This window comes from Pagrus pagrus (genome assembly GCF_965226575.1).
Source record: "Pagrus pagrus genome assembly, chromosome: 11".
In the NCBI taxonomy this organism is placed as follows: Eukaryota; Metazoa; Chordata; class Actinopteri; order Spariformes; family Sparidae; genus Pagrus; species Pagrus pagrus.
Genome location: NC_140195.1, coordinates 12,380,541 through 12,452,629, shown reverse-complemented (window position 1 = coordinate 12,452,629; position 72,089 = coordinate 12,380,541). Strand labels below are relative to the sequence as shown.

At 42.5% G+C, this 72,089-nt stretch overlaps 3 protein-coding genes across 5 annotated transcripts in view; 2 read left to right on the top strand and 1 right to left on the bottom strand.

Moving 5' to 3' along the window:
• Positions 1–18,110: 18,110 nt before the first annotated feature.
• On the bottom strand, positions 18,111–23,394 carry spata2 (spermatogenesis associated 2). 3 transcript variants are annotated; one of them, XM_084367102.1, is made up of 3 exons: positions 23,371–23,394; positions 20,498–21,332; positions 18,111–19,467 (listed from the first exon to the last, which is right to left on the bottom strand). In XM_084367102.1, the coding sequence occupies exons 2-3, from the start codon at positions 20,840–20,842 to the stop codon at positions 18,112–18,114; spliced, it is 1,701 nt and encodes a 566-aa protein (XP_084223228.1). In that variant the 5' UTR covers positions 20,843–21,332; positions 23,371–23,394; the 3' UTR covers position 18,111. The 3 variants fall into 3 exon arrangements, with proteins under 3 accessions (XP_084223228.1, XP_084223226.1, XP_084223227.1); XM_084367100.1 differs by lacking the exon at positions 23,371–23,394 and adding an exon at positions 22,412–22,554; XM_084367101.1 differs by lacking the exon at positions 23,371–23,394 and adding an exon at positions 21,951–22,396.
• Positions 23,382–29,749, top strand: rnf114 (ring finger protein 114). The gene is made up of 6 exons (XM_084367103.1): positions 23,382–23,566; positions 24,829–24,979; positions 25,259–25,365; positions 27,358–27,472; positions 27,604–27,711; positions 27,808–29,749. Exons 1-6 carry the CDS (start codon positions 23,430–23,432, stop codon positions 27,871–27,873), a joined length of 684 nt encoding a protein of 227 aa, XP_084223229.1. The 5' UTR covers positions 23,382–23,429; the 3' UTR covers positions 27,874–29,749.
• Positions 29,750–70,274: 40,525 nt separating this feature from the next.
• Positions 70,275–72,089, top strand: part of mafba (MAF bZIP transcription factor Ba) — a 2,699-nt gene continuing 884 nt past the window's right edge. The window contains exon 1 of the mRNA XM_084366898.1: positions 70,275–72,089. This exon is cut by the window's right edge and continues 884 nt beyond it. Coding sequence (XP_084223024.1) covers positions 70,861–72,075 — 1,215 coding nt within the window. The 5' untranslated portion in view covers positions 70,275–70,860 and the 3' untranslated portion in view covers positions 72,076–72,089.

Below are 72,089 nucleotides of genomic sequence, written 5' to 3'. Positions count from 1 at the left end.
GCTTCGTCCAGTTGTTTTAATGTCCCCATGGCCCGAGCGGTTAGGTTTCCCACAGCAAAAAAACACTGAAACAACAAAAAAAAGACATCTCATGGAAAGTGAAGCCAAATGGTATATGTAAATGAGCTGCTGAATAGGCACCAGAGAAACAAAGACGAGAAATGTTTAGACTGCAGAATTGTTGCAATGTAAATGGTCTTTTTAAAGCATATTTGTTCATTTATTTTGGAGAAACTGTTTGTATAACTTGTGTTTTATGTTAAAAAATGAAGACTGGTAAATTATTTCTTGTCAGGAGAGATGTAAGGAGTCTGGAGTCTGCTTTCAATCATGGGAGACGTAACAGTGTGATGGCATCAGTGTTCTGTCAGTATAACATGTTAATCCTCCATCATGGTGGAGTCATGGTGGATTTTTGGCAGATTTTTGTCTTTGTTTAGACCTTTTTAAACTGCTGATAACTGATATGCATGGTATCTTTTTTTTTTCAGCACAAACTCAGCTAAATTTTTGACTTCTTATTTTGTCAATTTAACACCGCATAATGCTTCCAGGAATGCAAAATACAAGAAGAGATTACCAAAAACACCACAATTATTCAGAATATTTTCATAAAACATTTCTGGGTCGGGGAAAAAAAAAGTCTTACTATTTACATAGACAATTGCAGGAATCTTGATTTAATTTGAATTTATTGATTTGCACCTTAACATATTAATTTTTTATTTTTTTTTTCATTTGGAAATTTAAATGCATGTTCTAAGAATAATGAGGAATGGCCTGAGGCTTTATTTCTTTAGTAAAAAAACAAAACAAAACACAAGGGTACAGAACTCAAGTGCATACTTGTTTAACAAAGAGGTTAAAAAAAATGCTAAAACCTTTACACAAGTTGAGGACACAATCTGATATGACAAGACCTGACACACCAGACGTAGACCCAAATGCTCAAGGAGTGTACATCAGTCAGTGTGGCGATCAAACACAGAAATGGGCTGTGGCAGTCTGGCAGAGGCAAATCAGGTCCAAAAAACATGTTCAAGAACAGAAGGGAAACAATCACTGGAAAGAATGCTGTAACGCTTGCAACAAAGGGCGAAGACGAACTGACAGAGAAGACAGGAGGCATGCAGAGTTAATACACAAGGGAGGAGGGGATAATTACACATAGATGAAACACAACTGCGCGGGGCAGACAGTCACCACGGCGGGAAACACACAAGGGCAGGAAGGGGATCTGAAACGGGAAACAGAACTGAACATACACATAAACATGACTTTAGTGTGATGAGACATGACAAGATGAGGATTGATAGGTAAAGATCAGTTACACAATCTTTAGTGCAAGGCTAAAAAAACCTGTTTGCCCCGGGCTAGGAAAGCTTTCACACTGGCAGTCTTGGCCCCTTCCAAAGTGGGCTAACCTTGACTTTAGCCTCGGGCTTGCTGGACTTGCTTTTAAACAGCATTAGCACTGAGTCTGCTGGGTTATCCTCTGAAAATCAACTAAACACAGGGCTAAAAGGTGTCTGTGTGAAGTGAGGCTAAAGTCAACAGCCTAATCACACTTCAGGTTTAGGTGTCGGTGCAAAAGGGGCTAAGTTATCCCAGGGTAGGATAGCTCTGGGCTAAGAAGATGCAGTGTGAAAACAGTTTGTAATTTCTTTTTGTTTAGGTTTTTTTCTCTAAGAAATGCGACTTGTAAAGACGATGACAAGTGGCTGTGATCTACTTTGATTTTTGTCTTTCAGTAAATAGCCTTTGATTTGGCTGTGGTTGTTTTCTTCTTGGATATACAAGTTGGAAACAACCCACTCTTCTCTCTGAAGGATTTTAAAAATGTCCCTTTGGCAGTATCCCTCCATCCATTTATATTCCAGTCTGGGGAGTAGTGGGGCAAGCAGAGAGGGCAACTTGATGAAAAATTAGGCCGACCAAATCCCAGGAGGATTATTTTCTCATTTTGCTCACATTCATGGGTGAGTGTGCATTTGAAAATGAGTCTGATTGTGAGTCTGACAGTGTAATATGGTAAGTAAGTATGAATCCAAGTGGTAAATAGCTCTGTGACACTGCTGTATATTTAATGATGGTGCATGGAGGGTTCATTTTCACTGCACACACAGAGGGAGAGGCAGAGCAGGTGTTGTGTTAGTCACAATTACACAGTGCATGCAGTTTCATTTCTGGTGTCAGGAATTAGGACATGCAAGATTCAGTTTGTTCTCTGGCTTTCTGTCACTGACTCACATATGAATGGTTATGTTTTATTATTGAACTGAGGGGGATTATTAAAGGATCCAGACAACAGCACAGACACAAAATGGAGAGACACTTTTTTTTTCCTGGCAATCAATGAAAGCATGGAGCAGTCTCAATATAATTACTGGCAGAGAGGCTGGGAAACAACACTGCCTGCCCACACATATGTCTCCTTTGCCAATGAGATAAACCAGTTGCACAGTAGGTTTGATAAAGACAGTCATGGAGACATATTTGACAATTTAGACAATGTATGCAGTCCAGCTGGGGATCTTATCTGGGCAGATAGCAGGCAGTCTTTCTGAGATAAGGCCACACAAAAGCTCAAGGCCTGGACAGTCTCAGAGGAAGAGCCACTGGTGTATTCATCACCTAACAAAGTGTTTTAAGAAGAAGAAGATGAAGAAGATGTACTGAGGGTGCTGCATTAACACAACGGCACACTATTACCAAACACATCCAGCATTCTGAGGCTCATGCCAGAATTGTATTTATTGATTTTTAGTTCTGCTCCTCTGCAGGTATGTTATTAAATCGATTTTTTTTTTAAATTGATACCAACGGACACATTTCACTGTGGATCAAAGAGCCGCTGTACATCACTCCCTGTCTGATGAAATCTTTTTGAATAATGGGGAGCCCCAAGGTTGTGTTTTATCTCCTGTACTTTCTGCTTTCTATAGCAGTGAACTGCAGATCTATAGAAGCAACTTCAGCCGTCTGGAGTGTGCAGATGTAACGAATCGTCATACCTAAACAACTGAAACGGTCGATTGCCAGTGAGCACCAAAACCACATAAATCACTGTTCCCAAGGCGTACTAGACCTTTGTCCAACACTTGCAGTCTGGTTAGACTAAAGTTACGTACTGTACGTGACTTAACTTAACCACGTTAGTAAGTTTGAAAACTCAGCATTAACTTTTGGTTTCACACTGGACAGGAACCACTTTCTCCTGTGCCAAAGTCCCCTGCTTGTTTTATTGAACCATCCACCCGCTCCAACCCCCTATGAGATCTTTGACACACTTCACGCTACTTCACCTGACATTCTCCTTTGCTGTTGTAATAATAACTACGGCCACTAGAGGCCACCACCCAATGAGAAACGTTAATATGGGTTGTAATAAGCTGTTTGCATGGTTGTTTTTCTGATGAGGACAGGCTGGCAGATGGTGTGTTAATCTGTCGAGGGTAATATTGAACTAGAGAGGTCCTACATTTATCACATCAACAATGCTGTTGCCGTGCTCGTGTATAAGCAACTGTACCGTGCCAGAGCACAACTTTTCCAACTGTGCCAGGGCCAAGACAGTGTACCGTGCTTGAGGTACGGGTTAGGGTTAGGGTCAGGGTTGCTCCCTAGGTGTATTTGTGTGTGTGTATGTGTGAGTGTGCGTATGAACTGCCTCCATCATGTCCCTTTGTTTGATTTTCATTTATATTGAACCATTGAAACTTTTCCTTTGAAGCCAAAGATGAATTGCCGTGCGAGTGGACAATAACAATGTCTACTCCACTCTCTCTTTAAAAAGAAAGTGGGCCCTGCTTTTATCGCAGCAAGAAAATGTCCTTGTGTCTGCAGCCCTAATAGACAAAAAGAGACAACACAACAAAACACACTTACACAAAAACACTTGAAAACACATTAAAGCATCATTGGTCATCACTGTAGATCAATAGTTCTCCTGATGGGTAACTTTCTTGAAAAAGGACAAGGCCGCCCTTCTGTGTGTAAAGAGAGATTGAAGTAACTTAACCCTACGACTCTATTGCTCTCTACTAAATTCTCCCACTTTATTTGCTCATTAGTAGGCTGAAGCTGAACTTTCCATCATGAATGTATTTACTATCACAGTACACCTGGATGCTGCACAATCTGTAGATTAAGTGACAATAAAATGTTAAATGGGTATTCCTGCTGTAGCAGTGACAATCCATAATGACTCAGCCCCTCTGCCAAATGTCACAAGGGTTTTCCAGATAACAGTTCTGGCTTCTTTCCATTGGCTCCTCATCTGGTATAGAATTGATTTTAAGATTTTACTGATCACTTTTTAAGCTCATCAGGGTCTTGCCCCAAGATAACAGGAATGCTGACCCAGTATGAGCCAGTTCGCAGCTTCGGATCCTCAGGTGGGTCGTTCCAAAATCAATCCTTATGCCATCAGGACCGCTCTGCTTTGGAACAACTCAAGAAGAGATAAGGCTAACAAATAAAACAAGACTGTTTTAAAGCACTTCTTAAAATGCACAGACTTGCTTTTATGTGGACTTGTCTTTTTTCTCTCTTTTATTCTTAGTATTTTTTTTCACTGTGTTTATTCTTTTTATCTGCATCTGCTTCCTCTTATGTGACTTCGCCTTTTCTTATTGCTTTAATTCCTTATTTGCATTTTATCATATTGACATTTTGTGTTTGCGCTTTTTTCTTGTTTTTGCTTATTAGTCTTGGGTCCTGTCTGTCTGGCTTGTATGTTTACTGTTTGTTCTGTTATCATTGTCTTGCTAAGTTTCCTGCTTTTGCTTTGTCTGTTAAAGCACTTTGTAAGCTCTGTTTTTAAAGGTCCTATATAGATAAAGTTAATATTATTATTAAAGCAACAACATGTGACTTCCTGGAGTAAGATAGTCGATTGTTTTCTTTTTTTTGGCTCCAACCTGTTTGTAGTACCAATAGTTAATGACACCACAAATGTTGAAAACAATTAAATTGGTTGAATCACTATGCATATTTTATCTTTGGTTAATCAATATAATTAAACTGGTAGTTTAGATGCAGTAAAAAACATTCCCATGGCTGCTGGTGGGAAGGTCATTCCACTATTGCAGAGCAAAGAGAGAAGGTACAATCAATGCTGCTTGAAGTGATGACTCAGTCGCCCTTGGCAAGCCAGGGACAGGTGGGAAAAAAATGCAGCCATTTTACGATAGCAGGGTTTTGAATTCAGTCCAAGTTGCCACAGGAAGCCAACGGGCAAGTCCCATGGGCAAAAAGGATAATGGGGACATGGGAATAAAATTGAATAGATTGAGCACAAGGTGTACTGCCATATTGAATCATGTAGCATGCCGTCACAGTGTCCGAAGGAAGGGCTCGGGACCCCAGCCAATAGAGATGCTGTATTCTACTACAGATGATAAAACTGTGAACAGGAAGAGTTCCTGCTGAATATAAAATGTATCTGAGAAATGTTATTAGGAGAAAACTTGGAGGATTGAGTCGAGAATATGATGTGGCTTTTACATGATTTTTTATGGCAAATGGCACATAAAAAATGTACTATACCAACAGACTGTCAAATACCAACTTGTCATGCTTCTCAGTTTCTCATAACGTTGCACAATGCACTCTTTGGTGTCTGTGTGTGACGCACAAGCCTCCCTCTCACACAGCCTTTGCAACACGTTGCAGTTTGGTCAGGTTAAGGCACAAAAACGACTTGGTTAGGTTAAGGGAAAAGATCACCAATGTTTGGTTTCACAAGGGACAGAAAACCCCAGTCTACAAGGTGAATGTCCGGTCTGTTTCTAGCTGTTTGTGTGGCGTCAAACGCGGGCTATTTTTCACAGGTATATTAAGCCAAACCATGATGTTTTCCTAACCCTAATCAAGTGTTTGTGCCTAAACCTCAGCAGAGCACGAGCACAGCATTGTGACAAGAGAGAAACAAACTATTTACCCTCAACAGACGGAAAGCTGAAACACAAAGAAGCCTCCAGTTTTACCTTATCTGCAATTGATTGGGTTAGAAAATCAAGGGCACAACAGTAAAAACTACTTTCAGAGCTTTTTCTGTAAGAATCACATTTCACGATCTTACAATCTTACATAAAAATACAATTTAATGTAATAAAATGCTTGAATCTTTTGGTATTGTGTTTCAGGATATAGATATAGAAAGGTCACGAACACCAAGGTCTGTAATGAGGTGCTGATCTCTGGAAGTAGACTAGATAATAGAGAAAAAGGGTAGCGGGTTAGTTGGTTGTTGATCTTGAAGAAGGCTGTAGGACAAAATGTCATCACATTGAAAAGAGAAGTGCATGGTGTGCAGCACTTGTCTCTACTTTCTATTCTTGTTCTGGAGCCACAAAGACTGTGTAGTAGGAGACTAACTAGTTTCTTCTCAGAGCACTCTGCATTCAAACTGTATGATTCAAAGGCCTTGGTCTTGATCTCATAATATACAGTGCACAGTTGCATTTCCTTCCTTTGTCTTTTTCCTTTTCTTCTCCCATGCTCTACGTCATGGTTACATCACATCACATTCTATAGATGTACGGCTTCTCTCTGTCAAGGTCAATGAGAAATCTTTGTCTCTGTTTCTTTTATTATTATTTTTTTTAACCCTTTTTGTCCAAGAAACTCTGTCTTAGACACAGTTCATACTCCTAAGTTAGAGGTTTTCTTTTTCCTCCACCCACACATCTGTTTTATGAATTGCTTCGATCTTTAACCGTTTATTCGCTTGTTTTTGGTTTGGTTTTAAGTGCAGTTTTAATGTTCTCCTAACATCTTAATTTTAACGTATTGCTATGCCCTGGTAAAGCGCTTTGAATTGACTTGTGTCTGAATGGCCTTGCCTTGCACTATACATAACAGTGTGCATAAGTGGCTTCAATAAAAATACTTGTTATGTATTCAAATCTTTTGATCCGTGCTGCAGGTTGCTGAGATAAATAGAGGAATAAAAGACATTTTTTATTATTTGTTTCCTGTCTTTACAAGCCACACACAAACACGCATCTGTCTCAACACAACTTATTGTGTTGTGGTGCTGTTTAAAAAATTGTTTCTGCCCTACGTGAAAGCAATTATTGTTAGTGTTCGACAATGGCCAAGGAATGTTTCATAAGTATGAATGGAAAGGAGAGGTTGAAGTGGTGGAAGATTGTGATAAGCTGAATGTCAAGGCTGACACACACACAGACCCCCCCTCCAGTTTTCTGAGTGAAAACTGGGAGCATTTACGGCAACACTTCAGTTACAAAAGACAAGCTCTGAATGACAATGTTTGCATGGTTTAAATAAGTCGATCACCGCGGTAAAAGGATTTACTCAATTAAGCAATTGACGTCAAGAAAGAGTTTTCTCAGAACTCCCTTTCACATCTCTGTGTGTCAGGCGACCTTTGTGTCAATTTGAATAACAAATGATGTTAAGATCATAATTTTCACTGCAGATACAAGTGAGGCAGAACATACTTTAGAAGTGGTTGATGATCTTGATCAAAAACTTTCAGGAGAGCAAAGAAGCTCATCATTCTTAAAGCCACATGCTTTTTATCTTACGAAATAGCACAAAAAAATTATATAAAATTGATTTGATTTCATTTTGATTTCTCAGTCTCCTGTGTGAAGTTGAACTGTGGAAGCTTCTTTTTGATTACTCTTACTACAGAAGTAGTAAAAATTCTGTGTCAGTTTTCATGCTGACCTCAGTTCTCCACAGAAACTTCATCAAAATCAGACCTAAATACACAGGTCTTTACTTTTATAACCTGCAGAACAGACTCTGATGGAGTATAGATAGAGTGCTGTGCGGTTAGCGCCAGTCTGTCTAGAGATTTTAAAGTGACTATGAAAAGTAAGCCCATTTCACCTCACCTCAAATCACTGCCTCCGATACGCAGCACATTTGACTTCTCTAGCTTCTCTCAAAGCCCTGAATGGCCTCCGAAATTAATGATAGATCCTGACCTCTCAGATCATGCAGCACTGGTCTCCTTGTTATTCTCAGAGTTCAGTTGAATTCTGGTGAACCTGCCTTTAGTGTTTATGCTCCCAGTTTCTGAGGACCCGAGATATGCTCAGACTCTCCTCATTTGAAAGCAAACCTGAACTTTCATTTTTTCTGTGGCCTTCTAATAACGTGCCTCAGTAACTGACTAGACGGAGTGTTTGTAGTTGTAAATGGATCTCTCTGCAGTAACTCTGACAAGCATGTTTTTCTCTCTTTTCCAGAGCGTTTCCCTCACGTATAAAATGTGCCAGGTGTTAAATGTGTGAGCAGGTATCCAAGTGATAGGATGATTATGTTTGCTGTGATTAAGACCTTATTCATAATGACTGTAAAGGCAAACGTAAAGCAAGGAGCGGCTGCCTGCAGGGCTGCCAACATTATGAGTGGGTGGCATGAAGACATGAAGTGCCAGGAGATATCAGAACATCTCACTGTTAAAATGAACTCCAGCAGGAGGTTTAGTGTAAAATATTTAATATCAACATTATCAAAGTGCTTTCAGCCTACTGTCATGCTGTGCATGTCATTAATCATGTTTTCTCTTAAGGCTGCTTTAACTCCGGTGAACAAACTGGCAGGAAAACAAAATTAAGTGGAAATTGGACGAGGAGCAACATTTATCACTATCAGTCTTATCACATGCCCATCTAGCGCTGGGGAGTAACAGATTACATGTAATGAGGGTTATGTAATCACATCACCAAAAATAACTAATCAGCCCAGATTCATTTTTAAAGATGTGTAATTAGATAATAGTTTAATTGTCAAGGATTATTTGATGAGTCTTTAAAATATCCATCCGTTATCTGTAACAGCTTATCCTATGCGGGGTCGCAGAGGGCTGGAGCCGATCCCAGCTGACATCAGGCGAGCGGCAGGACAGGTCGCCAGGTCATCACGGGGATGATGTATCAACACATTCTCAATCCCATACTTGTCAGTAGGCAATAATATGTAATACATAATGTCTGTTTATGCTTTCAAAATAAATCCTGCTGACAAACAGTTCTCATACTGTGACAGATTTGGACTTTTGGACTAATATAAACGTTGTCGTGGTTTGGTTAGGTTTAGGAAAAGATTATGTTTTGGGTTACTTATGTAGCGTAAGTTATATCACTTACATACAGTAACTCACATAACATAAAAACAAATCAATCTTGGTCGCAAATGGGACATGAACTCTGGTCTCTGGAGGGAAAAGCAAACTGTTTGACCCATCCAACTCCACTCAGCCTTTTCTCGTTCACTGTACTAGACCCGGGAAACAAACGACTACATTTCAAAGTAATCTGACCCAACTCAAACATCATAACACAATACACAGCTTACCTACCAACTACTTGAACTAAACTTGTTTTCAGTTGTTGAGGTTTGTGATTGTTGAGCAAAATATTTGAAAATAGAAATATAAAAAAGCTCACTCACAAATAAGGATCGAAGGCTTTATAATAGAAAGCACATCAGCAGGATGGGTGTTTCAAAGTTAAAGAGAGGGGAGAGAGGGGGGGTGATGACACCTTTAATTATAAATCAAAAAACCACACATTAGCTCCAAGCAATTATGCAGTGTCTGGTACAATATTTATGACACCGGACAAAGACCTCTAGTTGTGTTTGCTTTGACGAGATAAGAGCTAGAGTAAGCACACATAAGAGGTGGCTAAGTGCTGGCCTCTGTATGTGTGTGTGTACAGTCATGTGTTTGTTGACTCGCAGTTACTGAACTAATAGAGGGCATGGAGATAAAACGCTTCTTATTCATTAGAGTGACATATAACGCAATTAATCACTGAGAGAGAAATGTTGAGTATGCATTTAATGAATCTATACGTTAATCAGCCACCAAGATAACAAACGCAGAGCAGGGAGAGCAAGGGGGAGGTGGAAAGGAGGGGAAGGAAGCCCTTCAAGTGACACGTACTGTAAGGAGAGAAACCATCATGACTCTCCTCTGACATGTAATTAACCAGTGACAAAAGCCTTACGCAGGTCTAAATCTCATCTCCGACACACATAGGTCTTTGGCTTCCTACTATAATAATTGGTTTTCCGGGTTATGTTCACCTCATTCACTAAAGGTTTGTGTCTTGTCATGGATGCATGTATGTATGTTCAGTATGTGCAGGTGTATGCGTCAAGGCATGAATTACACTGGGTTGTAGGTGCACAGTGTTAGGTATTGTGTCATTGCACATGGGTGGAACACAAGAAAGTACGTGACACACAGTGCAGTGTATGTGTTACTACCCTGGTTAGGAGTGACATGCTTTCAGAATCTAAATGTGGTCTTGGGCTGGGCTCACCTCCCTCTGCAAACGATCAGCCGCTGTGGGTTGTGAACTGCAGACCGTTCTGCTCCTGGGAATCTCAAGATGCACATTTATCGACATCGGTCCATTTTCTTCAGCAGTTACAGCTGAATGTCACCGGAAATGGTCCAATAAATGGAGAAAATTGAATAAAATGGAGGCAGATACAGGAAAAACTTGACCAAACGCATTAGAGATTACATGTAAAATAATTTACTCCACATCCTGCATCCTAACAGTAATCTAAATGCCTGTGCTGTACTCGTCTCTCTTCAATCAGACCATTAACTGAGATGGCTTTAACGCTGCTGCTCGTCGTGGATCTATTCAAAGGTTAAGCAGCATGTCATCAGTCATCGTGTTTCTCTCCTGCTGAACAGTAACGTTCTTTATTCAGTGTGTCTTAGGCTCCCTCAAGGCTGGTAAAAGCTGTTAGTCAGCACAGTTCTGACATGGCCCGGAGGCGAGGACGATGCAGTGTGCATGGACTGGCACTGCAGAGGTCCCACTGATGTCCACCTCTATTCCCCTTTTGTGGATAATATGAGCTGCGGCTATCTCAAATCTAACATTAGTTTCTTGGGAGGAAGCGCTGGCCCAGAAACTGATCCAATTATCATACCCAATATGGAAGTTTGACTAGTGATCGGTGCCAGACTCCAGTTCTCATTTGTCAAAGCACCATGAGCCAAAACAAGCATCTGCTAGTTTATCCTGAGCAGGTGTCCATTCCAAACTGATCCTCTTGCAGTTAATGGAGCATACCATGCGGATCTGAGGTAACAGCTAAATTAGGTTTGTCATGCAGGGTTGTTATTGTAAAAAGAAATTCCACCTGGCTTTCTATGGGTGCAAATGAGGAACCCTATTCTAAATTTAGGAACAACTGCCTGCAGTCATATTAAGACATCACAAGTAACACATTTAAAAACAGGCAACAACCAAACAACCCTCTGAGTTTTGTTAATATTCAGGATTTTGTTTACATGCAACATTAAAAAAAAACTTTATTATTCATAACCCTGTCCATGATCATAACAGTATCCATCTCTTAGTCCCTATATGAGATGGTTCACAAACCTGGATAAGGTGTTTACATCAGGGTTCAGGTAATGTAGGAGCCGTACGAAGGGATCTGAGCTCCTATAAAAGCAGTAAAATTATACACCGGTGGGGGTCATTAATACATTACCAACAAATATTATTGTAATCGCAAACGATGCGATTTTTTAGTGGAATGAGTATTATTTATGTTATTGATACAAATAGGTTGAAAGAAACATGTTTTCTTAAAGAACTAAGCTTTTTTTGTCATCAAACATCTTATTTTTAAAGCGCACCTGTTAGGCTATAAAGTATTTATGTATCTCAGCCCTAGTTATTTTAGAGACCCCCACAAAGCTTATTATATAACTTGAATCCTGTTTTACATGCTTCGGCATCCTGGTCTCTATCAGAATACTCCAGGTAGTAGATCCATGTATCTCAAAACCTGTTGAGGTCAACAAAAACAAATTATTAATATGCTTGTTTTATAAAGCTTTGCACAGGCTTGCCCCTCCTCCTCTGACAATGGTATTAGCACTAGGGCCACCACTAGAGGGGACTGTGAGGTGCCTTGTAGGCACCCAACATTTAGACAAAATGTGTCGTCAGTGAAGGGAAGTAACTTTGGAAATGACCGACCACTCGCAATAAAGGGGTACGCCACATATTTAATGGATTAAAACTCATCTCAGAAAGTGTCTTAAAGAAAACCAGAGCTCTGATCACCTTTAAATGGAATTTACATACAGATGTATACTAGAGAAGGCAAGTCCTGAAGAACTTGCGGTTGTGAATGGTGCTGTTGAGAAGCTGAAATAGTCATTGCCGGCTTTGAAAACGTTGAATAATGTCAAGGATAAATGATAAATGTGGAATAATTTAGTGTTTTTGAAGAGCTGACTCCAAATATGCATTGCTGGCTGTGAAAGCTTTGAATAATGCCAAGAACAAATGAAAAATGTGGAATAATATAGGGTTTGTTGAAAAGCTAAGGCCAAATTGAATTGGTGGCTTTAATTTATTTGAAGACTTTATTTGAACACATTTTTGTATCGTGTATTGTATGTCTGAATCCAGCGTGTCTACATTGTGTATTTTTCTACTGATATTCATTAACTTGCTCTCTTCTTATCAAATAAAATAAATACTCCAAACACATTTTAAAAAATGGGATAAGGCCTTATCCTGGTTTATTAAAAACTGTTTGGATAAGCGGTCTAAATGTGCAAAACATAACCTGTCCTGTACTAACACCTTCAGTAGATTCCTTATAGATATTGTTCTTTTGCTCAATCTCTGCTGGTCACATTAGTCCAGTTCCTAATTTAATAACTTCGCACATGGTCAGTATTTTTGCCCACTTAACTTCACGGGTCACATTATTTTGTCCCATGTGAAATGTGATGCAGAGACATCTTGTCTTCTCCACATAGAAGTACTACACGCAAAATGACAAACTTGGCTAGTATTTGTGTTTTGTATCGGCACATTTATTTCCTTCATTTTATGGTTTGCCTTTATAATGATATTATACTAATGGAATTATTGCTATAATACTAATGTTGATCTGGCAAAATAATTGAATCTGGTAAATTTCAACTTTGAGACACATCTTTTAAGTTAAAAAGGAACTAGTTTCCAAAAGCCTTGCTGTAATCTTATGCAGCCGTAGTCTCTGTATTTATGGGTATTTATCACCATCTGCTGGTCATATAGGAAAAAGCCAGCCAGTGCAGAGCCTGCAAACTCGAGATATGCTTGTTCCAAAGTCCAGAGTGAATGAGTTCGAAGCACAAGTTTGAGCTAAAAACTGAAAGAATATATCAAACTGGCAACCTGGAAGATAGAGGAAACGGGCTTATGATAAGTTGCATTCAAAAAGGACAGTAGGTTTTTGGATAATGCCCATCACTGTATAAAATAAATAAATAAATAAAAATACATATCCATAGTGGTTCAATCACCCAAAAAAATCAAGGCAGAAAACACTTTTTTTCAGAATTTTATTCTTTAAATTATTTTATAAAATCTCATTTAAGTTTCAATATATATATATATTTTCACCGATTAACAATTTTGGCTATTTTCCCTTTCCACCCCCATGTATGCCCATATATTGATCGCAAGGTCCATACCCCTTCACATAAACATTGTGCAATGATCCTCAGTGCCAAGGTGGAAGGGGGGAGGGGAGGGGGACAGTGGGTGAGGGCACATGTGGGATTGAGGGAGAAGAGGTATGGGGTTTGGGCCTTGTACAGAGCATGCCAACAAAGGGTTAGAGGGTAATAGGGAATGGGAAAAGGGCTGCCTAACTACACCACCACTGTTCACATCAGTAAGATAACCACACAGAGAGGTAAAGGGAGTATTGACTTCCACAATGACTTTTTGAGTGTGTCTGGTGTGGGTTAAACCAATCGTGTTCAAATGGCTCAATGTATTCCATGACACAAAATAAAAATAGCTCTTTTGTTTCTCCCAACATCAGTAACTCATATCCACTGATGAATGTTAAATAAGCTCCACATCAGAGATTTACCGATGACAATGAAGTCATCTGTTCACTAAAAGATTAAAACAGCAGCCCTGAAGACTGTTTAGCCCTTTGTAGTGACCTACACGAATGATCAGTGCACTGATCCCAGTCAAATCCACATCCCATGGTGTGCGAGTAGGATTCTGAGATGACCTCTGATGATTCTCTTTCCAGGCTTCTTAAAAAGGCCAACATCTACAGACACGAGGCTAAACTTTTAGCAAATCCACAGATTTATGTTACATTAACTGTACATCCGGGCAAGCAACAGGATTTTGTTTTCTTCTCCAATAATATATTTGTTCTTCATTTGGCAATATGATCACTCTTTTTGAACATGGCTCAATACTTCAGAAAGTCGTCTTTGTTGCTGGTATGTATGATCTGTGATGAGCAACTGAAATAAATCTGCGATAAATATTCAAACTATTCAGAAAGGCTTCATTCAATGGAAACAAAACAATTGCACACCTCCCCTAAGGTCACTCAAGACTTCTGTGATACCCAAGTTAGCTTGTGTTGATCCCTCAAAGAACCTTTAAGCTACATCCAAACGGTATCAGACGATCCCTTCTTTATGCTGTTCACATGAAAAAGACACACACACACAAAACACAGTTTTAAAGGGAGGGAATGAACAGAAGTGTGAGATCAGACATCACTCACACCAAACGTGTGTGTTTAGGTAATATCTGCAAGTAAAACAAAATATATATGAATTTGAATTCCAGGCAAAACATGGTTATTTTTACAGACATCACCCCTGTAAGCACATAGTATATACTGGAGTGGGCTTTCTGCATAATTCTGTTGGTATGTATGGTTGAGGAGGTTAATCCATACTTGTGTGTTTTTTAATTACTCTGAATTCTTTCCTTAGCTGTCATGGAACAAGCTATGCATTTAGTTCATGTGGCCCGGAAAAAAACATGTTGATGTTTAACCTACAGGCTGGTAAAACACAAAACAATGTAAATGTCACTGGATACTTCAAACTTAAAATACCCCACGATAAGACAGCTGAATGAGCTTAAGGCATTTAGAGGTTATTCCTGACAGAACAAAAAGGCTAAGGCAGCCTAAACGGTCTGTCGGCATAAACCAGACTGTTTTTATGAAATGTGATTTAAAATTAGCCCTGAGTGACTATTATTCTCTTGCATGACTCAAAGCCTAATCACTAGAAGTACACTCAAAATCTACAATACTCAGTGTAAACGTTAGCAGAGTTTATTTACACATGACGGCCCCGGCCCCGGCCCCGGCCCTTTGAAGTCTACCACTAAATGAGTTTAATGATATTTCAAAGCCGAATTGGTAGTGGCTTGCTTGAGGACACTCCGGCTTATCTAATGCACCAAATAACCGCACATCAAGGGCCTTAGAGAGGACTTTCAGGGTCTCCAAATATGCAAAATAACAGAGTGAGTCATCACAACAAAAAACTGGGAAAGTCATCTCTCTTGGAAGATTAGCCAATGAGCTAAGAGAGTGCCAGCAGAATCAAATCAAACAAGCAGACTTAAATGGCCGCACACTGGCTTCACTGTGCTGTACCAGCCCGGCTGCCAGAATAAAATGTTGCCAGTTAACGTTTCTGCAAACCAAAGATACGTTCAGATTTGTCTGTGTCATAGGCTACGTGCCTTTTTTCTACAAAATCTGTCATCACGTTAGCAGTTCGTGTTTATTACCTGACCTTCATGTCAGGAAGTTGAGGGGACATTGTGGTGACCAAAACTGTTTTTTGTGCCTAAACCTAGCTAGAACATAAGCAAAGCGTTGTCACAAGAAAGGTAAAGTTGCAACGTAAAGACGTGTAAAGTTTTAACTCTGTTTTGCAGAAACGTACTTTGCCAACATTTATTCAGGCAATTGGTTTGGCTGTACGGGGGGATGGACACAACAGCATGAATCACTGTAATAGTAGTAATAGTAAGTGCAACAGACATATGATAAACACTACCTTTGTCAAGCTATGACCCAGATTCCAAAATAAGTTGGGATGCTGTGTAAAACTTACATAAAACAAAATGTGACAATGAGCCAATCCTTTTAACATTCAATCAAAAACAGTACAAAGACTATAAATTTAAAGTTTTACCTTATCAACTTCCTTGATCTTTGTAAATATATGCTTAATCTGCATTTGATGCCAGCAAAATGTTTCGAACAAGTTGGGACAGGAGCAACAAAAAAGTGGGAAAGTTGTGGGGGAATGTTCATCAACACCTGTTTGGAATACCGCCGGTAAACAGGTTAATTGGTAACGGGTGAAAGAACGGCTCAGTTGTTCACAAGCAAGGACGGGGCAAGGTTCACCACTTTGTGAAACATGATTGTAAAAAGGATTTTACTACATGCGCTTGGGAACACTTTGTAAAACCGTTGTCAGTAAACATTCTGTTTCTATTTACCATTTACACAGCGTCCCAATGTTTTGAAATCAGGGTTGTAAAACATTAAATGTAATAACTCAAAGATGCATCGATCCAACTCAATGGTCATTTTTGAGCTGATTGTCTGTGGCGATCTTGTACTGAACAGAAACCTTTTACAAGTGGGAGTCTGTCTTTTGTCAGCGAGATGAAAAACAGACAATTTGCAGTACAATACGATCCAGTCACCAACACAAAACACAGGCTAAAAAAATGACCATAAAACTAAATCAGCACTTTTCTGACAGCTTCAACCAGATTTAACAGTTTAAGCTTCACAAAGGTAGTATGCGTCACAGGGCTGTTTCAATAAAATGTAGTGTTAGTGTTTTTGTGTCCACCCACAGAAAGTATAAACAGACAGAAAATCTTGCGCCCGTGATTATGTCAAGAAATAAATAACCTCTGCCAACATTTAAACCTGACTAAATCAGCTGACTGTAAGAGGAGATGTTTTCTGTTCGGCGAAAACACGAGTGTCAAATTAGAGAATAATAATGTGACTAATAAAGAATTCCTCAGGTCTTAAGGGCTAGTTTGAAACCACAATGTCAAACTGGGTGTATAAGCTGAAGCCATTTGAGGTAGACAGAAACCGTGTCAGAGTATACACTCTCAAACTGTCTAAAACCAATCAATAGGCTCACACACTGTCGAAGAACCATAATCATATGATCCGTGGACCAGCGTGAGACTTCCTGTGACTCCACCTGAGACTGACAGGGAACCACTGATCTGGTAAGGGGGTGCTCTACAACATCATGGATCGTGGTGGCTTAAGGAGTGTAATGGAAGGGGATGGGGGGGACTTGGAACTGACACAACTCAACAGGCTATTTACCAGAAAGAAGTCAACGCCACACATCTTCAAAGTCTCAAGTCAACAGCAGCATTTAAACCTCAATCATATAACCAGAAACATTTGAGGGTTAATTTACAAGGCATAATCTTTTAAATAGAATATATGGCATCTGACCATTGTCTCAATATTTCCCTTTGAGATATCTCCCACCCCCCCGCCCACAGACATAACTTTATACCCCAAAAATCCCAATGACAGACCTCATGCCCAGTTAACAGTCTCACATTGTTCTAGAGAATAGGATTAAAAATATATACTATTGACTTATTGACTTCCAGTGTATGTTTTCCCTACTATTTTTCAAGTTTAAAAAGTTCTCCTTTGTCACAATGCAAGCTCAGAGGTCTTTTCTACACACACACACACGCACACTCTCTCTCTCACACGCACACACTCACACATACATATATACTGTATATATATATTTATATATTAGAGGAATTTTTAGCTGAGAAGTTAGGCAAAGTACTAGTAGTAATGTTCATTTGGACGGAATTCATTCAAAATGAGAAGGAATTAAACTCTTTTCTCTCCAGTTTTTCCCTTTTGAGGAGGACAAAATTTGAGGAATTTGGGAAGCGCTACAACATCACATGACTACTCAAGAGCAGGTAGCAAGGTAAAAGTAACAAGAAATAGATAAAAGGCCTGAACTTGTACAAGGCAGAGAGATGGGCAGACGATATGGCTCTCTGTGGCATGTGCATTCCAGGGCCCTACTGACAGCAAGGGAAAATGTACAAAGTTCAAGAGCGGGTTAGAGAGAGCGCAAAGACCATCAGATAAAGGGGACGATAGTGAATGTGTTGTTTAAAACGGGAACAGAGCTAAAGCAATAGTGCAAGACTACGCGGCGGGTCGAGGGAGGGGACTAGAAGGGAGAAACAAATATTCTGTCTGCCTGATTCATCGGTACACCAGGTGAGATATGGTGCCAGATTTGAAGTTGAGCTGATGGTTGGGCACGAAGCTGTGCTGGGGATTCTTTCGCGTGCATATATCCTTTGCATACAAGCCCATGCACGAGTCACATGACACCTTAGAGCAGTTCACACAGGTGTGTGATGCACCTGGCTTGTTGCAAAACCCACATCGCGATCCCCCCAGGCTTAATCGCTCGCTGCTGCCCCCCTTTGGCGTTGTCAAGGCAACAGACTTGCTTGGAAACAGCTTAGTGGACATGAGGGGTTTCTCCACCATCTGGGGGTGAGGGTGGGGGTGAGAGTGTGAATGGGTCAGTGTGAGGGGGTGCGGATGGAGATGGGAGTGGGAGTGAGTGTTAGAGTAGACAGAGAGCTTTTCCTTCACAGGTATGTATCCATCGAGGGGTCGTGGGGATTTGGGGTGGTAGTCCTGGAGGCCACAGCAAGGGGAGGGGTCCACATCATGACAGGCAGAACAGAGGATCATGTCACACCTCTGGCAGGAGGCCATTGAGGAGCAGCCCAGCCCACACCCCTGACACTTCACACTACCATGACCTTTGAGCAGCCACCCATCCCTCGCATCCCGAGGCTCTCTGGATGGAGGTCGAGATGGGGTCTGCCTTCCTCCCGTCCCAGCACCACCCCTCTCCGTGTACAAGTCAATCTCATCCAAAGAGGACAGGTGGTAGGATGTGTAAGCATCAGCTGGGGGAGGTGACTGAATTGGGAAGAAATCCGCAATAGGACTATAGGAAGGTGGAGCTGCCACAGAGAAGAGAGATGCTGAGGTGCTGGGCCTGATTATCTCATCCTTCATATCCTCCTCAGCATCCACAAACAGAGGCTCCTTCCTCAGACTCAATGAGGCCTTCAAGACAGGCTTGCTAACTGCTGGGTGCCAGTGCCCGGCCCCATCTGTAACATCCACAGACTTAGACGGCCGGCTACCTCGCCTCAGGTGGTGGGCATGAGGCCTCTCTATATCCAGCGGCCGCACAGACAGCCGAGCCATGTCTGCCCCAAGGCTGTCGCGTCTGCGGAGTGCCTCGGCACAGCCAGCTGCATCATCTCTGCAACCTCTGCGGAGTTCCAGGGCCTCCAGCTCTGAGGCTGAACCACGGGCCAGAGCCACTACCTCTCCCAGAAGACGACACTCCGCCTGGGCCAGGAAGAGCTCGAACGCCAACTGGCGGAGATGATTTACGCCTCCTGGGTGCTCCTGCAAGTGGAACTGCGAGTCATGGTCACAGGCATAGCCGATGGTGCGCATCAGAGCCCGGAGTTCAGCATCAGAAATGGCAGACTGCAGATGGTACACGTATGGGCCGGTGAAGGTCTAGAAGAGAAATGGGTTAATCAGCATTAGTGTCAGTCATTTAAAAGAGTTTGACATGAGAGAACGGCCTAAAGATCTAATTGAATGCTATTTATTTAGTATCATATATTTAAAGTATAGGTTTGTTTTTCAACTGTGTTTAACAACATTACAAATTACAAAATGTAAAACTTGCAGCAGTGTTAGAAAATATTACATCACATACAGATGTTGTCTAAAGAATTAAAAAAACAAGGACAAGCAACTTAGGAGGGATTGCAGGTTTATAGTGGTTGGACAACTCATTTGCTTATATATTTTTACGTTGTGTGGTGTTATGATTAGACAACAAACTATAAACTAAATAAGACACTACTTATAAGGACTATTTGTATATATTAAACTGATATTGTAAGATGTACATGGTATGGGTTATGAGTCAATTGCTGATGTTACGGTGTTCCTCGTGGTGTTATTAGATAGATTAGATATTAGACCTCATCAAATATGGACACAAAGAGCTGACATTATATTAAAAACAGAAAAGGTTACTCGCAGCCTACACCATGAATCTGTAAAGATTCTGTATTCCTTCTGTACATGTCAGTCCTCAGAGATCATCACAGTCTTTGTGACCAGTGCACAGCTACTACAATAGAGGCACTTAGTGAAGATGTGCAAAAAGCTCTTGCTTCCACCTAGAGGTTGTAAAAGATATTTATGGTATAGTACCTCAAAAAACTAGCATGGAAAACAGCTGGAGGACCTTTGAAGGGAGAATTAAGATAACCTAGATCTTTTTGTCTGTGCATGTCATGTTCTTCTTTCAGATCAAAAAGTTGCACAACAGCTTTCTACAAATTAAATTAAATGAACAAAATGTCCTTTGCATGTCACAGTATCTTGTCATTTTGAAAGTGTCCATAGAGAGATTGAGAAACTTATACGGTGAATACATGGCTGTTTTATCAACATTTTAATAACTAAATATTTGGTTTATGGCAGTCTCAAGTATGATAATGTGACAACCCTTAGAGTAAACTCAATTCACCTTTATACATCTGAACTCCTTCTTCCAGGGGAAAAGCAAGAGGTTGGTGCAGATGGTTTCCAGTGTGTGGAAGGCTCTCTCCAGGCTCTTGATGTTCCCCCCTCTCTGGCAGCGGAGAGAATTCTCCACCACTTCATAAAAACGCACCATCCGGAATCGCTGTCCCGGATCTGGCTGGTAGGCCCCGAGCAGAGCTGTGGCTGTGGAGAGCAGGGCCTCGCTGTCCTTGTGTCTCCCTTTGTCCCCCTCTGGTGCAGTTCCAATCCATGCGTATTCCTCCTCCAGTCGCCTCTCCAGTGCCGTCACGTACCTCCGAAACAGGTCCTCTTTTAACTTGGCATCCATTATCGGCAGCGGACTATCAGTCGGCTGTTATACTTTTCTGAGAGAGCCTCACCCCTTTTAGCATACCCTGCACCAACATGCCACATTCAAGCACCATTTTTGGTCACCATAATTCACTGTACACACTGGCACACACTCAACGTTAATAACGTTTTGGAGAGGTGGCAGAGGGATGAGACTTTGTGTCCAATCAGCAGCACATCCCTTAAACAAGAGACGCAGTTGTCTGGTGCTTTCAATTGGCGTAGCTAGGCTGCAGCCTGTAGGGATGCCTTCTTACAGGCATTTCTGGTATTGGCTCAAAGCCTGACTTGTTTCCAGACAAACGGGCCTATGTCGTGCAAGATGAGGTCAGAAGGAGCCTTTTTCTTCACGCTCTGTTAACGCTGGGTTGTATCTACTCCATTCCTTTTCAATGTGTGCGGAGTTCAAGGTCACTCGTCTTGAAGACGCATTCTTGATCGTGCGGTTCTTCCGAGTTGTCTCCAAGCTGTAATGACACCAGATAGCTTTATAAAAAAATGAAATGTCTCATTATGGCACACACAAATAAAGAGGGAATCTTGGATTACATTTATTTCAATTGACTCAGTCAGCGTTAATACAATCCAAAAGAAAAGGCATTGTAAGAATCATCATTATAAGCATTTCTTAACATAATTCCTATGGCTCAGTTATGAGAGATGGTGTACAGGCATCACTATTTGAGAAACATGAGTGGGATGATGTGTGGATCCATCGTGTGGGCTATTTTATATCAGTCTCAGAGCCAATGGGTTGGACTGATTAGATTATTTGCATGATACACCCAACCAAGAGAAGGCTCGGGGGAATGACATCGTACATATTCAGGATCAGAACTCACTATTGACGGACATTTCTCCTTTTGTCTAGCGGAGTGTTTACGCCAATTAAAATGTGATCTGGCGATACTACATACGTGTGAACCATGTTAGCCTGCACTTAGCTTAAGATAGCTAAAATTAAGAAGGCAATATTAAACATACGGATATGGTTATGAATACGTGTGAGGCTAAATCTCATATGAGGCTTTATGAGGGTTTCTGCTCCTCGTTCACAGGCGAGTATGGCCAGCTATTCCAGTTACCTCACATATCAACCTTAGCGAGCATCCGTTTAGCGAGCTAGCAAGAAACATGCCTTAGCTAACAACATCACCATGCCTTACTATTGCGCATCAGCTGCAACAGAGGCAGTCCGTCACGACCAATGTTGATAATGAGGGACGCTCTAAATACGGCTTGTAGGCTACGCTATTTTTTTATGAATCTCGAAGCCGACAAAACCCGATGCTGTCACTGGCATGGCCCCTCGACTCAGTACAAGCTAAGCAGTGAACGCCCATTTCAGCGCAGCTGGCTAGCTAACAATTGCTGTAGCTAGCAGGGCGGTCCATCGCTAGATAGGAATCACTGGCGATTTTACAGTCAACTATCTACACGTATAGAGTCATTGTAGCACGTATCTTCTGCGACCAAGTCTAATTCAGCTTCAGCTAAAAGACCACACCGTTTTCTAACCAGAAACACCACCACCCGCACACCTTACCTTTAAACAAGTGCTAGCCGTGGCTAGCTACGCCTCCTCAGCTGTTGGAAATTCCCATAATCACAACGCGCATGCGCTCGCTTCTGACAGTTCATCAGCATCAGGAGCCCACGTGGAAAGAAGGAGCCGGAGCAGGAGGGGATGCAGAGCCCACCGACTACATCACTACCGTTCACAGTGAGTTGCGTTAATATACAGGTTTATTTTTAGAAAACTAAGTCCACAGAAAATAATTTGTCAAAGCTTCAATTAAACAATATAGTTTAATATACACTACTCAAAAGTAGTAAAGGGTATTAGGATAGTTTAGTGTTTCACTCTATTGTTTATTCTGTGACGTGTCTGAATTTTCATTTCGTGTTTTGTGAACATTTCAATGGTCAGCAAAAATAATGCAACACGTTTCATTTGACTTTTATCGCATATCCATGCACATGCACCCATATCCCGATATCCCTAACTAATTTAGAGAAGTGTAATATACAGTATTTTTCAGAATAAGCGCACAGTATGTTTCCAATATAGTTTAATATGCAAAGGGACAAAACCCCAATTAATTTAGATTTTAGATTTTTTTTTGTAATAAGTAAATGTTTCACTCATCCACCCCTTTGATTTTAAAATTATGTTTACAAGTTTTTAATACAAATAGTGTCAAAGCCATTTTTTTGAGATAGGATTAAGTTTATGTCATTTGTCATACATATTTGCTTGGACTGTCAGACAGAAGATATTTCCCTGGGCTCAGGGAATGTATCCTGGGCATTTTCCCTTTTGGCGTTTTATAGACATAATATTTTACAGATAACTTAAAATAAAAATGAGTGAAATAGATAAATATAAACCGAATAAATGTATAATAAGCAGCTGCAGCCCTGAATCATTTGTTTGACCTCTTGACAACTTCTCGTGTGTTGTACTTGGAGCCGTAACTCCGCCCTCGCGCATAAAAAACAGACCTGGTGACGTCGTTCCAGGAACGGTTGGTGGGGGACTGACGACTCAGTGAAGAAAAGAAATGGCGATGCTCGGAGGATTTAGCGCAGCACAGCACAAGAAAAACCTCTCCGAGGGCAGCGGCGACGTGTCAGAATTCGTCTGTCCAGTTTGTCTCGAAATCTTCGAGAGTCCCGTAACAACACAATGCGGCCATACGTGAGTATTATGCCTGTTTTGTCGATCGTCCTCCCCTCAACCCACGTCTACCACCAGCGATTCAATAGCAGGAGGCAAAAATAACACAAGGGAACGCTTGTTTCTGAACATGTCGGACCACCAGAGCTGCGAGGCATCGACCGTGCGTGTGCCTGCATTCGTTGTGACCTCTTAATTGTATATATTCACTTCAATATTTCGCAGAAGCGATGCCAGCTTGCTAAATCACTTTCAGTTTTGTTTACATCAAAGAGGAGGCCTCACCTGGGAGTTGTAGTTTAGACGGCTATTGCTCGGACTCGTCAAGCTAGTTAAAGGACTACAAGTCCCTGCGCCCTCTTGAGGTGGGGACTTTCCATCGGCTTTACAGGAAGCTCTGTACAGGAGCTTTACACGGATCTTAGGGAAAATGACAGCATCTGTTTTCTGATATTGTGCTTTCATGTCAGTCTATAAATAGTAGTAATACTTTCACTTCTTAACACCAGAGGCTAAATTTAAAATCTGATCACATTTTCAGAGGCTTGTTCCCCTACATTGTTCATTTAATGGCTGCAGCTAACAATGATTTCATCATCGATTAATCTGCAAAGTGGTCTCACGATTAATTAAGCTTTTAGTTTATAAAAAGTTAAAAACTTGTGTAAAGTGGCCATCGCAGTTTCTCAGAGCCCAGTGTCAAATATTGCTTTTGTCGAACAAACAGTCCAGAACCCAAACACTGTTTATTTACTACCATACATGACAAAGAAAAGCAGGAAGTCCATACATTTAAGAAGCTGAACCCAGCAAATGTTTGACTTTTTTTCCTTAAAAAAAATGACTAAAACGATTAATCAACTATCAAAATAGTGGGCAATCTAAGGTGCAGAGTGTCGGATTTGGGCAAATTTATGAGCGTCTGTTGGCAGAAATGGAATATAACATTCATGATTTTGCTTTCATTATTCAGTGAAACTAGAAATTGTTGCAAGTCTTTTATATCTAGAGAGGGAGTGGACCTCTTCCACAGAGTCTGCCATGTTTCCAGAGTAGCCCAGAATGGATAAACCAAACCCAGGCTGTAGAGAGTGCCTTTCCCATCTTCAGCGCCAGCGCAGGAGAGGGGTGATCAGTTGGAGGAAATCTAAAACCTCACTGTTAGATGCCAGTAAATCCTACACATTGGCCTTTTAATTTACTATTGATCGACTCATTTATTAACTAATGGTTGCAGCTTATTTCCTTGTTCCTCATCCCATTTTATGCCGGTCACTTTTCAGGTTCTGCCAGAGTTGTTTGCAGGAGTGTTTGCGTCCACAGAAGCCTGTTTGTGCTGTATGTCGGGCCGGGCTGGGCCACTGGACTAAAGCTGCTGATCTCGAAGCTGTTATCCAATCATCTGCGGCGTCTTGTAAGGGATGTGGAGCTCAGGTATGTTTAATGACAGTTTAAAAGCTTACTTCAGGTGTCTGAATGACCTGTGCTGGTTTGTTCTGATTTAGATTTGGGTCACTAGTTTGGCCACTACAACCCCTGGGGCTAAAGATACATTAACTACGTATACAGAAACTGAAACTGATACAGAGTCTAATCTTCAGTCTTAATATTCGGACAGTAGCAGACTTTAAAATGCAAACATTTGAGAAAAAATACTCTACATCATTGTATTTGTGCACTATAGTTACAGATGTTTATTTTCTCACTGTTCAGGTTGGCCTTTCCCAGATGAGAAGCCACACAGCTGCTTGTTCAAAATACCAGGAGTACATTGAGGAGGGAGTGAGGACCACTGCCCAGAGCCAACCTACCATCATCAGGTGAACTCCCTCATTCAATCATTCCCTGTTATTAATGTCATAAACCTTCAATAGTTTATACCATAATGAGCAGTAAAGTGAGACTGTGTCTTCACTAACAGATGCAGTGTTGAATAATAGTAACACATCTTCACATCTGTCAAAGATGAAGCATTGGGGTTTTGTTATATTTTTATATATGTAATGATTTATTTATTTATATTTGGACACAAAGCAGAGATGAATTTCTGAGGCCACTTGACTGTGTACTCTTTGTGTAGTGCATACATTTTATACTTAAAACTACAAATAAAGAAATGAACAGAAAGTAAATACTGTGTAGTGCACTAGGTAGGAAATAGGGAGTGATGTCTGTCACATCTAGGCCTGGGTTTGAAAAATAGAATTTCCCATTCAAATCAATCTTCATTTGAATGATCCGCCTTTTCCTGATACGTTTAACATGGCCTGGATGTAACACTTGCCAAGCACCATATGTAGGTAGATTTTCCATTTAGCAAGTAAATAATGAAACACGATCCACTACACTGTATCAAAACAGTCCTGTAATTAAAGAACAACAACTATACTATTACTTTGTACCATGTTTTAGTGTCATTCATGGACACAGTTATTTCCTCGACTGTCTGTGTCAGAGTTTCACACACACATAAGGCACAGGGACAAGGACCTCATGTTGCATTCAGGTTCACTTCACAAACTCTGAAATCCAAGTTCCACAAAGGATGTTTAAAACAGAGACAGACAGAAACAGTTTCATTTTCATTTTCTTATTTTCCTTTGTTGAACAAAGAGCCCTACATCTGTCATTACTTTCTTATCCTTTGACTACAGCTTTTTTTAAGAACCTATTTCACATCAAAGCACAATTTTAATTGTTCCTGAAATATCCCTAACTGGATGGATAATGAATGGAATTAAATAAATCTGAGATTGCGTTGAATTGGGACCTTGTGATTCAGAATTGAATCGGTTAGCAAAAGCAGTCACGGTCCCCATTCTAGTCACAACTCAGGACTTCACTGTTCTCCTCTACACACTTCTACATTTTTGATTTAGTGATGAGATTACAAAAACAAGTTTGACAGAATATCTGAAAGGGAATTCCTAGCATGTAACAACACAGGTTTACTGTTACAGTTAACTTATAATATGTATGGGACAGCATAATGTTCTTTTCACCACCATCACTGTATAGATTGTGGACATGAATGCCCTGCTGGATATACTTTTACAATCTAGTCCAATGTGGCCCAGGAAACACAAACCTTAATCCGGTTCTTTTAACAGCAACTTTATATGCTCCGTGTAAACCATCTGCATGGCTGCTCACTAGGTTTTACTTTCCAGTTGGTTTACCAAATCCCGTTTCCCCTTGTAAACAAAATACGTGCTGTTTTGTTTTCACCTCATCAATGAAATAACCTGAAATGTTTACAACAGATAGCACACAATTTCATTTACAGTGATGCTGAACAAATTACCTGTAGTTTAATTGTTCAAAACTACAACATTGAGATGCAAGATGTGAGAAGTAGAATTGCTTTTTATATTGTGACAATGTTTCATTATTTGGATGACTGCATGCTCTTTCTTTAGATGATAACAAACAAGAAAAGTTTGAAAAACAGTCACTTGTAATGTGGAAATGATGACTAATCAGGTAGTGGCCTTTTTATAATTCATTTCACCCAGTATCAATAATTGAATTAAGTGAGAAAATGGCATCTATGTGCTGTAAGGAAGCTTTTTAAAACTAGAAAGAATTGACTATTATCTTAAATAAAATTTCTGTGTAGATGAAGAAGGTCTTTTCTCATTTTATGATATAAATGTCACTTTGTATATTAATATCAAAACAAAACTCTGTTTCCATTTCTACCCACATTGCAAGATTCTTATCGCTGGGAAACAACCTCTTTGTTGAACAAAATGTGCAAATACAGAATCAGTGGTGTGACACTCATTCATATCATTGTTTCTGTCCCACAGTCCAGTGCCAAATCGCTACACCTTCACCTGCCCATACTGCAACTGCCAGAACCTCGATCAGGACGGCCTAGTTGAACATTGCACTTCCCATCATGCTCGAGACACACGCCAAGTGGTAGGAAATCCTCACACTACACTGTGACTCCAGAGTTGCTCTTTAAAAATAAGGTTCCACACATTGTTTGGATTAAGCTAGGGTTTATTTGTTCATAGATCCTTTATTAATCTCACTATTTTTATGTGCAGGTGTGCCCCATCTGTGCCTCAATGCCCTGGGGGGACCCTAACTACAGGAGTGCCGACTTTTTCCAGCACCTGAAGATCAGACACACCTTCTCATACGATACCTTTGTTGTGAGTTGAGGCCCTCGACACCATCTGGAGTTTTTTATTTGTAATGTTAACGATCAGTTGACTTACTGGTTCCGTCTCCACCCATGTCTTTTGCAGGATTACTCCACAGATGAGCACACGATGATCCAGGAGGCTCTACAGCGCTCTCTTTTGGACAACTGAAGTGTGAAGTACAATCCACCAGGAAGAGGAATGCAGTGCAGGGGAGATGGTGATGTGAAGTCTTGAGAAGACAGAACAACACACTGTATCAACATTCATGGTGATACTGTATAACTAAGGGTAATCACTTTAACAGGGAATTGGTCTTGTTGCTATAAATCTATAGGTTTATTATTCCGAAAATTAAATCACGCAATATGGTTAAAAAAATCATATTGTACCGTCTGATTTAGGAGTGATTCTGTGTTTCTGGTGTGATAATCTCCTATCTTCCCCCAGTTGAGTCTGTAGACTTGATAGTTTGTTGATTATCTATTAAACTATGTTTGTTAAAGCAGTTTGTTCATTAATGACATGGTGTCATATAGCCAAAAACTTCCAAAGTTGTAATTAAATTCCCCTGTTGTCAATACTTGATGTTATAAGAGGGTTCGACCACTAGGTGGCTAACTATTGCCAGCAGACGACAAACTTCACTCGGTGATGTCGTCAAGTAATCTGAACAATAATATATAATAATCTACTCAAGAGTGACTCTGCATGTTCTCTCTCAAAAGAGGAGAGGTAGATTTTTTTTGTTTTTATGTTTGAGTTTATTAGCAGATGGAAGCTCTGTCTTTTTTTATGCTGTTTCTGGGAAAAGTTTGTGTGAGAGAGCGTGTGTGTTCATTCTGTTTTCAGAGATCTACTGGAACGAATAAATAATATGAGGGTCGAACAAAGCCAGAGAGGGCTGTTTGCTTTATTGTAATGTTTCTCCCTTATGTCTTTGTGCCTGCTGGTAGATCTTGTTTCTGACTTCCAAAACTCATAGGGCTAATAGTTCATCCAGTGAACCAAAAGATGCAAGTAGGAGACCATCAGTGTGTCATAAATCGGTCAGTTCTGTGGGTTTTTTGAGTGTGTGTGTTTTTTTTGTTTCTTTTTTCATTTTGGTGAGCATTTATTTGCATGTTCACGGCCACGGGGGGGCAGTAGAGTTCCACCGTTCTCTGGCCATCCATGATCGGCCCTCACCATCCTCCTGGCTCTGTTGCAAGACATAATTCAACACAGATTTCATTCTATAAATGTGCTTTACTCAATGCGTTGTTCAAATGCAGCACAGAAAAATGTCACTGATCTTTAAGAAACCAAGGTTTTATTGGGGTTATTTGTTGTAGTTTTAACAGAATAACCACAGCTTTGCTTTTAGACGGTTGATGACGAACAGGACTTAAGATTTTCAATGTAATGTACTGTACTGTGTATATTTCATGCCCGGTGTCTTGGATGCTTCATCACAAAAGAAAAAAAAAAAATCCACTTTGTTTTGCTGGCTTTCATATTTTTGGTAACATCACTGCCAACAGTTCTGAAAAAAAATATATATATCAACACAGTTATTATTTGTATGCTTCCATAACTGAAAGCATGTGGAGTATTGAGAAAATTCAGTTGGACTTTGCTTGATTTTTACTGGATGTTTTTATTTTAATTCTTCAAATGTGAATTGTGTCTCTTATTTTACGTCTGTGTTGTTTTCCATGGACTTGTAATTGTCAGAAATCAAACACATTACATTAGTGCAAGACTTCGCACACAGTTGCATTGCATTTGTCTTCTACCAACAGGTAAATAAAACTTAATACACCCAGATCAAGTAGCTCTAGAGCAGAACCTTAATGCCTTTTCACGTAGTCTTTGGTGCCACTTAGCCCTAGATGTTCGTCTTTTCTCTCCAATAAAATGTGTAATAATTTTGTATATGTATCTCATGTATAATGACCTTTTTTTTTTTTCTTTCTCAATATATCTCTCATTCTCTTTTGTCAGCCCTGCTGTTAGTGGGTGCTAAATCCTGATAAATTAAAGCTCTTTAATTATTTAAACCCTGGCCCCAGAAATCAGGCGCAGTGATTTATACCTGTGTGTATGAGACGTGTGGGGGAAGAAACAACACTCGCTGCTTTGATGGATGACCATAGTGAGCGATGTGTGTGTGTGTGTGTGTGTGTGTGTGTGTGAGGGAGTGCAGTTAAAAGCAAGGAAATGTGCAGGGTGCATCAATCCAAACTCAGGATTTGCTCAGTTGTCATAATCAGGGAGGGGAAAAGAAAGAAAGTAATTGTGGGATTCATTAAATAACCTTTCTACAAACCTTTGTTCATATATTAGATGTCGGGGCAGTCCCACCATATCACACTAACAATGATCTTGCACTGTGTTTTTTGCTTTGTATTGCCTCTGTGTTAAGTTTATGATGAAACTTAGGCCCTTCGGTGTACATTGTCCACAGGGAGAGAAACCCTCTCATCTCTATTCTTTCCTTTGTGTGCCTCTTGTATCTGTAATTACTGTAGCTAAATGATATTACTGTTTCTCACCTACCTCTATAGAGAATCTCACCCACCAAACTTCTTGATGTAGTCCCCCCTTTCTTTTCTTTTTTTTTTATTCTATTCCCCCCCCTCCCTTCCCCGACCAGGTTTTTGCTCCTGGCAGATCGAGGAGAGACGTTAGCTGTGAGAGAACTAACGAGATACTCGAGCGCTTCTGGGCAGGAAGGAAGTCGAGCCGAAAAACATGGCAGGGAGAAGTCTTTCTTGTCTGTTTGGTGGCGGAGCTAAAAAGGGAGAGGGGGGCCAAGGTGGGGAATAGGAAAAGGAAGAAAGAGAGGAAAAAGGGAAGAGAAGTGAACACATTGAATAAAAATTTCATAAAGTTCAGCGTGTGGTTTCTTTGATGCGAGCAATAGATAGTGTGTGCAGTCTGCAGGCTCTGTGGAGGCAGCAATTAATGCTACATGTGCCCACAGGCGCACTGTGAGAAGCGTGGGGACGGTGGCTTGTTTTAGAAGTGTGTCGCACCATCACTCTACCCTAGACACCCTTCCACCAGCCTTTTGTTTTCTTTAAACGTGTCATAAACCTCCTGTTTCACCTGCCTGAGATTCAGCATCTGCGAACTTGTAGATTTATGCTCCTCTGTGGCTGTCTGAACTGTTATCACCAAAACATCTGAACAGTCGCAGGTGAACGCACCGTGAGTCCAGTCAGTATTGGGTTTTTTTATTGTTGAAGGTGCACATTTTTGAGTCATGAGTCATGGCCCTGTGTGTCCCAACAACCTCAGAAAAGAGAAGATGCCTCTCTGACTGTCTGCTTCATTATTGGCAGCAGTCTGACAATATTTCCTTTCGGATCAAATCCAAAGAAATGTTTTTCTCCCTGTATTAGGCTATTTTACTCTACTCCCATCACATAGCACATCTGCTTTATATTATTTGGTCAGAGAGAAAGAGTTACTCAGCAAGGTATCAGGACTAACTCGTATCCATCACCTGGTGCTTTTAGTAGAAGAATATCTAACAAGAGTGAGAGTGTATCTGTGATATTAAAAATAGTTGTGTGATACACAGATAGGGTGTCAAGAGATAGGAACTCCTCAAATGCCTGGAAAGTTCTCTCTCTCGGTTCATCTCTCTCTAGTTTTGCTGAGGCAGGTATCTGTGATGAGGTGTGGGCCGTGCGAGGAGAGCACTGGGAGTTTGTTCACCGTAAAATTCCTCAAAGTCAGGAGAAACAGGAAGAGCGGGAATCCTGCCACCCGGGCGCTGCAGCTCGGGCAGGTCGGTCCTCTCGAATGTTTGAACACAAAGTGCCAGTGGGCTTCCCCAACATCAATACTGGTTCTACACCAACTCCTCTTCCGCTTTTAAACTCTTAACAACCGACCCCCTACCTCAGCCAGACACACACACACACACACACACAGCCTAAGAGCAACAAGGCTTAACTTTGATTTAATTATGCCTGCAACCAACTTGGCCCTGTATCAGCTGAAGTGAAACTTGCACATCTTGTGTGTGCATGCATCTATTTCTGTGCCCTCTTAAACCTGACTCCTGCCACCATGAAGCCAGAGGTACACAGTTTATCTTCACTCCTGACTCTAAAAGAATCGTGTACTTTGTTGCTGTAAATACAATATATTGGAGGAGAAGAATCACTGTTTGATCTGCTTTGTGTAAATCCAAGCAAGGGGACTTTTAATTCCTGTTGCTGCAAAAAAAAAAAAAAAAAAACTCCTCACACCACTTTTAGCCCCTCCAAAAGCTTGGAAAGTTCTCAGAATCACTGTTTCTGCAGAAATATTCTCCTGGAAGTGAAAATGAATATGAAACACATTGATAGAACTATCAGGAGAATTGCTAATCATTGCTTCCTCATTTATTTATTTATTTGAAATCCGCACAGCCACTGTACTAATATTTGAAAGTTAAGCCCTCTAAGGTGTAAGCGAAGGGAGGGGCGAGGTCCCTGGTGTATGTGTGTGTGTGTGTGTGTGTGTGTGTGTGTGTGTGTGTGTGCCTGTGTCACAATGGAACAGCAAGCCAAGTGAGGAGAAAGGGATCTAAATTTCGCTCCCCCCTCTGTGTACCCCTGTAGACCAACTAAGATGTGTGTGTGTGGAAGAGAGCGAAGCCCAAGGCTATTATTCTCCCATTAATTTTTCCATTTGAAATCAAACCTCAGCGGGCGTGCATGAGGGAATCAGAGGAGGGGGGAGAGGACCAGAGTGGGGATAACCTCATCGGGTTTGGATTGGGGGGGACAAATGTTGGTTGTAGCAGCATTAATGTCCAATAGGGGAGGCAATTTCACTTTCACAGGACTCCTCATTAAAGTCTCCCTTCTCCTTTCTTACTGGACATTGTTTGATTTTTTGTTTACGATAGAAGATGAGGACAGTCGCATTTTCTGCTTTGACTCAAGTACTTTGTAAACAATTTTTTTAGTACTGATTCAACTTCTTTACTCAAGTAAAATGAAGACATTACAGGCTCTGAAATGTACTCAAAGTATTAAAGTAAGAAGTATCCCTCTGAAGAACAGGTCTGTGCAAAGCTAACTGAACTTCACGTCACATTAATATAATTCAAAGACTATTAAACTTAAAGGTAGAATCAGTTCAATTTGTCTGAGCTGTTCATAAACACACCAGAGAGATAGTTGATTATTGAGTCTCATTCCCAGGATGTCAAATACCAACATTTTGGGTTGGTAACAACAAATTGAGATGATAAGAAAATCCAGGCAGAGGGCTGCAGGGTCTCACTGCGTCTGCATAGGTTTTTGTGATGTTGCATGCAGTAACGCAAAATAAAAATAATGGATGATTCCCCTCAAATGCATTGAAACTAAAGTAACAAGTCTGTTTTGAAATGTAAGGAGTAGAAAGTACAGATGTGTGTTCAAGTGTAGGGAGTAAAAGTAAAACCATGTCAGAAAAATAAATACTCAAGTACAGATACCTGAAAAATCTACTTAAGTACAGTAACAAAGTATTTGTACTTGGTTACGTCCCACCTCTGCCCAGCTACAGACACAGATACATACACAGTAAACTTGCATCTGTACAGGCCTGTAAAAAAATCTTTATCTCTCTATTCCACTTTCCCCTGCAAAACTTTCACACACAGACTCCTTACATCAATAATTTCCTCCATCGAGAAGACCTGTTAACCTCCATTCCTCCACCTACCTCTACCTACCCACGCAAACACACACCTACCTCCTCTCTGCCTCACACTTTCTCGTCCCGGCTCCTTCAATTCCAATCACTACTCTCCGCCCTGTTTTCCCCCACGTCTTTCTTTGAAAAAGCGCCAGTGCTTGCTAATCTGTCAATCACATGTTGTCCTGTTGTGGCGATGATGGGGGTCCGTGACGGTGGTGGGCCATACACCTCCAGCAGCTCGGAGCGGCTCGATGATTAACCAGGCAGGTAGTGAGTCAAACTGCTGACAGCAGAAACACACTGACAGCTGATTTGGAAGACAATGGTCGGGCCCCCTCTACTTAACTTGTCACGGCAGTCAAAAGCACCTTCTCCATTAACTTCTGACACATCTGGAGAGATGGAGGGAAACACTCGGTTACTGCATTGCGCTCATAGATACGTGTTCACATAGATTATGTTTTCAGTAATCACTGGTTGTAAAACAATCAACTAAATAGTATAAACTTGTCAATGATTAACAGCACAAAGTGAAAAGTGGAAGTGATCAGAAACTTGAGACAGCTTGCTCTGAGAAGTTCTGATTTATGGCCTCTGTGTTGCATTAGAGGTCCATCAGAGCTTGAAACTGAATAATAGTTTAAAAGCATTATTAAAGGTGCACTGTGTAGTTTTGGGGAAGACATTTTAGTCAGAAAAGAAATATCTTCATGCCGAAACAAACTAAAAAAAACAAACTCTCTAAGTTTTCATGACTGAATAAGCTGAACAAACAAACTGACTTTAAGGGATAGGTTTGTTTTTTTTATGTTTGGTTATATTTGGCGGACCCTGCCACCTTTCGAGCTTCAAACAGTGTTCTGGGGACCTTACTTTCCTCAGAGAACAGCTTGTCTATTCAGTTATGGAAAAAAAATATATGTCTGAGTTTGATTATCACCTAATTAATATAGTATAAATTATTGTGCCCCTTTAAAGTACTGCATATCTTTATTTTGGTGGTGATATCACTGAGAAAAGCTGATCCGAAACTAACTGTAAATCCGGCCGTACAGTTTGGTGTCTTGTCTCCCAGATTAATAGTCCAACACTTCCCAATTATTAACCGCCCCTGCAGTGTACCATTCATATTCGGAGCTGTTTACCTCCCTCCACTTCCTGTGCTTTGTCTCTTATGTCTTTACAGGAGGGAAAGGAAGACGCAGGCAGATCTGTCAATCAAACAGCAGCCCCCAACCACCGGTGGCTGCCCCATAGACAGCCGTCCATACACCTCCACCGGCTCCGGTCCCTCCTCAGCTCAATGAGTAACTAACCTGCAGGTATTGAATCAAACTGCTGACAAGCACGTGGAGGGGTGGGGGAGATGGGTGTTGGGGAGGGGATGTGTAGGTGGATAGAAAGATAGAAAGAGAGGGGAGGATGGTGATGACAATAGCATCATTTCATAGCCCACCTTGGTGACGTAACCTTTAACTTTGCAAAGAAAGATGGGTTTCTTCCCTGTCTGTCCAGCCTTACGTCCCCCCCTCCTCCTCATTTCTCCTTCTCACTCTCTAAGTGGCATCCTTTGATGGGCTGTCCCTCTCTCTCATCTTGTCTTCTTAGACAGATGAGTCCTGTCAGCGCTGCCATCACTGCCCAGCTAAACATTAATGACTCTCCTGCCTGACAAGTGTTGGCGGGGCAGAGGAGAGGTGAAAGGGGGACGCCTCCGGACAAAACCAGGGATGAAAAGGAGAAGTGATGGCTTTATCTGCTTGACAGATTCTCCTTTGTCTCTCTGAACTTGTGTATATGTATGTGTGCCATCAGCAGATTCTTGGCTCGACGTGACGGTTTTATTGCCCTGTTTTTCCTCCCCTCTGAGGAGATGGACCTCTTTGTATTCCCATTGCCCCTCATCCTTCCTGCTGGCATTTCTGACATTCCTTCAAGTATCTGTGCACGTGTGAAAGTGTGTGTTTATCTGTGCAGCTACTTCTATGCAGGTCTGCGTGTGTTTCCTTCATATCCTCATGTGTGTTTCTTGGAGAGAGCGTCCTGAACTTTGATGTTGGCAACAGTGATGGTGGTGATGGCGGGTCACAGGGAAGACTCATCCCAGAGGGACGAGGAGAGGATGGAGACGAGGAGGAAAGCTGAATTGAGGGAAAGAAGCTGGTGTAGCAGCTTCATGTCATGTTAAGTTTTCTCCAACATGATAAAGTTAGCCTCTGGAATCTGTCTTCTCCATTCTTCCTTCCCTCTGCGGTCTCTTTTTCCATACTCTCACTGGTCTGCATCTCCCTCTCGCTCTCTGTGTTGTCACTCAGGCCCTATGGCCTCTTTCCCCATCTCTCTTTTGAATTATTAACTCCCCAGCTCAGGGGAGTGAATGGGTACTGCTGAGTAGACACAGCACAGATCCGGCTTCACATTGCCCACATTTCGGAAGTCCGTCCATTTAAGGGGATTACATTGCTGGTCCCATCAGCCCCCACCCACGTAGCGCATACTCAACCACACTCACGTCCGAGCATATAAACCTGTGCAGTTTGTTATCATGAGCAGCTGATTGTTGGACAAGTGGTTATGTCTCCCTGCCAGCATTCCTTTACTGTAGCGCTGCAGGCCTCCTGTGGTGAAGCCGCCCACTCTCCTGGCTTACTTCTCCCCAGGCAGCCTCTCTCTCCTCTGGGTACCCGGTGCAATGATTAACTCCGGTTCTGATCAATGCTTCTGCTGACTCTGATACATCACCGGAGCCTTGCAGCTGCCATGTAAAGGAAGCGTCAACTCTGCGCTGCTCGTGACAGAGCATACCCACTCCATCACTTAGATAGGGGCACGTGCACACACACACACACACACATGCACGCACACAGGGGTGGTCAAAATAACGGGAACGACAGACAATACCATGCAATCCAGTGTAATAGTCCTGCTTGCTGTAAAGATTGATTGTCAGTTTTTATTGAGACTGTTAGAGAGGGGTATAATTACTTCTCATGTGTGTTCCTGCTATTTTGTCCCACCTTCTGCATGTGTGAAATACATTTTGGCATTGTGAGAGAAAAACTCCTTATTTTATGTTAGACTTTGCACCTGATTTAAAACGCAAAGTCTAATTTTAATCATTATTTTAATTTAAATAATGTGGCTCAGTTGCTCTCCTGAATCTGAGCTTCTGGACAGTTTCTTGTGTGTAAGCATTTTTTTTTTTCTGAGGGACATAAAGAGAGGTAAAGAGCATGAGATAAACATAGAAACAGAAGAACAAAATAAAAGGAGGAACGGAGAGAAAGATTGGCATCGCTCATCACCCGGCGGTGCTTTACCTCGACAGCAGGGGGAAGCCCCGATTTCCTGAAGATGACAGGAAGCACAATAGCAGAGTGTTCTGTCAGCACATCCTCCTCACAGAGCCAGGTTAATGATTCTGTAGCCACAGCTGAGCTGGAGAGAGGGATGAGCAGGAGGGAGGAACAGAGAGGTAAAAGAGGTGGAGGGGGAGTTGGCATTCAGCTACACTTAGGCCGTCATTACAGCTGCATTAGGAATGATGGTGTGTTTTTGTCATTTTAATTACCTTTAATCTGATCTCTTCATACTCGGGCCTTTCGTTAATGAGGCAGAACAAAAACTACATGTCAAACATGTTTAGCATGCATCCACGCTATCCGTCATACAGCTAACATGGCATAGCAGGTACTGGGAGGAAAAGCCTTGAATCCAGTAACGGTGCAGGAAGGTGTAAAGGATTAAATAACTTTTTCTTGCGTAATCAACATTTTAAAAGTAGCGTTCAAAAGTTCTACGGCAGGACCATTTCATTTAATATTATTATGTTACAGTGATTCTTAGAAATATTATGGTATAAATTATTCTCATTTCTGATTATGAGTTATGATACTGCACGTGATAAAAGTAACTGGATTTATATTTCACAACACTATTTCTCTATTTCTATCGATATTTCACAAGCTGTAACATCAGCTTCATACTGTGCAACATCATTAATTGACTCATTGATTGTGTAATATCATTCAAATGTGCAATTTCAATATTCCTATGTGGAATATTGAAAATTCAACTGTTGAGTTTGTTTCTCACTGTTTTACTTTCATCCTGTTAATATCTTTCTTTTTTGCTCATTATCATTTGTTTTTTTATGTATGCTTATCTCTCATAATACTGTAATACTGCAAACCCCCCCTTGTGGGACTAATAAAGGATAATCTTTCCCTTCCTTCTTTAAAGGCTTTCTAATGCACCAATTTTATATTCAATAGGTTTACATTTGATATATAGCGACCAGTAAACAGAAAGAGGAAGTTCTAGAGGTATCAGGATAAACTACAGTCAGAGAAGAGAGGGGGGCGTACACCCTCCCTTCGTCTCCATACCAGGAGACTCGGTTAAAGTATTAACCAACTGCTGCTTAACAATATTGCTGACTGGTGTGTGGAAACAGGGGGGATCAAAGTTATCATGTAGAGGAGAAAGGTGCCTTTCACTGGGCCCATACAGCCTGTCCACTCCATCTTACCGGCCCATTGAGAGCAGCACTCAAGACACTCCCATCCTCCCACTCCTCACCTCCCTCATTCTAGTCTCATTTCTTATTCCTCATCTTTTATTTTAACACTTCCTCCTCCTGCTTTTCCACACTCATCATTCCTTCGTGTACAAAATTTTAAATAATTATTTATTTTCCACGAGAAATGCATCCGCATTAATTCCAGCCCTTCCTTCACTTCTGTCCATCCATCTCTCCATCTGTCACCTGGCAGAGTAATCACATCCACATTTGATAAGGCTGGTTAGGTGGGTCATAAAAAGTTTATGCTTGTGATGCTGGAGTCTCATTTATTATCCCTGCTAATGTAGCAGTTGGAAGTGGGAGGAGGAGGACGGGAGACAGAAAGAGTGCGAGAGGTTGAGAGAGAGAGGCCACCACATTAAGGGATCATTACTCCTCTATAGGCTCTGTCCCTAGCTTTCAGCGTTAGATACGTCCTCTTTATGCTTTATGGCCTTGATGAAGCCAGTGCTCTCTGTATTTAAGTGTTCTGTAGCCACTAAGATTTTAAAGATGCTTTGGCACAGGAGGTAGTTACCGTTCTCTAACCACAGAACTATTGGCTTCAGCCCTAATGCATGCTTCTATTTCCCCTACATTTACTTCACCAGTAATTGTGAAAATGTGGCGGCTTTTAATTGATATTGTTTAGTGCTGTATGCCAACGGCATGTTGTACTAATCTAGTCAGAACACGTAAAAGAAATTAAATAAACATTGCAGTTGTTTAATTTCAGCAGTGTGTGCTGATCAGCCTTCATGGCAAACTGCAAAGTCTGGTGGAGTTTTGACATTACTTGGCAGGTTTTCATATTATGCTAAACGTTTCAAAGATGCATGTGACAACAGATGTATCACCTGTATTCAAAGTGATATTCAGTATTTTTTTTTCTACTGTCAACAATTCTGTCAAAATGCCAGAACCAACAATGAATTGATCCTAGTCTTGTTGTCACATCATTCTGTGCCATAGGCTTCCTTGTTGTCCCGATTTTTTTAAAAACACACTAAAGAGTCAAACCGTTGTACAGGGTGAAGCCTGTCCTCATCAGAATAAGAGTCAAAAATGAAAGCAGCTCATTATGACCCATATTTACGTTTCTGGTTAGGCAGGGACTTCTAGCCACTTGAATAATAATTACAGTTTTAAAGGAGGAGGATAAGTAGTATAAACAGTGAAAAGGCTGTATTGTGAGGAGGTCGGGGAAGGACGGGCAGGTTAAATAAGCACGGGACTTTCATTCATGAGACCGCTGTTCGTGTCCACTGTGAAACTTTTAACTTACAAATGTAGTGAAGTTATGTCACGTACATAAGGTAACGTAAGTTACGTAAATAATGTTAGTTTGTAACGGGAGATAAAGTAGCACCATAGTGATTTTAACCCAAACCACAACGTCTTCCTAAACCTAACAAAGTAGTTTTCTTGCCTAAACTTAACCAAATTGCTACCGTACGACAAAGATGGAAACGTACGTGTGTCGCTGTTGTGCTGCAACAGTCATGTTGTTTGGTGAACGATGATAAATGTTGTTTTGGGAAATGCAACACACACGTCCTGGTGCTGTAAATACTCACTTGTCCAGCAAATCCGTCACTGAAAACCCCCCCCGAAGTAATACACAATTAAATCTGGTTTGAGTAACATTTACACGAAAACTATATAGATATAGATAGATAGATAATTAAACTTAATAGTTATTAATTATTAATAATAGTTAATAGTTATTTCACTTATAACAACAATGAAATGCTTTAGAAACTATTTACTAAGCTTCTGGTTATTGTAAAGTTGCAACTGATGTTTATAAACCTTAGCATGTAATTGTTTGTTAACAGTGAAGTCACTATTAACTGAAGTTTAATTAACTATAAATATATCATTATTGATGATGAAATGATGAATGAAAGTATATATTTGTGTTTTTCCTCAGTTGTAGCCAATGGCCTCGGGGGCCAAGTACAACAGACAGAAGTCAAAAAGAAACGTTACAACTATTACTATAAGTAACTATTATAGTAGTGACAGTATTTCATGGGTTTTGCTGAAAATAACAGAAGACTTAATAAAATTGCTCTAATGTGGAAATGCTGTTTTGCTCATGATGGATTGCTTCTGCATGCTACAGCATTGAAACAATAGATACAGAAATGTGTGCTTTTGTAAAAAAAAAAAAAAAAAAAAAAAAAATCCTGATGGGAACGTGCAGATGGGACGGCGAGGGGGTATGGGCCTGTATGAGTGTGTTAGTGTTGGGGAGGGGGGGGGGGCTACCCAGAGGCATAGATAGTGATAGATTGGCCTGGGAGAACTGTGATGCAGATCCACTCATCAAGATTGATGTTCTGCCATTCTGCTTTAAGTGCAATTAAATTGGCCCCTGTGTTAAAAAGCCCAGCCGATAACGTGGCTGAGGCTGAGATTACGCTACATTTCCCCTGCGCTTTCCTCCACCTGCATCCCTGCCACAGCCACTCAGAGATTTACTTTACATTCTCGGCCTCCATTGGACGGGAACTTTCCCGGCATCCTGACCTGCTCGTCATCCCTGATTTACAACTTTATGTACGGCTCCTGTTTTGTTTTTTTTTCCATGCAGCCCGCAAAGTAGTTTTTAAATCAATGCCCCCTAAAAGTTTTTAATCACTTTCTGTTTGTTGTCTAACCACAGAATTGATGACTTGTACATTAGTGCATGTTTAATGTGTAATAATGCATGGTGATTACTGAGAGGAAGGAAGTTTAATGTCTTCATGAACAATTTTAACGTAACTCATCTCTGGTTGACAAGCTTGTCTGTTTAGTCCTAAGCATTACTCTGAGGGAAAAGGTCATGAGGAGATATGCCGTCATGGCTGCTTGTTTTTTTACTTCTACTGCTGCCGCATGGATACAGCTTGTTTAGAAGCCGTTTTGATGAAACCGTTTTCGTGTACGACACTGATAAATCAGTCTCACTCGTCCGGCAGTGTGCACACTTCATAATGTACTCAATTTTCTGCTAAATGGAAATATTTGCAATAATTCAAATTGAATGTCGATCACAGTCCAATCCATCTCTCTCTATGTCTCAGTCTCCATTCTGCCACGGGCCTCGCCCACCTCCGTCAGTGTCAAGTTGTTAACCCCGTGTCAACAGTGGCGCAGGGCGAATTTGGTCCCGGTTGATGGATGGGTCTTGGTGGACTTGTCCCACGCAAACATATTCTCAGAGTCAGCTGAGAGAGGTGCAGCACGTGTGTGTGTCAACCCCTCCACCCACACACACACACACGTCCATCCGTGATCAAGTCCCCGCACTCGGGCAGAATGGTGCCCCCTTTCCGTCACCTACTGACACCCAGTGTCTCCAGTTTAGACCCAGATGGGTGGAGCTCTGACCCAACTGTCACAGGACGAAGGAAAACAGATTCAAGATTTTTCTTTTCTCCTGCAAATGGCAAACTTGACCCATGTCCTTCGCACGGGGCCATTACATTTCCTTGTGAGGGCTTGACAACATGTTTCCTTAACAAACCAGTAAAATTAACTTTGCCAGCTCACCCCAAGGGAAACATGTAATAATCGAGGGGAGGACCATTACAAATTAGCACCATTTTCTTTCTTTTGTCCTTTTCTGAGCAGTCTTTGACATTTCACACTTCAGATATTAAAGCCATTTGTTTTTCATTTACTTGTGTTAAAAAACAATCATTTTGCTTTGTTATGTACATACATTTTGTGTAAAGATCCAAACGCCGAATGTTAGCTGCTTTTTGTTAATGATAATGTCAGTTAATTCAAAAAATATTTACCAGTAGCAAATATCTGCTTCTGCTTGGAAAGCTTCACCAGACCTGCTGAAGTGAAATGTTGTTTAATTGTCATCATGACGACAAATAATTAATATGAATTAATATAAATCAACTACATTGAATGCAAACATTTGTTTCTTTTCTTTTGCTGAAGCTGAACTGTTTTATTTGCTCTTTAAGCCCCTTTATAACTTATGACAAATTATTTGTTACATGACATCAGTTTGATGTATCTTTTTCTTATAATCAAGACAGGGAAAAAACAGCAGCAACATTACAACACCCTGTGCAAGTAAACACATGGTTCGGGGCAGAGATGGCATCAGTACATGACTGATCACTCGTCAATATCACGGGTTCATGCGGCACCATTAGTCATCTGCACTGCGTCCTGTCACTCCACACAGCTGCTCGCCGTCTCACTCCTCCACCTCTCATTTTTCTCTTTCTGCCCAACTTTCTCTGTTCTTTTTATACTTCTCGCCAAACGCGCCCGGCTTCTAAGGCATTCCTGTCATGGCTGATGTGATCTGGGGGTGAAAATAGGCTGAATAAAAAGGAAAAGAGGAGAGTGCCGCGGCTCGTATGTAGGCGGGTGAGTTTTGTTACATGCCATGTGTTCTCTTTTTGCTTTTTGGAAGGAGGGGGGAGGTTGTCATAATGTGTTGCGTTGTCCACTCTGGCTTAGAGGGTCAGATTAACAAGGAGTCCGGGGTCCCTCTTTGCAGCGGTCCCCTCGTAGGGCACAATGACAGGGGCGATCCATCACTTCTGTCCCTAACAGGGTGGGGGTCAGTGGGGGTGGAGGCCATGGGGCTGGGTCCAGCTCTGGCTGGCTGATGGAGGGCTGCGGAGAACAGGATGGGGCTGGTTAAACTTTAACCAGCTCCCTTCCTACACACTGAAGAGCGCATTCAGCCACCATTCTCTGTTGTGGGAGACTCTGATGTTTCGTCAACCCAGGATCCATGACCCGCCGCCCACTGGGACCCCCTCTCGCCCACTCATGGCCCCGCGCCCACCTGCTTCCATATGGATCACTGCGGCAGAGCGCCAAACTCTGGGCCATAGCGTGGGAAGAAAGTGACTCCGAGGTCTCCTCTCCATCTGTACATGGAGCAAGTGGCTATATTAACCCAGCCCTCTGCACGCGCCTGATATACTAACCATGACTTCATATCCAAAACTGTCACCGTGGCACTGTCACATCCTGGCGTCGACACATTTTCACCGCAGATCAATAGCAATAGCCTCCTTTGTGATTGTAGAGGGGTAAGTCCTGGGGCACACCATGGTTACGGCATGAAAAATGATGGCTGGCCTTTTGATAGTCATTTAATACACAGTTGCACACTTTGATAGAATTTGGCAAAAGCCTCTCCCCGGTGAGTTAACAATGCGTACTGAAAATCATATTTCCATGGCGGCCCATTCAATCTTATCCCACTGTTCCAGGAAAAAAACTGCGGTGACAAATGGGATGTGAGCACACTTCGGGTGGCTGTGGGTCACATCAGGTGCGGAGCAGGTTGGAGGTGTTAACCCAATGTGTTCCTGTTCACTGGTCCAATCATCTTCATTGATTGAGCCGATGATTGAGAGGGTCCTACCTTTTCTTTACGATGCCAGCGGGAGGAGGTGAAGCCTGAAGAAAGGGGATAAATGACAAATACAGAAAAAAAATACTGTTATGTGCATTTTTATACATAGAGTGCACATTAACAGTTATATAATGATAATATAAAACAAGGAGGCAGAAATAGGTTAGCCTTATTCTCGGTCGTTTAAGACTCCATATTTGTGCGTCGGGACTGATGTGACAGCCTGATCTAATTAGATTTGATGAGGCTCGGCCCTCCACACACACTTAATAATGCAGTAATTTCTGCCCATTTGACATCGGGAGAGCGAGGGAGTGACACTCTTAGGGGAAAGGGTGAGGGCAAAACATTTTGAGAGTGGTTGAGTGGAGGGGGAGGGGGAGGTGGGGATGGATGGTTTCAAAAAAAAAAAAAAGAGGAATAAGGGGGTGCTGGGCAGAGAGGAGAGGTGAGAGGTTTGAAGTGAGAAGGAGGGGAGAGCTGGGGAGCTGTCCATTTGTACAAACCTAAGAATCTGTCATGTGTCGGGTCGCGTTTTCGTCGCTGCAGCGTCGAGGTGGTTTTGACAGCCAGGACTTTCTCTCCTTCATCCGCGCTGCAAATGACATTACGGAAATTGTGTTTGTGGCGTTGCCTAGGCCATGGACTCCGGGGAAACTGAGGGGGTCACGGAGGTCAGGTTGAAAGAGAGAGGGAAAGAGGGAGAGGGAGAAACCGAGACAGAATAAACAAAAGAGTCAGTTTAAAGCGTCATAAAACTTCATTGGAACATTATGAACCCAATATTAAGGAACTGGCTTAAAACAAATAGTAATTAGATAAAACTAACTAAACTAACATTAAATCATTCCAAGATACACATGTGCCATAATACTGCCTGTAATTTGTTTTAACGTCAACACAGCTCACCTGGACTGGGATGCGCAGGGATTACATCTTCCAGCATCTAAAGATTTGCTACTTCAAGTCTCTTAGGGCATGCTCAGACTCCTAAATATTTCAGCAGTAGAAATGAACTGCTCTCTCAGGGGGGCAATCCTGCACCTGATTGCCCTGGTCTGGCGTTTACAGCCTGTGTAGGTGCGGGTCGACCAGGGCCAGGCCGAGGTCCCCACCACTGCAGGTCTATACATCCCTAACCTTCACTAACAAGGACCAGGGGAGCATCCGGACCAAAGCTCCTGCATAAAGCACAATTACAAGCTAAAGGCAGGATTTTGTGCTCCTCTATCTGTGTGATTTCCCCCTTTACTGCTCGCAATCAATCTTTAATGAGCCATTGAATATTAACTGGATTTGTAGGAGCTGAGTGTCAACTCCCATGAGTGTAAGCTGGAGGCCCAAGGTTTAGCGGGTAGAGGAGACTGAGGGGGGACACGGAGCATTTGCAAGGTGGGGGATGAGTGTTTTACATGGGGTTTATATGCAAAAAGTGGTTATAGTCAATTACAATTACAATCATTCACCATGGGAAGGACAACCAGGGTAATTGTAGTCTCAGTACCCCCCGTGAAGCTTCTACAGTAACTGCATCACAATGGAGCAAAGACCGGTGAGCACAAAAGTTAACAGGATCAAAGATCTTAGAGATTTTAGACTTCTGATTAATCAAGACATCACCATTCAGTCACAACAACTGATGATTAATACATCGACCACAACACAGCCTCTTGTCTGGTCCCTCCACAGGCCTGCAGCCCAGTCTGGGCCCTGCAGCAGGACCGGGGTAGCTCCCTGGACTCTAACCCCCTACCAGGCAATCTCTTTGTCACTGTGCTGCCTGCTACTGATTAATGGACGTAGTCTTGTGATCAGAAGGCTCGGACGTGGCCGAGGTCCTGATCTCTGTGTGTCTGAGAGCTACAGATGGATCTAGCGGACTGAGACAGATTAGGCCTTGATGCTGACCCCTACTGAGAGGCCTCTGGGGTGGAGGAGCAGGCCAGGGGGCCCAGGGATAATGGGACCCCTCACACACCTTTTAAAAGAGAACATGTTTATGGCTACTTAGAGGAAATTGATTTGATTGTGCCAGAAACGCATGTGTGAACACCCCTGGCACTTTTATTGGCTATTTGTCTTTTAAGTCACAGCTGGAGAAATTTATGCCCACGCTGGGGTTTAGGAGAGTGGGTGCATGGCTGTGTGTTTGTGTGTTTAAGAGAGTAAATATTAATATGTGTGGGTGTGTGTGCATGCCTGCGCAGTGCACAAGAGCAGGTCATGATAAGCGATGCACTGAAGGTGCACTTTAACTGGGTGTCAATCATTAAGTATCAGCCCTAATGACTAAAAGCGCATAATGGAGGCCCTGGCGGAAATAAAACAACAAGATTTGTTGGGGCACATTAATTCTCTGAATTGATGTCAACAGGCAGCTACTTTCCCCCGCTTGTGTTTTCTTGCTCATGCATCTCGACTCTATTAAATGACAAATGTTTGAACATGAATTTCAGCTCATGATTTAATTGGGCCATCGAAAAAAGACAGAGTGTTTCCTTTCTGTCTTCAGGGATTTGATGGAATTTTTACTTTAGGAGAGAGGGATAAGGAATCTATGAACTGCTGATTGATGACATGATCCAGCTCGAGAATTGCTTACGCTTACTTGTCATAACAGATAAAGTGAAGTAAAGTGAAGTTTGTGGCTGTTTTAAAACCATACAGGTTACAGTCATATTGAACCCAACCCCATTCCCAGAATGAACATTGGCAATGTGTGCTTCTGTAAAACCACGAATGTTGAAACTTTAAATTTCTTTGTGTTTAATTTCCCCAATTTTATCTTGTGACAGCGCTGTGCTTATGGTCTGGTTAGGTTTAGGCACAAGACACTTGGTTAGGGTTTGGAAAAGATTATGTTTTTGGCGTAACATACCAGGTCACCACAAACACAGCTGGAGATATCACAAAGTTTTGTTAAAAACATCCAGTTTTGTCTCCACAAACACGGGTGTAGACATCCAGAAGTCTCATTAAAAAGCCTCCTTTTTGAAGCAGCACCCGCTTGTCACAGGTTGCGAATGTCTACGAGTTCAACCAAAGAGTGATGTTCCCTTCTTAGACGGAGGCCAGAAGAATAAAAGTTACGCAGTATTCCATAATAACAATGCAAAGTTGTGAGAAAAGCAAGCGAAAACATGTTTTATGGAAGATTTCGTGTTAATCATCTCATATCCCCTTGGATTTATCTAACATCCCTTTGGGAGGTCTCAGCCCCAAGGTAAGAATCCACTGCTATACAGTCTTGGGAATTCTGCAAAGGAACTATTTGTTTATTTTAATTCTGATGATCTAGCAATTAAAGTTATTTATCTTTTGCTTCCGCTTTTAAATCCGTCTGGAAAAGAGCCATCGGAGGCATGTTTATTTCAACTTGTGAAAAATTAAATATGCAGAATAACACGCCGGACTGTGGCAGATCTCCGTCCCCAGAGCGCGTCGTGTTCTTTTGTAAGCAATGTCACATCAAAGTCGGGGAGCTCGCGTGGGGAGATGGAGGGATGAAAGAGTGAAGATGAAGGTGAAGAGCATACTCTGAGGGAGCTGGAGGGAGGAGGGAGAGAGCCTCCCTGGTCAAAACAGACTGATTTATGCAAATTGAAGAATCTTATCGATCGGTAATTGATTTACTCTGATACATGCATTCAGGGCTGTAGTAGTAATGCAGTGATGTAGGGCCCCGCCACCTCGCCTGCATTAAGACAAATCAAATTCATCTGTCCATCCTTTCTCTCTCTGCCGCCATCCATCAGCCTCATCGCATCACCGCTGACAAAACCAACGTGCGTGTAAGTGCGTGTGCGCACCCTTACACGTAACCTCTGTCTCTGTCTGCACGAGACGCAGATATCTAAGAGCGGATCAACTCGAACGTAAAAATAACGGAGAACATAAATGCAGATTGAAGGTAGAAAGGTAATTCACTCTGTCTTTGTGATATAATGTCTCTCGGCAACTTTATTATGGATCTATTTAGTTGCCATTTATTTACATGCAGTATTGATTCTATTACCCTGCTGGTAAAAGGGCTCATAGAAGCCCGTGTTCATCTTAATGATGGAGCGTGTTTGTGTGTACGTCTGTGTGCAGAAGCTCAAATCTATTTAAGCCACAGAGTGTATGTTAATGTTTGTGTGTGTGTGTGGGAGACATAGAGAGAGAGAGAGAGGAAGAGGGAGAGTTATTTGGCCATCCCCGGGGGGACAAGGCTTCTGCTCCTCTCTCTTAGGTAATGGAAGCAATGTGTCCATAATCCCAGTGAATGACTAATAAAAGAGAGTAGCGCCTTGGGCCTGTTCCCTCAGCAATATTATGGCTGGGTATTAAACTGAGTGCCTGTGTAATACTGTCAAGTCACTGTTTTCTCAAACACATTCCGCACACGCTTTATTTTTTTATTTATTTTTCCTCCATATCTCAATATTCGCAAATGAAATCGAAAAGTGCTCTTTACGAGGGGAGATTGTTCTCATCGGTGCGAGAGCTGTTTATAAAGTCCTGGGTGCGTGAATCATCACGTCGCCGGCGTTCGGATCCTTCGAGACACCTGAGGCGCTCGTGAACGCGTCCTTAATGGAAACCAAACGCTGCTTGAATACTAATAAGCCATGACACCATAACCCGCAGCCCTCCACCCGATACCCCCGTACTCTCTTTAAACGCTCTTTAATGGCCGTGTTAGTGTTATACAAGACGCTCATTAGACACTTTAATTGGTTTGGCCGATGTTGACAGCGGTGTTGATTGGCCGAGCCAGACGACGGAGTTAGTGCGGTGGTTTGTGGGGGTCAGCGGCAGGGTGCTGTCGGTGACTAATGTAGTCATGGTGGACCAGGAGTCCGGGCTGAGGAGCTGATTAGGATGGGCGGTGGGAGTAGAGGGGGGGTCTCCCAATGGCAACATGAGGTCATACTGTCCTAACAAGTGAGGTCTATTAAAATCAGGTCCAGGAGGAGCGGGTCAATGAGTTCTAATCAGACAACAGCAGAGTTTTAAAATGATCAGCCAAATGTTTTGTATTGATCACAGCAGGCTTGTGGGGATGATGTCACTTTGCCTGCTTTGCCTGGCTCTGTTGTCATGACTGTTCAGAGAGGTGTGGTATTGCTGCTTTCTGACATCAGTGCAATCCCTCGTGGCTTGTAGAGCAAAGTTAAAGGGGAACTCCAAAGATTTCACACTTCAAACTCTGTTTACAGGTTATGGGGGTTACTGCTACATGTGTGAGAAAACGTGTATAAAGTTTTTTGTGGCTCCAGAGGGAGCTGCATAAAAAAAAAAAAAAACATCTGGAGGTGGTGAGTTAGGAAGAAGTGATGTTACCAGAAGTCTGTAGCTCACTCCTCATCTCTGTTTGAGCCTAGCCAATACTAGCATAACACGCTCAAATCTCTGACTCAAACTGTCAGCAGTCAGGTTGTCAGTGTGGGTAATGTGGGTGCCATGTTTCGACAAGAGAAGACGTGAATGTTTTAAAAAAGACAATATCGCTGTTTCTCCTGCATAGATTTTGATCTATGAAGTCCTCTCTTAAAGACACAATCGAGTATTTGTCATCCTGGCTTGTTATCCTAGTATTTTTCTCCATTCTGACTATCGGTCATGCATTTCTCTCACCACATCCTTCATAGAGATAAAGGAAACACAGGACTCTGGCAATAATCTTGTCAGTTGAGGCAAGGAGCACAGCCCTACAACCTATTTGCGAAATATTTGGTTTAACAGGAGTCATCCCAAATGTCTTTAAGTCTTTCTGAAAGCAGACTGAGAGAGTAATCCTCCTGGAAATCTCTATAACTTTGGAAAAAATGTGTGGCTAGACTGACAAGGAAGTGAACCCGATAAACACAAATGTTAAAAAGAGTTATGGAGTCATAACACAACAGCATTAAACTGGCAATAGACAATTTTGCATTAACGTATCTTTATGAAGTAAATGTTGATTGTACAATATGATGGCGCGAGAATAATGACACCATCAGCGCTTAGATTCACCACAATTGCCAGAATAAATGTTGGCAACGTACGCTTCTGCAAACCACGGATATGTTAAAACTTTACATTACTTTAGGTTCAGTTTTCTATCCTATTTGTTTGACAACGCTGTGTTTATGATCTGGTTAGGTTTAGGCACAAAAAACACTTGTTTAGTGTTAGGAAGTGATCATGTTTTGGTTTAAATTACCTGTTTGGCTGCCACAAATTGAAATTATGCTGAGGTCTCATTAAAAACATCAAGTGGTGTCACACTTACAAATGTTGAAATGCCGTGGTCCCTCGTCAAAACTGAAGCGCAGTCACTGGTTTGGCAGTCTTCTCGCCTGTAAGTCCACCACCATCCCCTCCACCTCTGATATGATATTCAGATCATAAACATGCAATGTGAACGTGATATGACGCGTGTTGTAGAAATATCAATATGGTACGTAGCCTATGACATATAGAAATGTGGACATATCATTCACAGAAATATTAACTGCCAACATTTTATCCTGGTGACTGGGATGTTAGATTGGTTCCCTATAAACTGCTTTCAATATGCATTTTTGTCTGCCAGTAGACACAAAATCTCCCGGGAAAATGAAGAACGACTGGCGATCTTTTATTGACTAAATGAATGAATGAACTTTGTCCACTTTAAACCGAGCGGCACATAAAAATGAGGCTATATTGGAGGTTTATCAACTTCTTATCTGACTGGGCCGTGTTCACAGAAGACATTTTGACATGTCAGAGTGAGAAAAGCACAGGTGTAACACACTGTCATGGCTTACTGGGACACTTGAATAGAGTAGAGCCATTATTAAAGCTGTAAGTAAAACCTATGACTATCCTGAGTAAATGTAAGAACAGAGTAGATGCTCCTCTGTATTTCTCTTGACATGCAGTTCTCTTTTTACTATTCATCTTTGATCAAACTATAAAAGGACTGAATGTAGTCCAGTCATTCCTCTGTCCACTCACTGCACTGTCCCAGCCTGGCCCTCCTGTAATTATGATTGATTTGGGCCTGGGACACACTATATCGCTTGGCAGGCCTATTCTGACTGTACTTCATCATCCGGCATGGATAAATGCTTTAAAAGCATTGATTTGCCTGAATTACAACATGGCATCAGACCTCTCACCTGTCTGTAGGAGTGTGTGTGTGTGTGTGTGTGTGTGTGTGTGTGTGTGTGTGCATGTGTGTGAGTTAGTGAATGTGTGTGTGAGAGAGAGAGAGAGAGAGAGAGAGAGTAAAGACAGAGCTCACCTCCACATATCATAACACTCGTCTCCCCTCTCCCTTTATCCCCGTCAACCGCCCCCCCCATCATCTCCGTCCCATCGATTTGCCCCATAAAAGGTGTTTAATTCAATCAAGAGGAAAGTGAGTGCCTGTTTTTCTGGGTCCCTGTCGATAGCGGTATAATCAATTAGAGTGGGCCTAGACCTCCCTCTCTCTCTCTCTCTCTCTCTCAAACACACACACACACGCATACACACATGCACACACTGGCTCAGTATCTAAAAACTCTCAAAAGATGTCTATTCCTGTCCTGCCTGTCCTAGACGACTCCCTCACTAGCACGTGCACAGATCCATGTAGGACAGAAAATAGGGTTTGAGGTTTTAATAACACATCATTGCATCTTCGCCGTAAAACCGTTTAAGATGGTCCCTGCTGCCTAAAATATGTGATCATATCTGACATAAGTAGAAAAATTTGTTCAGCCCTCGAAGGAAAGTTCACTGAACTTGAGATAACAAGTTCAACAAACTTAAAAAAAACGAAAAAATGAAGTTGAACTTCAAGTCCGGTGAACTTACAAGTTATAAGTGGTCCGAACATAAAAACTAGAATTTTTTTTAAAAGTGTTTAAAGTTAAAACGGCTTATAATTAACAAAACACAATTACAAAAACGAAATTTGTACTAAGTCAGTGACAAAAGATCATTTCTACCAAGCGTATTTCCGCCAAAATGACAAATAAAAAAGTTTTTTCAGTGCGTTGAGACATTTTTCTAATATTTAGAAGATCCTTTTTACATAAACAATATATTTTTTAAGTAATTATGACATATCTTTTTATTATTACTAGATATCAAATTATTATTTTTGAAAGAAACATCATCACTTTTTCTTGCTCATATCACTAAACCTAAATATGGTTGAAGTTAGGTAGGGTAAGAAGGTATAATTAGTAAAATATTGCCAGAATTCAAAGAAAGCTCCGAAAACATGAGGCAGCATATCATCAGAGTAACCAACAACTGCTGCTCTTCGCTAGCTATCTTTGGCTGCAGTTAGCTACCGTTAGCTAATTAGCTCATAGCTCAGTTAGCCGTGGAGCCAGTGGCCATAGAGTTTGTCTGGATTGCGACCACAGCTCAACCAGATTCAGCAGCTTCAGAGTGAACATGGCTGAACACAATAAAAGCTAAGAGAGCTTACGAAACAAAGCAAACTTGCCGCCGACATTAATCTCCCAGCTGCAGCTACAGCTGCTAACGGACTATCGCCTCGTGTGGTAAGAATTAGTATAAGGAGACAGGATGGGCCGGGGCTGACTGGTTAGCATGCTAACTTCAGTAGACACCTCAGCAGCACAGTACATATCTTTGACATAACGTCTACACTGGTGTTTCTTCATAATCTGTTGATAACGTTAATTATATTTTATGTTTTAAACTAGCTCTTACAGTGCCTCCTCTCTGAGCTTTCATGTATCTAACGTTTCCACACATTTAACACACATTTCTATCAGTGTGCTTGCGGTGTACTTCAATTCGCATGGGTACCAACACTCAACACACTCGAGCGCGCAAAACACACGACACCTAACCACTAGACAATAAAGGGAATGAAGAAATAAAAGGTCCGATTCATCAAAATCACACAAGACTCTACCACCCAGTAAATTAAACAATATTTCATAATCACTCTGACAATGAGACAAGAGACAGCAATTTGGGCTGAGAGCTCCTTCTCAGCGGAGTGCACACACACACACACACACACACACACACACTCACACACGGACACACGTAATTATCAGAGCGGACATGCTCTGGAGACCCCAGACACTCCCCTAGTACCTGCCCAATCAACTGTCCAACAACAGACACCCACCAAGCCTTCATTTATCTTGTCTGCGAGTGTGTGTGTGAGTGTGTGTATCAAGCTAATTACCAGCATGAACCATCCCACACACAGACCTAACCCAGACATTGTGGCGCTGTCCAGGGACATGGGAGGTGGGTAATTAGCCTTCCATTATTACAGCACGCTCACACACGTATATAGCACACACGGACACATACACACTTTGGAGTGAGTGGAGGGGCAGTCGGAGGGTTGGGAGGTTGTTTTGGGTCTGAGGACACTGTAGGAGGTCAAAGTTAACAATCTGTTTTTATCATTGGTTGCCATGAAACAAAGCGTGTGATTTGGTCATTTTTCATCGCCTTCTCTTAACAGAACAGCTGGGTCGGCGGTGGATTTGGGAAGTAATAATGGCTACTATTAAGCAGGGGTGGAAGTAACTAATTACAGCTACTCCAATTACTGTACTGTCATTTTTTGGTACTCAACAGATTTTTCAACTGTAATTCAACTCATCCTTAAGTATGGATTACACCATGTAAACTACTGAGTTACTTTTAACATCATAATTAATATCTAAACCTTTCTGCATTGTCGCGTTTTGAGAAGAATAAAAAAGTATTATTTTAATATCAGGAGTTTTACTAGTAACTCTTTCCATCACCACTTTCAAGTAGCTAATGAATATTGACCAGTGTGCTTGTTTGAAATATTTGTTTAATTATTTGCTATTGCATCGTAATGGCCTAGAGTTGGATTTCTTACTGGGCCATAATGTCACTGCCCACTTATTACATGTGTAAAAATGCCAAATTTGAAATATTTATTTTTAAATATCTTCCACTATGAGAAACTGAAGCTCACAAAGTCTGTTTTTTGCATCACATTCAGTAGAGGAGGCACTGTAAGGTTATATCATTAAATCAGTACTCCACATACTCAATAATTTTCTGCTTGTCACATACTGTTACCTCTGGATTGTCTGCGGCAACAATTGTGTTTATGCTATAATTGCAATAATTGACTTCATTATATGGTTACTTTTCATCTGTCTGAATGGAGAGCAGATAGAGGAGGATGAGACATTAGTCATCCGCGATTAAACACCCAACAAAAACACAAACACGTCTCTTCTGCTCTCCAAGAATCCTCCACTTTGCCAAAGCTAACACCACCTTGGGGCCATGTGCAGTGTGCGGGGAGAAGGTGCAGGTGGGTTGAAGGTGTGAAAAATCTCATAACTCCAAGCTGGCCTGAAAAGTACTCCATCCCACCGCTGGCCCAGCTGTTGTCTGGGGGTGTGTAATTGTGTCAAAACCTTCTATTCCCCTCCAAGAGTGCCCCCCTAAAGCAGTTAGACGCCTCCCCCCACATGGTCCTGGGCATCATCATTTTCCTGCAACCATCCATCTTCGGCCTGCGATTAATTCTCTTCATTTCCGAGCACAGGCCATAAATCCTGGCACACTTAATTAATTTCACGGCCAACGCGGGGCTCCCGTAAAGCGGGGATTGTTCTCGCAAAAGCCCATATTAATTATGCTATTTTACAGCCATCTCATTGAAGGCTGTGTTTCATCTTTCATAATTACATTTTCAACAACAACGGGGGCAACAAAAGGAGTCTAATTATGGATTTGGCGGCAAGCTCCCTCGTAATAAGTCAATGTTAGCATCGAGCCCACGACGTGGTGCTAAAGCGTTACGACACACAGCGTCGAGTGGCCGAGCAGAATCAATGGGAGCGTCCGTGGTTTATTATTGTTACTCTAACTATGATTTTAGCTGAGAGGACAATCATAATGCAGAGCATACTGAAAGCATTTGGTGGCCTGCTGGCATAAATTATGTTGATGAAGTTAGAGGCGATTATTGTCACAATGAGCCTCCGGTGGTCATTACTCTTGTGATGGAGCTCATTGGGTCTCTATAGTGGAGAACATCAGCTGCTGTCCTGATGTTCAGGAAGCAGCGTCTCCCTTCTGTCAATGCCTCAACCGCGCTATGCAACACACATGTCTCTCATGTGTCCTAAATATGCCCATAGGCCCACAGAGAAGCACCACAGAGCTTAAATACAGCGGCAGCCCCATTTGCTTATACCACTGTGTCACGTTCCCCGCTGTTGCACTCTGCCGCCGGTCTGTGCCACAGGTCACCACCCAGTCATGATGGGTGACGGAGCCTGTGTTAACAGCCACCTACACACTCCGTCCTGCGTCCAGCCTTCCACCCACACACTCCTGGAACTGAGCAGTAATAATATACTCTCAAACACACACTCATGCAGCGCAGAGCTGCCATAAGTACGCTGTGATGCATGGGCTGTCATGGCTGCCTGGTTGGTGGTGAAGTTGAGGCAGAAGGCCTGTGCTTGTTATGTCATGATGACGGGGCGTCACCTTTGACAGTTGACATGGCCGGATGATGAGACGATTAGTCAATCAATCGATCGACTGATAGAGAACTGCAGCTTTTCACGGTCAATTAATGTGAAGATAATGTTCAAAACTAATGTTTTAAGACATACTAGAAAACTGAGAACCTGATGGGCATTTTCAACAATTTTCACATTCCATTGACTGAATAACTGGACAAAAAACAATCAAGAAATTAATTCATAATAAAAACCAGAATGGTACTCAAATCTGCTAGATCCAGATTTTTATTTTGATCTGCATCATATTGTACTCACTCATAGATACCAGTCACCTAAATATGCCTGATTTCTTAAAATCAAGATCCATCCAACCAAAATGATTAAAAACGCCATATCTCGTCACGTTAAAGAAAGTGGGAAAAAATTCCTGGATCCCTCCCTTTATTTGGATCTGCACCAAAAGTTAATGTGATTCTGGGTCAACACCCATCCTCCACGCAAGTTTTGTTCAGTAGTCTTTGTGTAATCCTGCCGACAAACCAATTGGACACGGCTGAAAACAGAACTTCCTTGACGGAGGTAATCATAGCTAGTCGCAGCCCCACATGGCACCTAATCATAATTAAACAATAATAGAAAAGAAAGAGGATTTACAAACATACCTTGAGGAAACTCATGTGTGGTTGGTGTGTCAGTGAAGCTATGTTCAGTCACCTTCTCTTCTTCTACAAAAGACAGAGGACACATGAAGCTATAAAGATCCTTGGTTAGATATTGAGGACCAAACCGTGTGTTGTGCACGTTATCAGAGGGAAGACAATAACCCTAAAAGTGAATTTGTGATCGGGACGGTGGTAATAATGGCCGCCTGGCTGACCTGGGAGTGCAGCTATGTCACCTCTGATCAGTGGTGTTACAGTCCGCTGCCAGATAGTCCTTTCACTTCCTATTAGGCTCCTCACACTGAGAGTCTGTGTGTGGTGGCAAGGGCCATAAGTCCTTTGACAGCGACCTTGAACATATGTGTGTGTGTTCATCCATGTGCAACAACGACCAGCATCTCCACTGGTGTGTTTGTGTGTCTCTTCCTCTTCCCTACACTCCTTCCTTGTCAAGGCCATCGGTGATCAGTGGAGGTTAAAAGTTACAAATCACCCCTCCTCCCCCACTCTGCCCTCCCTCTCCACCCCTTCCCTCTCCCCTCCCCACCTGTCCTCACGCTCACGCCCAGACGAGGGCCTCTAGGGGCCCGGGTCTCATTCGTATTTGGGGCCACGGCTCCTGTTGATGGTCTGCAGGGGATCAGAGGCAGCGGAGGGCAATTACTCCTCTGATTTAATTGGCATTATCATTTTAGCGGGCTGACAGAGATGGATCACACAGCAGGACCCTGCTACTGTCGGTACGGGAGCAGAGGGGGGGAGGTGAGGGAGGAGAGGGAGATGGTGTTGGCCTGGTGGGCACGATGAGAGGGAGGATAAGGGGAGAGGAAAATGTAGGTGGAAGAGAAGAGAGGAGCACAAAATGAAGGGCAGAAGCGAGGAAATAAATCTGGTAGCAACATCAGCCAAACAACTTGAACAAATAACCCCCATTATACGAGAAAGGTGTGCAGAGGAATTGTGTGGGCCGGTAGCTCTTACTGCAAGCCTTCATACATGTGTGTGATTTTATGTGTGTGTAGGGGGAAAGGGCAGAGGCGGGGGAGGTGGGTGTATTAGTGTAACGCAGTGTGAAACCTGGCGAGGGCCTAACGAGCAGCACGGCTCATGCTACATAACTCAGGTCCTGTAAAGCTGTCAGTGGAATTAAGAGGCACCCATTATAGGTGCCCATACAAGTGCCTCAATGCAAAATACCAGTCTTCTCCCCGGGGCCAGCAGCAGCAGATAATTTTAGCTACTTAGTGAATCATCTTCAAAGCCGAGCTTTTTCAGCTCTGTGGTTACGGCTTCTACTGTAAGCACACGTTATTATATTCTGTTCAGCAGCTTCATTCGAGTTCAAGTTCTTGTTTTTGCTTGTTTCGTCACAGGCTCTCAGGTCTCCCAATCCAAGAATACCCCAAGATCCCCAGAGGCTGAACCAGACAAGATGCCAGAGAAGCACAGTGATGGATGGATGAAAAATTATTATGAAGCTGTCCAACCTGAATTATTGTGCTGTCTGTTGATAATCCCTTATTTGTCTCTTCCTGGCATCCGACAAAATCTGTCAGTCCGACTAAAAAAAGCGAGGGACGCTTGATGGAAGATGATGAAGTGAGTGGAAGCGGGGGGATGTGGGGCCACTCGCTTCCCGCCTCTTTTAGGGAAAGAACATACTTGAAGGGAATGCTGTGTGCTCTCTCTCTCTCTCTCTCTCCCCCCAATATGAAAAATGAAAACTATAAGGGAGACAATAATAAAAATAGCAGAATGAGTGGACAGGCCGGAGCAGTCCATTACTCACAGCTGCTTTGGGCTGCGTGGTAAAAATGTGCTGCTTGCTGCAAAAGCATGCATCACCGCCGGCACAAAACAAATGGGCTGTCTCCAACGTATTTACCTCCAATTGTTCAAGCATTTGTGGGGAGAGCTACGGCCTGTCCAGACAACTCAGGCCTGTCCATCTGAGGGACAAGAGAGCGCGGTTGCTGGGAGATATGATGAGCGAGATGCCGGATGCACTGGATGACAACAACACGAGAGAGGAAGAAACAGGAAGCGTGGAATGATCTGAGTCTGTGAGAATCTGAAAAATGCTATGTTTGAACAGGGAATAAAAGAGGAAGTAATTTAATAAAATTAATTGATTCATGGGTTGATGGAGAATTACGCACATTTTTTTGTATTTTTTTGTTTTTGCTGGTTCCAGCCTCTCAAATGTGACAATTATAGACTTGGATCTACTACAGAAAAGCATAGAGAGTGAAAGGATATAGCATAGATTAATAATTTGGTTTTGGTCTATAATATTAGCCCCTCCCCTCCCAAAACAACTTAACCTTTAACCTTAACCTATTGTAGTGTGTCCTGGAGGCAGTTCTTCATCAGAAGTCATATGAAGAGATATGTTGGGTTTTAGTTTGTTTCTCCATGCATCGACTTTGGTGCCAAAGAAGGATTTGGTGACATATGACCCTTCTTTTTTAGGTTCTTTGGTTATGCAGCACACTGAATATGCGCGGGCCCTGCTTGCAAGTTCCCACGCTGCTCATAGACTTAACATTGTGACGATTAAACATATTTTAAATCGCTTTTCTCTGATAGATTAAAGTTTTTACAAATATAAAATCTCAAGGGATAAAAAAATCATTATCTCTCAAAAGAGTCATAATTGACCTTTTTGCACTTCAAGATGTCTTGTCAACAGACGGACATCTCTTTCATAATGGTGGCCAAAAAGATTTTGGGCTGCAGGGGAAATTTTTGCTGCAGTTCTGCGAGTGGCCACTGGGAAACACTGGAAGCAAGGATGAGCGACGTCTCTAAGTCTAAATAGCAGGTTCATATATAATTCTATTTTACTAATTAGAAATACTTGAATGAAAGTCCCACACAGACTCGACTTGTAAAACATTTGACTGTGAAACTTTTCTTTGTGACAGTATATCCCTTAGAGCGTGGTAATAAGTGAAAGGAGAAGACGGTGAATAAGACGACACTATCTATATGTATTTGTCTACACGGTAGGTTCATTGACCTGGAAAGACAAGCAGATCCTCCTTCGAGTTATTTATTCGTGTTGAGTGTGTATACACGTGTTAGAGGAGTGTCATTCTCATGATTGGACATCTATTTGTTTTACACTGGTGATTTTGGAAGGCGAGACGAGCAGAAAAAGGGAGTGTTGTGTATAAACAGAGCGGAGGAGACAGAAGGAGCGAGGGAGTGGGATTCACATAAACTACAAATTCAACTCATCTCACACCCCCTCCCCCCCTCTCCCTCTCATGCTATTGACTTAAGTTTGTGCGAGCGTCCCTGGGAGGCTGAGACGAGAGACCTTCAATGGTGGGTAATAATTTAACTTGGCTGGATGTTTCAGGCACTTATCTTTCTATTCTTGATCGTTATGGATTTAAAGGGGCGATCAGAACAACACTGAACCCCTATGGAGCTCGAGGCTGGTGCCTGGGCCGGCTTCGCTGTGCCGCTTTACAGCTCAACATCTCCCATATCCTGGTGTGATACAGCTGTGCGTAATGACAGAGCCCCACTCCTAAACGGCCCTCCTGATTAAGATGGCTCTCCACATCGCCCCTGTTTATCTCCAGTGCGGTCGTTAGACGGGATGGGCCCGCTAATGATGAGTAGTTTACAATATGGCACTCTGGCATAATCGGCCTCCTGTCATCATCATGTGACAGAGAGGAACCCGCCCAGCTTCAGCCTGTAGCTCTTTACCCGTCGTCCATCTGAAAGGCAGCAGATTTAGAGAGGATCACAGTCGTAAACAGCAACGAGTAAACATATTTTCACTTATGATGATCCATGCTTAAATACGCCGAACGTCACCTGATGATGAGTACATCAAATAATATGCCGGAGGCAAAGTGGCAATCAGTGAAAAGCACCTTTATTGTCTCCATCACATTACAGGGAAATTTGTGATCGAGATGTACGTTGCAACTGCATCATTATTACTCCCACAGCATCACGGCTGACTGCTGTGTGTACGTGAAACCGATATAAAACGTACAAAACGTAATAAAACGAATAAAGCTTAAAGGAGTAATGAAAAGGGACTCGGGGAGCATGGAGGAACAGATGAGAGAGAACGTGAGAGGCAGAGAGAGGGAGAGAGAGAGGAGAGAGATGGTTATTTAATTTATGTGGGGAGTGGGAGAGAGTGGCAGTGATACATGAGTTTGTTAGTCAATTGATAAAGGAGAGGAAATTTCTAAAAAACATCCAGCACCGAGAGATATGGCCACCATACATCACCTATTTGCAAACAACGAGGGCTAATATTTATCCCTGGGAGGGACAGAATGACCCTCACACACACACACAAACATGACTCACAGCTCACCATGACCTAATTAAGCCAAGAGAATAGGCCTTAATTGAACCAAAGAAGAACTGAATTTGAGAGAAAACAACACTTTGAATGCCTTTATGCTGTTTTTGTCTCTTTAAGCCCCGATAAGGAAAGTAAAGAGGAATCTGGTGGGCCTACATGGTTAGTTGAATGCATTTACTGCAGCTTTTATGTCAGGAAAAGACACACAGTGTGTGTGCGTGTGTGTGTGCATGCACATGAGCTAAAAACGGTACAGCTCTATGCTAACACACACACACACACACACACACACACTCCCCCTGTAATGTATTAGATGTTGAATCCGTCTGATACATTGCTGCAGGCGGAATCTTTCATCTTTGCCTCTTTCCTCATTCAGTCGACTTACGTGTGTGGGGAGACTTTTAAATTGTCAAGGCTGAAATTTAATTATTTAATCCCCCGTGATCGATCATTAGTTAAAACGCCGATACACAAACCCTCCACCCTCCACCCTCCACCCCTCCAAACCACCCATTAAGACACAGACAGCATTTTAAGGAGAATTGGTAGTGGTGCTGGTGGAGGGAGTGAAAAATCATTCACAAAAAAAAATACAATAAATAGACTTTCCAATCTCCCATGAGCTGTTTTCATTTAATTCAACAAACAAACAAACAAATAAATAAATGTGTAAATAAATATGGCTGCTGTGTGGGGTGGGTCTTGGGTGCATGTGTGGACATGTGTGTTGGGGATGTATTGGGGGCGTCTTTGTTGCGACTCATAGTCCAGATGGATGACTTGTACGGGGGAGTGTATTTATTTTGCGGCGAGGCGACATCAGGAGATTTGTTATTCCCTGGCGTTGCCGAGTTTTTCACATTGCTCCACATCCCTGGGACCATATTTCATCTCCACACCCCCAATCCCCAAACAGATTTATTTACAGGCTCTCTTCCTGTACATATACACCCCCTTCCAACACATGCATACATACTGCTATGGACACGTATACTCATGCATATGCGCTATAAACAGCAGACGTGTTCAAGCGCTGTGGACCACAAACACACCTTTTCTGGAATCAAATGTATGAACACACACGACCCACATTTGTTATCCCTGTGTGCTGCGGTGCTCTTGATGAGGATATTCAACAATATTGCCATTTTACCATTCTGTTTAGGTCCGTGGTCTCTTCATGATGAGGTTGTAATTGCTCTCATATATTCCACAAAACAAAGAGCTTTTCTTCAACCTGAGAAGAAAAAAACAACCAAATAAATATTTGCTTTTTATCCCTAATGATTATTACAAATATGCCAAGGGAACCTGTGCCAGAAACTTAAATTCTACATCCATATCTTATTTGTGAATGTTTCACCTTCTCTAAACTCTTCCCACTGAATGAGGTGAGCCTGGTGGCACTGATTGGTGAAGTTGCCTGTAATGCTTATAATTAGTAATTATAGAACAGCAGAACTTAAAGGGGCACTATGTAGTTTTTTTTGGAGAGGAAATTCACACACAATTTTAATATTCACAATATTAATGAGGTTTATAATACACACACACACAATTTTGTATTTTTTTCCATGACTGAATAAACAAGCTGTTCTCAGAGGAAAATAAGGTCCCAGAACACTGTTTGAAGCTAGACAGGTGGCAGGGTCCGCCCCAAGTAAAACAGTATGAAATTGTGTTGTCCTTTAAGGTCAGTTTGTTTATTCAGTTGATTCAGTCATGAAACTGGAGGGAGTTTGTTTATTTAGTTTGTTTAGGCATAAAAAATCAATGCATGAAGCTCTTTCTCGTCTTACCCAAAACTACATAGCACCTTTAATTCTAGTTTGTTCAGGCCTCACTTCCAGGAGCTCCTTCCATCATCAGTGTGAATTCTAAGATATTAACTTTTACTACAAGTCCAGAGGCTATGAGCTGCTAACAATCAATGTAAATTGATTTAAAGTTCATGTACAAACACAAACTGTAAGTTAGCAGAGGTATTTTTTCACCCTTACCTTTGGTCCTGTGAAACAAGGAGCTGTCAGGGCGGGCGGACACTTTCCCTAGAAGGAAAGGGAGAAAAATAGAGAAAAAGACAGAGAGAGAGGGAGAAAGAGATGGAAATGGAAGATTAAGAGAAATGACGAGAGCGAAGGCAAAGAGGAAGGGTGCAAACAAAGAGTAGAAGACCCAATCGAAAACCATCCCTCACTCCCCCTTTCCAAGAGGGAACCCGGAGCTTCAGTCTCTTAATAAAGAGGGGGGTGGATGTGGTGAAATGCCAGGCACTCTGCTTAGAAATGAATAACCTGGGGATATGTGTGTGTGTGGGTGTGTGTGTGCATGTGTGTGTGTGTGTGTGTGTAGGAAGGAGGAGGATGTTAGGGGTTCCTCGGCCCCGGGTCTCTCCCTATCTTTGTGAGTAATGATTCAGACTGCCAGTGTGGTGGTGTCGCCCCATCTATAACCATTTACACACGGGCGCACATACAAACAAACACACACCCATGCACGCACGCACGCACACACACACACACACACACACACACACACACACACATACACACAGAGAAGATTAATCAGACAGGAAACAGGGCAGGTGGATGGACATGGCGGCAGGCCGGGTTCATCCATTCTGGCCTAAAACAGACACGCTGTAAACACACAGGGAGAGCTGAGCGACCAGCAGCCTCACTGACAGCTTCACTAACACACAGGATAGAGGGATATTATGTTTTCACATATACACACATACAGTACATGAACACACAAGGTTTCTGTTCACTGCTGCCCCACACACTTCACCCTAGAAAGGTATTCCAGAGATAAGAGATTGTAAGCATGTAACATAAACATTAAATGACAGAGAAGACTGTGAAATATAGTACATACATATTTAAGATAAAGGATTGAGGAATTTTAAGGTCCAGACCAGGTCTCTAATAGTTTAGTAGAGCTTGAATGCCATCAAAAAAATATCTCTTGTTTACATTTTTTGTATCTCTCGTCTGTACATTGTTCACATGAGCATGTATACAGTGAATAGTTGTTGTCCATACTGGCTGTGAAGAGACACATGATCTAATATCGCCACGTTGGTGTTGAAACATCATAATTAATGTTGTTCCAGGACAATCATTGAAACTGAGCAATCACGTTTTTGTAATGTCATAGATAAGCGACTCCAGGAGGTAAAAAAAACTTCTTTTTTAAAAAGTTATCCTTTCAAACATATGTTTAATGTTTTCCTAAAACTAAGTTTTTTTGTTGCCCAAATCTAACCAAACAGCAACATAAAACTTGGGGGAAAAATCACAAGTTGAAATGATTTTAATTATGACGTTCTAATAACAACAACACCAACACGACACCATGAAGAGACACCTTCTTAACCTGCCTCCAGAACAAATCTCTCCTTTTGTGCAAAAATTGGCAAAAAAGTCCATCCGAAGCTAAAATGAGGTGATAATTAGTCAAATTGAGCGGGCTCATTCCACTCAGCGTTCCCACGCTGAGCTCCAACAGAGTCATAGTAAACCAACGAGGTTGTTTAGTTCAACTCAGGCTGCCTCATATTAGCTTCAACTGGACTTCAGAATTTGGATTTTGTCCCCATCAACTGAACTGAAAATGTATAAGGAAGGGATCTCTCCATTGCCAGAGTGAACAGGAACAATTACAGCAACTATTTCACTGAGCATATAACTCTAGACTCCGAAACCTCACCAGACTCTCCATTGGGAAGTTGGTGGGTAGATAATGACTAAATTTTCCTTTTTGGGTGAACTTATCCTTTAATGTCCAAATGTCATAATAGGCTGGTCGTCCAAGATGGGACAGACGATGTGTATTTAAATACAAATCTCCTTAAATGGCAAAATCATTGACAAAATAAAAGCCAACTTAAATAACTCATTATTTAACTCTGACTCTTTTAAAGTTAAGGAAAAACAGCTACATTTTATGATAAAGAAGAAATATAAATGTGTGTTTATGGACTTCAAATGGTTAAACGTGTCAGTGTGAGACTGTGCGTCTGAAAAAAATCCAGCCAGTAAATAAAACAACCATTACATTACGTGATGTAAGTGAACATGAGTCCTGCGTAAATAGCGCTTGTCCTGTGGGTTTAGAGTAGGTCGGGGTGTGGTCCAGTGGTCAGGGAAATGGCCGGATGACCTGAACTGTGCTGAGTCATGTCCCAGGTGAGGGATAGAGCTGCCTCCACTGGGCTCCGGGACGTGCACTTAACCTGCAGTAATTACTGGAAACAACACTGAGAACATGGCAACATGGAAGTCGTGGAAGTGGCTCGAAGATTTCAAATTACTCCGAACCTCTGGAGGCCGACTGCGGGGAAGCCTGCCAGGACTGTAATGTGGATGCTCCAGTTGGTTTCTTAACATCCTCTGGCTTTATCAGACAGGAGCAAATCACTGGTACAAACAAGTGAAATGACATGTCTCGCAACTGCAATTTGCATTCTTTGTGTTACAAAAATTGTAATACAGAGACAGTTATCATATAGGATTCACTAAAAAAACATTTGCATGGATAACGACCATACAAAGTGAAGACACAGAGCGGTCAACATCGATTGGGCTAACAGTGAAAAGGAAGGAGGGGAGGAGTAAACCGGAGAGCGAAGGAACAGCGAGAAATCAGGAGGTGGAGTGGGATAAGAAATAGGTTAAAGGAAAAAAAGAGGACAGAATGAGTGGGGAAAAGAGGAAAAGGGGCAAAGGGAGAGAAAGAGAGAAGGACCCTACGAATGAGACCCAAATGGCTGCTAAAAATCATTAATCTTGTGGGGATCTGTGTCAGCGAACGGCGGCGACACAAAGAGCTCTCGGAGCAGCACGGAGAGCAGCTCAGTGACCCGAACCCAATTGGCTGAGAAAGGCCCACCAGGCTTTAATAGACTTTTGCTGATCCGACACTTGTTTGCTGGGAGCCACAAAGAGGCGATTGCAGGGGCTGACAGGGGCCTGCAGGCCCAGGGGCTCCCTTCCTGGTCCATGATAAATGACCCAGGGTGGGCAGGGCCAGCTAGGGCCAGGGCCAGAGTAGAGGGGTGAGAGAGCCAAGAGGCAAGGAGGTCACCCAGCCAGGGAGGAGGACAGAGGAGGAGAGAGGAGGAGTAAAGAAAGGGAGGGTAGAGATGTTTGATAAAAGCGAGCGTTTTCTGATTCATGGTGAATGACAACAGGTCCGGAGAGGAGAGGAGAGGAGAGGAGAGGAGAGGAGAGGAGAGGAGACGAGACTCAGGCAGAGACAATCAAGAAGAAATGCTGTTTCATCTCTAAGCCCTAAAACACACCCGCTGCTGCAGCCACCCACCACCAGATCAATCACACCCACACACTCACACACTGGGGTTAGCTGGCCGGTGATGCTCTCTGGTAAACCCGGTGTCCTGAAGAAACTCTTACATAAACATTTATACATTACACACATGACGGGACAACTCTCCTCAGACGCTACACAGAGCCATTCGAGGCCTTTTACACTGCTGCCGTGCATACTTACTTTACGTGACATGAATTTTCCAGAATATTAAATGAACTGGAAATTTAATATAAGCCGGAGATGCGGTCTGACAGCTCCACATGCAGATAATTAGAGGGGGTTATGAGCGAAGGATGCTCCCAAACGCTGACATGTTAAAGCCAGACAGACAGAACTCTGTGCAAAGCAAAAAGGAAGAAGAAGTGAGCTTAACACATGAAGTTTTTTTACAAGAAACAGGTGTGTCTCACGCGTAAAAAGATGTTTTCACTACATAATAAGATTTTAGTGACTTGCATGTTTCTTCAGAATTACAGTAGCCTGTTATGGCTCAGAAAACACAGATGTAAATTGTGGTTATGACCAGAGAATACGGGCTTTAATTATGCTATGCCTGCACTTTGATATTTGGTTCCTGTGGTGTCGCCTACATTCTGTGGTTAACGCAGCCCCAAGTTTATGATAAGACCCGATGTTATGCACGAGCCTCAGCAAAGAGCCAGCTGGAAGGAAGCCAAACTATTGTACATAGCATTGCAATTTACATTAATGAAATGACCACAGCAAAAGGCAGATTTATTGTTCTTTTTCTTCTGGGATTAAGCCAGTACAGTGCGTACTGACATTTATTTGTTGTTATATTTACAACATGTCAATCAGAGACATCTAATCTCAGAAAAGGCCTACGATTATACCTCGGCCTCCACATCATATTTTTATATCCTCTCAAAAGAAAGGAAAAAAAAGACTGAATAACTAAAGTTCTGAAGTTGGAGCACTCTGCATGAGGTTAGTGCCAAAAAAAAAGGACTGCATGTCACAGATGATACACATCAAACTATTAGCAATGAGTAAATGCGCCACCAGAGGCGCCCTGTCACAAGAAATAAGCTCTAATTTCCCCTGCAAACACAACTACCTTCTCAGCGGGTAAATGGCGAGAGTGTAACTGCTGATAACACTGAAGAATTATGGCTGTCAGGGGCAGGCCTGTGCAGGAGGAGGACAGCATGCAGAGGGATTTTTTTTTTTAAAAGATAAACAATTGATGGTTCACTGTTAAATCGATACTTTTTCATTTTAATGAGACGCCAGAATTTGCACTTATCTCACCTCTTGTTTTCCTGAAAAACTCCTCGGTCAATTATCCCTGATGGTGATGTTAGCTTTCTCCAGAGGCTGGCCTCTGCCTGTTTACACAGACGACACGTCTTAATAATACATGTTTTCACAGAGATAATCGATCAGTCTGGGGGTAAACAAGAATGCCTGAGTAAGTTCACCTTGTAAACGGAAGATGTTAGATTACTGATGCACTGCGTGTAGACTCAAACTGAAATTTGGAAACAAGTGTAAGGCTTCCTCGAGCTTATCTGCTTCCTATTACTTTATGGTGAAACACAGATTGAGATAATAAATGGAAACACCTGTTTACACCCTGTGATCCAGGGCCGCTTCACTGATAAAACGCTTTTAAATGAGCTGTAAATATAAACTCTTGGTGCGTAATTTAACGTGAATCTGCGGGGAAACTGACAACAAGAGGCTTTTCGACAGAAGCCACTCCACAAATAAACACAACAATAAACATAAGGCGGCTTTATATCCAGAGAAAAAAGTCTGAACGTTGAACTCTACACTTGCATTTCTCAGTTCTTGATATTATAAAGTCAAGTCAGTCACTGCGCAGTGAAAGCGGTAACGCGTAAAAAACTTTTGGAAGCTGAAGCCGGGGCTGCACCAGCTCTGCGCCTCTCTTCTCTCCCTCCTGCGTCAAGCCTCATGAAAGCAGCACTTCCGAAAGCCCTGTCTCTCCATCTCCATCCCTCACTCTCCCTGTCAGGGGCCTTCCACCGCGGCTACCTTCCGTTTTGTTCTGCAACATTTCCAGGACTGGTCGGGGGGGACCATTAAAGTTAATCATTACGCACGCCAAACGGCCAAAAGACAACCGAATAAAACCGTTTACCTCTAAAAGGAGGGTAAAAAGTATTCCTCATAGCCACTGCATCCTTCCCATGCACACGAAAGTTTGCAGATCCGGGCGGTCTTGGCAGTGCAGCCCGGCCTCCGGACGGCAAGTGCACACGCATGGATAGGTCCTGGAGCAGAATACAAATCCATATTTTCGAGGGGAATCGTGTCTCTTCCTATAGATGCTCCATGGGGCCTCCTGTGTGAAACAAGCGGGCCTGGTGCAGGTGTGAGATGTGAGCTGTGGGAAGCTCTGCAGCCACTGCAGCCTCCATGCCTCAACTGTTAAATGTAACATTTTAAAGGTGATTTTATTTCTGTTATTCATTCCTAAAATCCGTAGGATGGGACTCTCATTAGGGGCGAATAAGCAAGCATCAACACTTTTTTTCGCTGTCCATAAGCACACGGATCACTTAATAGATCATTAACCACCGATATGCTGCTGACATGGACGCTTTTTTACATCTCGTCTCTCCATTACAGCCCGTTATTACCGAGGGGGGAGAGCCGCCGGCAGGCCTGCCTGGATCTATTAGACGGTGGACTCGGGCTATATTAGAGAGCATTACAACCTAATGGGGCTGCCGCCAGGTCGGCCTCGCAGGGAGGAGGTTTTAGAGCAGCTCGGCACGGCACGGCACGACTCGCTCGGGGCGCTTTTGAAGTTGGAGATGAGAATAGAGAAGCTGGGAATGAAAAAGAGGGGGAAAAAGGATGACAGTGACATGAACGCTACCTGCACGTTTTAGATTCTGCACGAGAAGAAAAAAAAATTTGGCTCAGTTTGTGTTGGAGTGTGTCAGCGTGGAGGTGATGTGAGGCTGGAAAAGGACAAAGTAGTGAGTGTTTAGAAAGGCTGGAAATGTGAGAAATGATCAGATTAAAAGACAAGTCACTCTCGATAAAGGATAAAAAAAAATCAGATGAGGGAGAAAAACAATCCAGAGGCGCTTAAAAGTGCAATTCAATTAAAAAATAACCAATTATTATTGTGCACTTTTGGTCCAAAATAATGATGCAGGCACATAAAATCTCAGAAATCTTAATAATAATAATAATAATAATAATAATAATAATAATAATAACAATATATTATTCAACCGTTTCTGTAAAGTTTCTGGTTTCTGCCTCTTTCTCGTCAGTGCTTCATGAAAATCTGATATTTTCTTTAAAATGTGTAATTCTATGATTTCATCATCTTTTTTTCAGCTTTAGAAATACAACTCAGACTTTCAGCGAAATGAAAAAGAAGCAAGAATATCCCTAAATTACCCAAAGTGCGACTTAAAACCAAACGGGGATGATTTACGACGTGTTGGATTCAAGAGTTCATCACTGCAGCGCAACTCGAGCTGATGAGGAATTTAAAGCAAACAAATAAGCCCTTCATTATCGGGATCTCGTCTTTGGCAGCCTCCTCTCACATCCAAGCCTGATCAATACGCTCTGGTCGCGGCTGTACTCAAGCGTGGATATGAGGTGGAAACGAAATGATAATCCAATCGATCCTTCAAATTGACTCATTTACAAGCGGTTTCTTTTTGCAGGGAAGCGAGACATTTGCTCACACTACTTTTTTTTTTTTTTCTCTCTCTCCTTCTTTTTTTTTTTGTCAGGGCAATTAAAATACAGATAAAAATCAACGACACACACATACATCCTTGCAGGATCCGAGTCTATTTTGGCCAAACTACCTGTTAGACAGACTCGGGGAGATGATTAAACACGAGACAGTGAGTGTTTATGAGGCTCAAATGACAGAGATTAATTGTTGTCAGTCATAATTGCAGGATGTGACCTTTAAAACGAGCAATTAGCGCGGAGATAAAAAAAAATAAAAAAAATCCAAGCGCAGAAAATAAAAGGAAAATCTCTCCAAGCAGCTGATCCGGTTCACGCGTTGTCCACGCAGGGGCAGCCTTGAGCCTGGTTTCTGCTCGCTCCCCTGTCGTGATGCTGCCCGGTGTAAAACAAGCCGTCCGAGCCAAGACGAGCCTGATGTGGGAAGCTGGGAGTAATAACAGGCTGTGAACAAAGTCAACTTTACTTTTACCAGGAAAAATGCACTTCACCCGTAATGATTATAACACAGGGGTTACACAAATAACAGCGCTGTGGTCCAATCAGAGGTAAATTATGGGAAAAAAAAGTCTATGAAGTTTGGTGCGGCAAGGTCACCGAACAGAGGAGCACAGATGTATGAATTAAGAAGAAGTGTATACAAAGTTTATCATGATTCTTTATTATAAACTAAACCTCAAAATCTGCCTGTGAGACGAGTGTGAGTGGCTGGAACATTAAACATTATAAAGTTATGCGCGCTTGTTTGTTAGAAAGGTCAAGATTCAACTTTCAACATCGTTAAAAACTGGTGACCTCTCACCTCCACCTTTATCTGCAGGCAAACACAGAGGAGATCTGCGATTGGTTAACTTATAAAGCACAGCAAGGCAAATATCAGGTGTAAAAAATAAAAATAAAAAGTCGCACAATAAGTCAGTTTATTCCAGGATTATTGAATCAATGAATGGCGACATTAAGGGAACACGTGCACCGTCTTCTTCTGTCTTTTGGGGAAAACAGTCAAAGTACATTTGGATACAAACTGTCAGGATTTCTGTCTCTTTTATATAAAAGCCCCCTGGCAGTGTTAATATTGAACATTTTGTTAAATTAATAAGTTTTCAAAGGGAGCTTTGTGCCATAAAAGTGCTATTAGTGGATTTTCATTTGGCTCTCAGTATTACAGCCCGTGAATCACTCACATTCCTCTCATTAAGATCTGAAGCAGCGTTAAGAGAAGACACGAAGGCGCTGCGCTGCACCGGACTCCATGAAGTGGAGGCATTTCTCTCTCCTCCACTTTCCTCCCACCTTCTGCTTTTAGGGAAGTCGGTCAGCTGACTGTCTGTGGCTGTCAGGACTGTATTGTGCGCGCTGCTCTCCTCCTCCTTCTCTTCCTCTATTTCAGTGCGGAGTCTCGCTCCCATTGGAGCGCTGAGCGCTCCGGATCCAGCCTTTCAGCTCGACGTCACGGTGCTATAAGGATAAAGCGCTGGCTGGCTCCAAGCGCAGTCTGCTGGATACCACAGAGTGGGAGAGAGTGAGAGAGGCGAGCCTTTAAAATCTCTGCGGTGCAGAGCTGGAAAAGCGGCTTCTCAGCGAAAATCAGACGCCCTATTTACTCTTCGCTTATTCGCTCCTGTTATTTTCCTGGAGAAAAAAAAAGGGACTTACAACCAAGAAGTCGCTACGAGGACTGGTGCCCGTCTCAGCGAACAATCGTGGTATTTCCTTTATTATTATTATTTATGCTGATTCTTTTTTTTTTAAATTTAAATTTTTTATTTTTTGTGAACACTTCTACTGAAGGGACTGAGCTTTTTACTTTTGCACTGAGACGCATTGCTTTCTACCTCCTGTCTGGTCTCTCTGCCAGATTATCCCAGCAGAAGTAGGCTATGACGCAAACCGTGTGCAGAGCATTAGTCTGAAAGTTTTCCTCCGCTACTTTTTTTTTTTTTTTTTTTTTTTCATTTTCCTTTTTTTTTCCCTCCTCACCAATCGCACGGTGTTTCATGCTACAGCAAGTCAGTGCACAGCGGTGGAGGAGCCAAAAGAACTATTGCATGAAACAAGAACGGAGAGAAGAGACGCTGATTAATAAGTCAGTTTTTGCGACGCTCGCATATCTGCAAAAGAGTCGCGACAGCAACATGAGCACAGAGCTGAGCATGGGCCCGGAGCTACCCAGCAGCCCTCTGGCTCTGGAATATGTCAATGATTTTGACCTGATGAAGTTTGACGTGAAGAAGGAAGGCCTGGCCGGGCTGGAGCGCAACGGGGTGCGCCAGTGTAACCGTCTCCAACCCCAGGGCTCCGTGTCCTCCACCCCCATCAGTACACCCTGCAGCTCGGTGCCCTCCTCGCCCAGCTTCAGCCCCACAGAGCAGAAAAACCACCTAGAGGAGCTGTACTGGATGCCGAACAGCGGGTACCACCAGCAGTTAGACCCGCAGACGCTAAGCCTGACCCCAGAGGACGCAGTGGAGGCCCTGATTGGAGCCACAGCTCACGGCCACCCTCCGCCTCCGCACGTCCAGCAGCAGCTGCAGCAGCAAGGCGCTTTCGAGGGCTACAGGGGCCCGCACCACCACCACAGCCACCACGGCCACGGCCAGCAGCACCATCACCCGTACGCGGGGGGCATCCCGCACCACGCCGAGGAGCTGTCCGGGCACCCAGGCGGACACAGCCACCCACACAGCCAGCACCACCACCACCACAGCCAGGACCCCGACAGCCCGTCCCCGGTCTCCCCAGAGTCTCACCAGCCGCTCCATCACCACCGCCACCACCATCACCACCATCCGCACGGCCACCTGAGCCAGTCGGGGGGGCACCACGGCTCCGGGGGCGGACTCAACGTGGAGGACCGCTTCTCCGACGACCAGCTGGTGTCCATGTCGGTGCGGGAGCTCAACAGACACCTACGGGGCTTCACCAAGGACGAGGTCATCCGCCTGAAGCAGAAGAGGAGGACCCTGAAGAACCGGGGCTACGCGCAGTCCTGCCGGTTCAAGCGGGTGCAGCAGAAGCACGTGCTGGAGAACGAGAAGACGCAGCTGATCAACCAGGTGGAGCAGCTGAAGGCGGAGATCAGCCGGCTGGCGCGGGAGAGGGACGCCTACAAACTCAAGTGCGAGAAACTGACGGGGTCGGGGGCCAATAACGGGTTCCGCGAGGCTGGCTCGACCAGTGACAACCCTTCATCACCAGAGTTTTTCATGTGAGTTGTCAGAGCCTT

Coding starts and splice junctions, on each gene's coding strand:
- spata2 (XM_084367102.1), bottom strand. CDS start 20,842: ATGGATGCCAAGTTAAAAGAGGACCTGTTTCGGAGGTACGTGACGGCA. Junction 19,468..20,497: donor AGGAGTTCAGATGTATAAAG/GTGAATTGAGTT, acceptor TTTCTCTTCTAG/ACCTTCACCGGCCCATACGT.
- rnf114 (XM_084367103.1), top strand. CDS start 23,430: ATGGCGATGCTCGGAGGATTTAGCGCAGCACAGCACAAGAAAAACCTC. Junction 25,366..27,357: donor AGCCAACCTACCATCATCAG/GTGAACTCCCTC, acceptor TCTGTCCCACAG/TCCAGTGCCAAATCGCTACA. Junction 27,473..27,603: donor CTCGAGACACACGCCAAGTG/GTAGGAAATCCT, acceptor TTTTATGTGCAG/GTGTGCCCCATCTGTGCCTC.